This window comes from Coffea eugenioides, chromosome 2 (genome assembly GCF_003713205.1).
Source record: "Coffea eugenioides isolate CCC68of chromosome 2, Ceug_1.0, whole genome shotgun sequence".
Classification (NCBI taxonomy): Eukaryota; Viridiplantae; Streptophyta; class Magnoliopsida; order Gentianales; family Rubiaceae; genus Coffea; species Coffea eugenioides.
In genome coordinates this window covers 70028869-70100957 of record NC_040036.1, presented here as the reverse complement: position 1 = coordinate 70100957, position 72089 = coordinate 70028869, and the positions used below count along the sequence as shown (strand labels likewise).

The 72089-nt window shown below is 33.5% G+C and overlaps 4 protein-coding genes and 1 non-coding gene across 6 annotated transcripts; all 5 read left to right on the top strand.

Annotated features, from left to right (window-relative positions):
* Positions 1–9714: 9714 nt before the first annotated feature.
* On the top strand, positions 9715–15758 carry LOC113760645 (FRIGIDA-like protein 3). The gene is made up of 3 exons (XM_027303301.1): positions 9715–11513; positions 14697–14872; positions 14957–15758. The coding sequence occupies exons 1-3, from the start codon at positions 9746–9748 to the stop codon at positions 15332–15334; spliced, it is 2322 nt and encodes a 773-aa protein (XP_027159102.1). The 5' UTR covers positions 9715–9745; the 3' UTR covers positions 15335–15758.
* A 12645-nt stretch (positions 15759–28403) lies between these two features.
* LOC113762561 (bifunctional 3-dehydroquinate dehydratase/shikimate dehydrogenase, chloroplastic-like) lies at positions 28404–36052 on the top strand. Its single transcript, XM_027306062.1, has 10 exons — positions 28404–29083; positions 30567–30672; positions 32514–32732; positions 33203–33543; positions 33885–33948; positions 34466–34574; positions 34719–34865; positions 35138–35289; positions 35363–35525; positions 35891–36052. Exons 1-10 carry the CDS (start codon positions 28869–28871, stop codon positions 35932–35934), a joined length of 1560 nt encoding a protein of 519 aa, XP_027161863.1. The 5' UTR covers positions 28404–28868; the 3' UTR covers positions 35935–36052.
* A 9436-nt stretch (positions 36053–45488) lies between these two features.
* LOC113764235 lies at positions 45489–45595 on the top strand. The gene has a single exon (XR_003467519.1). It is a non-coding gene; the product is annotated as a small nucleolar RNA R71 (small nucleolar RNA).
* Positions 45596–51147: 5552 nt separating this feature from the next.
* Positions 51148–51729, top strand: LOC113760141. Its single transcript, XM_027302712.1, has one exon. The coding sequence runs from the start codon at positions 51148–51150 to the stop codon at positions 51727–51729; it is 582 nt and encodes a 193-aa protein (XP_027158513.1).
* Positions 51730–66406: 14677 nt separating this feature from the next.
* LOC113759781 lies at positions 66407–70697 on the top strand. Of its 2 annotated transcripts, none has more exons than XM_027302354.1 (2): positions 66407–68397; positions 70206–70697. In XM_027302354.1, exon 1 carries the CDS (start codon positions 66666–66668, stop codon positions 68376–68378), a length of 1713 nt encoding a protein of 570 aa, XP_027158155.1. In that variant the 5' UTR covers positions 66407–66665; the 3' UTR covers positions 68379–68397; positions 70206–70697. The 2 variants fall into 2 exon arrangements, with proteins under 2 accessions (XP_027158155.1, XP_027158156.1); XM_027302355.1 differs by lacking the exon at positions 70206–70697 and adding an exon at positions 69308–70187.
* The last annotated feature ends 1392 nt before the right edge of the window (positions 70698–72089 follow it).

The window sequence follows — 72089 nt, the reverse complement described above, 5'->3', positions numbered from 1 at the left end:
AGCACGAGCGGTTTTAGTCTCCAAATTTTGGACAAAAACAAATTTGATACATTTTGAGCACATTAAGTACCTTTGACGATTTTTTCCCAAATTGTTACTGGAAAAAGTCATGTGACAGTCACGTGTCCAGCCACAATTGTATAAAAAAAAAGGCCAAAAATACAGTTTTGGTACCTAAACTTTGACGCACGAGCGGTTTTAGTTCCCAAATTTTGGACGAAAACAAATTTGGTACCTAAACTTTCAAATTTTGAGCACATTAAGTACCCTTGACGATTTTTTCCCAGATTGTTACCGTACCGAAAAAAGCCATGTGACAGTCATGTGTCCGGCCATAATTGTATAAGAAAAGGCCAAAAAAATGTCAAATGCCATTCTAATACTAAGTATTAAATTTAAGGACTAATAGCGTAATAAAGAAAAATCCAAGGACTAAATAACATCACATGAGTCAACAAAACCCAAGAACCGATACAAATGAGCTCCAATTCCAGTACATTAATCTAAGAATCAAGTCACAAAAGTGTAAATAATGATGCGTAATCCTTTATTTCTCTTGCCTAAGTTGACTTGAAGAAACTTGAACTGGTCATGTATTCTGCTACCTAACTTGATACAAGAAACTTGAACTAGTCCTCGGGACAAAGTTGCAAGCAGCTGATTCGGAAAAATTTACAGAAGAACAATTATAAATGAGTCATCCAATAGGGAAGCAATCAAAGGTGTATGACGATCATTTGGAACTCAAGTATGAACCAAAAATAGATGTTTGGTCTCAAATTAATGCCTTGAGGTGCTTTTACTTCGGCTCATCTTCTCTATGACATTGTGTAATAACGGGACACAAAGCCCCTGAGATGTTTCTACCCCAGGATTTCTAGAGACCTCTGCATTTGATCTTCCACTAGATAAAGTCCTATGCCGTCTGAAGTCATTTGTACTCGGGAACTGCGAACTTTCTCGGCTTGCAGGTCTTAGTCCTATAAGCCGTCCCAGCGGCACACTCCGATCTTGGAAGAATGATGTTGTGGACTAGTGCATATTGAGAAAAGAAACAATACCAGCCAAGAAACTACAAAATGAGAAGGGGATACTAGCACAATGAAAAAACAGTTGGGATTAATGTACTGGAATTGGAGCTCGTTTGTATCGGTTTTTGGGTTTTGTTGACTCATATGATGTTATTTAGTCCTTGGATTTTTTCTTTATTATGCTATTAGTCCTTAAATTTAATACTTAGTATTAGAATAGCATTTGACAATTTTTTGGCCTTTTTTTTATACAATTGTGGCCGGACACGTGACTGTCACATGGCTTTTTTCGGTAACAATTTGGGAAAAAATTGTCAAGGGTACTTAATGTGCTCAAAACTTGAAAGTTCGGGTATCAAATTTATTTTCGTCCAAAATTTGGGGACTAAAACCGCTCGTGCATCAAAGTTTAGGTAGCAAAACTGCATTTTTGGCCTTTTTTTTATACAATTGTGGCCAAACACATGACTGTCACATGGCTTTTTTCGGTAACAATTTGGGAAAAAATCGTCCAGGGTACTTAATGTGCTCAAAATTTGAAAGTTCAGGTACCAAATTTGTTTTCATCCAAAATTTGGGGACTAAAACCGCTCGTGCGTCAAAGTTTAGGTACCAAAACTGCATTTTTCTCAAAAAAAAAAATAGAAGGATGGAACAAAACGATGATTTTCCATTTTCTGAAACATCTAAAGCAGGCTTAGCAAGGATTTTTGTTACGGTCTTCACCTCTCAATTAATGTTTAGTTTGCTCTCTCTCTCTCTCTCTCTCTCTCTCTCTCTCTCTCACTCTCACACACACACAGGTACACACACATGTGAACAACCGAATGATCATTGAAGCTACTCTGTCCTTGTTTTGTGGAAATGCTTGTTGAGAATTATATTAGTTGATAAATTGGAAGTTTTCCTGTTTTGCAATTGATTTGCACGATGTCGGTTAGTTGCTGGATGAATTATGAACCATGTGAAGTTCCGGCTCAATTGCAGTTGCTCTTAAGTTTCTTTTGTTTTTATTTTAACAATTCACTGCATCGTTTTTGTAATTTTCTACTCTGTTAGGCTTTTCTAAAGCAAATACTTGAATGATGGTCTTCCTGTGCTAGATTAGAAGTTCTTATGCAGTCCAGTTATTGAAAACAATGCCGGTTTCTAGCCTACTGTCTGTGCAAGCTGAATGGAGCTACATTACATTTGTGCCAAAGTGTTCGGCTTTTGGGAAATAAGGCAGTGGAAAATTTCAAAAATTTCCCAAAAACCACTAGGATCACCATAGGTTTTTTTTAAGGTATGGTTCAATAAGAAGGGAAAAATTAGATTACCTTAATCCATGTGACGTTTCTCTAAGGTATTGGAGAAGACGAACGACCCCTTGAACAGTCTAAATGTCCTGTCTCTATCAAAATCCACGCAAGAGTGATATCTAGATCGTCTCTACGATTTGTGTGTGAAAGTAATGAAAGTTGCCAGCCTTTCTTTTCACTTTTCTTTATCTATTTTTCTCTCTATGTATGTCTCACATATTTTTCCATTTTTCACTCTTTATTTTGCAAGGAATCCTCGATCCCCATTGAAGTCAGAGGTTTTTGTCGTACAAAAAAATAGAGATAAGATAGAGAGAAAGAATAAAGAGATAGGATTTGATCGTTTGATTCAAAATCAAACGAAAAATATCCAATAACAAACTCTATTTTTCAATTATCTGATAGATAACTATTTTCTCCTATCTGCTCAAATAGATCCGGAATTTATTTTCTTTGTAATTAAATCCCAAAAGTATCTTATACTTTATTTCCAAGTCTTCACTTGAACACATAATTTTAATCCAAAATCAAATCTCTAGTGTGTGTGATCCAATAGGCTCCAAATACGTTGGTAATAATTATGACTTATAATTCCCAAAAAGAATTAGATAAAATAAACAACTTTATTTTATCATTAATTATAATATTAATTAATTCATAATTATAAATCATGGGCTGTATCTTGCAACACATCATGACCACCCAAGTACTTGGAATTAGTCAAGGGAATTTTGACCTAACATTTCCACGAAAAGTTACCTTGTAATTATTATCCTTTCACCACCGATATCCAATTAGTCAGGGAATAAGGAATGAGTGCCAATCCCCTAATGACTAATTAAATTTACTAGTTCCTGGAATTAACTCCAGATTAGGTTAACTTGAAGATATTTTTCAATTAACCTAACATAGTCGACCTTTTAGGGTTAATTTCCCACAAGTGGTCATCTGGATATCAACTCCTACTATCGGAATGGTGAATCCTATTTTGATCGCTTATTATCTTTCCGTGCTTCGCACTACACCCAATCTCCATTCTCTAGGACAGTCTCAATGAATAACAAACAATAGAGTTAAAATGTAGTGATTCACTCAAGGTACTACGGGGATTTCAAGTCGTTGGATCATTTAAATAACTTTCCACAAGAGATACAATCATTGGCACTGGATAGATATCCTAATGGGATTTCTTAGCGGATCATTCCAATGTATTTGTACTTTACAAATCATCGACATATTAGCCTAAGTATCTATATACAATAATTGATGAGAATAATCACTGCTTACATTAAGTAGAGGCTAACTGTGTACTAGCCTTTCCATATTAATGATGTCCCATCTCATTAGTACTATGACTAAAGAAATTTAAGAATATTATTATAAATGTGATTGATATCTCATAGTCATCAATTTTTGCGACTACCATTACATTAGTAAGTATTCTAAGGACTTTATCAATTATATCTAGCATTTAACAGATAAACAAGAAGTTATTAAAATGCAAAACATAATAAGGAATGTATTAAACAAAATCATTGTTTCAGGGCATACATTCCAACAAAAAGTTCAATTTCACTAGTGATTGCTTCAAGTTCTTTCTGTATGAATCCTGTCCTTTCGACTCTTCTTGTCAAAGTTTATAATCCTTGAGTCGCCAAAACTTTCTTTAGACTACATCGTCTCTAACTGCAAAATGCAGAATCAAGATTGCTTCCCACAATTGGCAAATTTAATCCTGTTCTCCTTGTCAATGTCCACTCTTGTTGCTCTTTTGGTACTAAGTTAGATCCAATCATACTTGCCCTTTCCCATTCCAAGTTCCACTTAGCTCTTGCTGGAATACTTTGATGGCCTTGCTTGGCATGAGGAAAAATTCTCGAAGCTATGACTCAGGTCCGCCATTTCTTGATCTTATCAATATAATCTATAATAGGTGAAAGTGGTAAAGTATGCTTTTAGTGTCCATTTTGTTGGAATTACTAAATTTATTAGTTTGTTGACACGTTGGATACATCCATTCCATAAATTTGTTTACTGATGCTTAATTCTTTACCGCTTCTAGCTTGACATATTTTACAGAATAAGTTTTTGAAACTTTTTCCGCTCTTCTGATTGCACCTGTCATGAAACATACTATAAAAATCTCACCATGCATGGTGTTGCCAACTCTTATTATGTTGTCGCGCTCTTTAGAAAGGAGAATTAAAAAATTTATATTTAGCACTACTAAGTAATCCTATGTGGATTTAAAGTGTTTCTGAGCTAAGAATGATGGATTCATATGCCTATTTTTGGTATTTCGTGTGTAGATCTATCAGCCAGATGTCAACTGTAGTTAGAAGTGGCAAAATGGATTCATATCCACCAATCCATCCATATAAACCAACCTTAAATGGATTTGGATGATCCATATAAATTCAATGGTTTTAAATGGATAACCATTTAAATTCAATTATGTTGGTGGATTTAAATGGATTATCCATGTCATCCATATACATCCACTTAATTTAAAAAATAGAAAATACACATAGTGATTGCAAATATTTATAAAAAATTGGGATAAAATCTTGTGGGACCATATATTCTTTTCTTCATAACTTCCTCATATGTCAAATTAATTTTGTGGAACCACCTATTCTTTCCTTCATAACTTTCTCACATGCCAAGTTGCCAATAACATTAATTGCATTTTATTTGCTTCTAGTTCCTAGACTTCTTCCATCCTTTTCAAAATTATATTTTAGTCTCTACTCTTGCTTTTTTTTTAATTAAACTCTCATGTAGTAATGATTTACAAACATTTACATTCCTAAGTAAAGAAAAAGCGAGAATGCATCATGTAGTGTCAAAATAATTTTTTATTTTTTTAATTCTTTTATTTATAAAAAGAATTTTTCTAACGAGTGTCCTCGCAACATTGGTTAAGATACGTAAATGACACCTTCTTTTTTTTTTAATAAGTGAAAGGTTTTAAATTCAAATCCTCATACTTACAATCCCTCTCCCCTTATCACCCAACCCAACTATCAAAAAAAAAAGACACCTAATTTACTAAGTAATATAAGGTGGCTTGTATATCAATGGTATAATAAGGAATTTCATACATTTTTAGGTACTACGTGCACATGCGATGAAAATATTTTACTTGTCAAATAACATAAGATTTCTTATTAGAACTCCACTTTTATTCAAGTCATCCCTCTTGAGCAGGAGTGCAAAAAATTGGAAACATAAACTTCTTTTCAATGTAAAGCCGTATTCAATTCACCCAAAAGTTATAAAAATGTAGCCAAGTTCTTAATTGTTCATTACTTTACAAAATGATACTTAAAGTAATGATGAAAGGTTAAATTGACCACAACAGTTAAATTTTCTTGGAACTAAACTAATTTTATGAAGAACTGAAATAGAGTAATAGTAAAAGCATTTGTTATTACCAAAAGGTTTTAGGTGATTTAAGGATAGAATTTTGGGGACTGTATTTTTTGGAAAAAAATATTTGGATCTTAAATTTAGGATTTGGGAGAGTAAATGAATAAATAGATGGATCATGGTTTACACTATCCATTTAAATGACATCCATTTAGATCCATTTATTAAATAGTTTTATTTGGATTGGATCAATTTGACCCACTATCCATTTAACTAAAACCATTTATCAACCATATATCCATTTTGCCACTTCTAACTGTAGTCATAATTAATCTGTAAGAAAGTTTTCAATGTTCAAGCACCTGCTATCATCCAGGTCAAGAGCGTGGACAAATTTGCTGGTACCTAATAGAAATACACAGATAATTCTGGTACTTGGATATGTTTACATCGCCGAGTGTTTCGAGTTAGATATCCCTGTTAGCTAGCCTTTGCTGCTATTTTTGTGCCTGTTTAGCATAACACGAAGGTGCATGGTCTTCCACATCCACATGAGATGAAGTTGAGCCTAATTGAGACAAAGCCTGCCCCATCACCATGCGCAACTCTCATCGTGAGTGGTGATGTGTATATATTTTTTTTTCGGTGCAATGGTGATGTGTCTAAAGTTTTTCTTTTTATAATTTTCTAGTGGCTAAAGAAAGCTATCTACTTCAAAACAATAGAGCTAATCAGCATTTTCCACCTTTTAAGGTTGTAGATGTTTCCACATATAATGTTTTGCATGTTCGGTTGATGAGAATTATGGCTTTTATGCTCTGACACGCATCATCAGTTGGCTTACTTCTTGAAGTTCAACTTGTCTGACTCAAGCCAACCTGATGTATAAATGTGTCAGTTTCTTTGGTTAGATCTTTCAGTTTCCAAGACTAGATACTCTCTCTGTCTATCTCTCAAGTTTACTTCTCAAACAATATGATAATCAGTTCAGGATTACCCTCTTAGGTAATTGGTATTATTTTTTCATCAGGGATTTACCACAGGTTGACAGGTTTCCTGCCTTGATATAGCTAATCAAGACTTGTTAGAATACTGTAATGTACTTGGTTCAACAAGAGAAAAAATTTCCCAGATAGAAGCTGAGAGCTCCATCCTTGAAACAATAACATGTGTAAATGACTCGTATGTGTACGGCTGATCTAATGCATACATGGCCTACAACCCCACCCCTCCCGCGGCCGGGAGGATGGGTGAAATTTAAGAAGCGAAGAGAGAAAAGGGGGATTGAAACCCAAGGTCCCTGATTCCTGGAGTCTCAACTATTGGAACTCCTCTAATTCCTGCTGGCTCAACTTTAGTCACAATTTAGTCACTGGATAATGCAAGCATGTTAGCATTGATATCAATGTGCAAATTTTGAGAGCCAGTTTTGATCTTCGCTACAAGAGTAATTCTAGTACATCAGTTGTCACTTGTCAGCCAACAGTTCTTGTCACCAGCTCCAAAATTTAGAAGTTGCAAGCTCTCGCCGTAGCACTGTTTGTCCAGAATAATTATCTAGTGGACGGCAATCATGTAAACTTGATGAAGGTTCTCCTATGTTGATGTTGTCATATAAATCAGCCTTCTTAATAGTTAATTATTATTATACTATGATGTACAATGCTGTTATTAAGGGTTAAGTATGTCGATCAAGGCAAGTATATATACATAGAATGAGGGATTATGGCGTTGGTTCATTTTGTGATCTATGTTTTTTTAGCACTCTTATGATAAAATGGGATTATGTTCGACTTTTAGTTTTAGAATTTGAAATTAGGTTTATAACTACCTATGATTGTAGATAACTACCCAAATAACTAATCATCTTTACATTTTAATTTTCAATTAATTCCCTAATAAATTAATTTCCATAGTCTTAAACCAATATCTATGAAAAAGTTTTTATAAACAAGTTCCCACTAACATTGCAAGAAGATTTTTCCAGCAAATGAATTTTGAGATAAGGTTCTAATCAGTTTTTCATCTCACAAAAAACGCTTATCTAAGGAATGTTACATTTTCTTCAAAAAAATAAAAAAAAAATTCCCTGGAAGTGCCCTTCAAGTGGAGCACTAATATCCAACTATTTTATTTATTTGTTCAAAAGTATAGAATTCCTACCTTTTAAATGTGGCCATAAATATGTACTGTTAGTTTACTTTACAAAATGAACTCAGTCTCATGTGCCTCACTTTCCTGCCAAGTTTCCAGTCAAATGGATTTAAATGGACATCAAAACTTGAACGTACAAAAACTAAATTTATATTAATAATATCCTTCAAAAAAAAAAAGTGGACTAATGTAAATTGACCTCTAATGTGGCAAAGGATCTCAATCAGTCCGTTTTACTTATTTTTTCTCTTTGATTAAGGATTGGAGACCCTAAACTTTGCAAGAGAACAATGGAGAGTTTAAGAGTTGAAGGAGAGAGTTCGCAATCATCTAACTAATATTTTTCGGCATCAATACCCTCAATATAAAACATGTGGCATCTTTTATTTATGGTAAGCTTATGATGCAGGACCAAATTTTTTTCATTAGCTTTAAGATAATTACATGGCTAAAATTATTTTCATTAGCTTTTACAACTATTACATGATTTCTTAGCCAATAAATCCTCCATTACAATTTGAAAAAGTCTTTAATCGGACTAACATAGACAAAGTTGAATATCTCTACAATAATAAAGTAGCAACAGAGCTGAATATCTCTATAATAATAAAGCGAGAAAATGTAATAATTCAAGGAGTGCAACAAATGTGAATGTGTGTATTTACATGATAATTAAGATGTAATTTAGGTGTCTTGACATGTGTTCATTATGTAATTTTAGAAAAATCATATATGTATATATATATATATATATATATATATATTGGTGGATGAGGATATGAAAGTTGAACAAAAAAGAAAAAAAAAGGTTTAATAGGTGCTCAATTACATTGATTAGTGATTTAGTCTCAATAATGGTTCAGGTCTTATAAGATGCGAGTTTAATCCAACTTTTTGTTAGTATTTATTCTTCTAAGTGTGCGCTGAAGTTATAATTCGAATGGATTGTAAATGTAATCCTACAAAAAGAGAAAAATATAATTAATGTAATTTTTCTTTTGTTAAAAGTTAAAGGCAAAAAGATTGATATACAAAGACAAATTGAAATTCATCTTTTCTTTTTCCTTTTACTTTTTTAGGAAAAAAAAGGCGTACAAGAAAATTACAAAGTGAAAATATATAAAAGTATTATAAAATAATTAAATATTATGGATGTTTATCACTTTTATCTCATCCTCCAGATGGTGACAAGTCTTTCATGTTCTTCGAATTAACAAAAGTTGTTACGATTTTTAAAGTGTTACAGATGACACGACTTTCAATAAAACTATTACGACTTTTCGATAAAGCTGCAGGACTGTTATTAAACTTCTCACGTCTTATAAGAAGATTGTATCATCATCTTGAAGAAGTTCGTTGTTGTACTTTCCCCTATAAATAGGGGTTATTCCCTTGTATCAAAGTGATAAAAACTGAAGTTTCATTTGAATAAATGAAAAAATAATTCTTTTCTTACTTTTATCTTCTTCTGAACCCTTTAATTTTCCTATTTTTTTAAACATATTATCCACCACATAAGTAACTCAAAACCTTCACATTAGAATTAGTTTTATAACAAAAAGGATAAATATGGCACCACCACATAAAAAAATCAAAACCTGTATCACATTAGCATTAGTTTTATAACAAAAATGATAAAGATGGCACAAAACAAAACGGTTAGCTTTCAAGGTTTCCTTACACAATAATGCAAAGAATTGGTGCCTAATCTAATAAGGAAAATTAGTTTTTTATTTTTTTAAAATTTTTTTTATTTCCCCGCCCTTTGGAAACTGGCTTTTATGTACAGGGTTCGTCAAGTTCTCTTCTTTTTTTTTTTCCCATCTTCTTCCAAATAGTAAAGTTCCGTTTTTTAGTAATGTAATCTGCAGTAAAATTCTTAGTTGCATGCGAAAATTTCATGCGAGTAAAGGGATGGGAGTGCTGGAAAAGATGTCTGAGAATCTTGAATCTACAGAGGCCAAGAGAGATAGCCTCAGGAAATCAATTATGATGGTTATGCTTGATTGCAGGGATTTTGAGAAGCATCTGGAGACATCCCAAAAGTGTTTGATAGAATGCCTGAGTGAACTTGAGTCCAGGGAGAAGCACTTGGACTCTGTTCGGGACTCGTTGAGCCAGAATTTTGAAGAGTTGGGGTTGAAAGTTAAGGAAGTTGAGGATAAAGAGAAGGATTTGATTTTGTTGCAACAGAAAGGGATGGAGGAGTTGGAGTTGAAAGAGAAGGAGTGGGCTTTGAAAAAGGAGGAGTTTGATGAGGAGTTTAGGAAGAGAGAAGTGAAATTGAGTGAGAAAGAGAAGGCCGCAGAAGGGCTTTTTGGGAAGTTGGAGAATGAGAAGAATGAGACAGTCGCGCTGGAGATATTGATGGAGGAGAGGCTTAGGGAGTTGTGGTTGAAAGAGGAGGGTCTTGAGCAGTGGAGCAAAGAAATTGAGAAGAGAGAGAGTGAGCTTGATGAGAGGGAGAAAAATGTTATGGAATGCGAAAAAAGAGTTGGTTCCGAGGAGTTGGCTGCGATGAGGGTGGAGCGCGAAAGGGAAATTGAGATGAAGGAGAAAGAGGTGAGATTAATGAGAGAGGATCTTGAGTTTAAGGAGAAAGCGATTGAGTTTGAACGAGCGGTAAACGAAAAGCGACAAAAAGAACTAGAAATACGGGAGAAGCAATTGGAAGAGAGAGAGAAACAATATGAGATTACACAAAAGTGTTTGCACGAGGTTCATTTGAAAGAGAAGGAATGCCTATTGGAAAAGGAGCTGCTCCAAAAGGGAAGTAAAGAATTGGAAGTGAAAAGGAAAGAACTTGAGGATAGGATTAAGGGCATAAAAGAACTTGAAATGAGGGAGAAGCAATTGGAAAAGAAAGAAGAAGAAGTTGAAGTCAGGGAGAGGCAATTAAAAAGGAAAAGGGAAGAAGTTGAGGTGATGGAGAAGCAACTGGGAAAGAAAAAGAAAGAGGAATACCAACTGGAAAAAGAGTTACTCGAAAAAGGAAATAGAGAATTGGAACTGAAAAAGAAGGAATTTGAGGATAGGATTAAGGAATATGATTTGAGGGAAAAAGAGCTTGAATTGAAAGAGGAAAAACTTGCTGATAAACTTCATGCTTGTCTGAAGACAAATCCAGTTGAAACGGTAGTTGATGAGAGAGCTATCAGTAACTCCACTTCTCGTCAATTTACATTTGCTGTGGAGTTGGATCAGCTGGATATCCGTATGTTTCTAAATGAGCGTGAAGTGAACCTTGAGTCACCAGATGAAGTTTTTAAGGATCTTCAATCATCCGGAGACCCTGTATACTTTGTACTAACTGCAGTGGAGGCACTTTACCCTCCCTATTTGAGGAAGGTGGATATGGTGTTTGAGGGAAGGGTTGCCAGTTGTTGTATCCTTTTGTTAGAGCAGCTACTTAGACTTTCCCCACAGATTCAACCTTCTGCAAAAAGTGGAGCATTGAAACTTGCTAGTGAATGGAAGGCAATTATTGAAACTGGAAATGTATTGGAGGTCTTGGGCTTCTTGTATCTTTTGGCGTCCTTTGACTTGGCTTCTGCATTTGACGTAAAGGAGGTCATGAACTTTTTAGAGATTGTTGCTCAGAATCAGAAGACACCTGAATTGTGTCGTCTTCTTGGTTTGACAGATAAAATCCCTGGTGATTTTCAGTGTCTTTTTCAATTAGTCCTGCCAAATTTTGACACATGACATTCACACTTACTTTCTTTGGTTATTTGCTTTGTCTTACAAACGATTTTACAAAATGAGCTGAAATGTATGCTTGATTTTATTTTTTTTGTTAAGACTTGCTTTTTTGTTGTCTTACTTCTGATTGCTCTTTAAGTTAAGCATACTTGTCATTTAGGATTGCTTCGGAGAATTGCAAAGAAATATCATATTGGATTGACAAATCCAATTTAGTGCTTTTAGTAGTTTTTTTTCATTTTTGGACATTATAAATTGCCCTGCTCTCTTTTCCTCCAATTAACTAATTTTAAGATTTTTTTTTGTTGTTTTGGGAATTGTACCTTCATTCAATTAATACCATTTGCAGTTATTCAGTTGTATACTTATGTAAAATTTATTTGTCCTTATACGAAATTATCTGTTGATAAAACCTGAAATTGTAGACCGCATTTGCAAGTGCTCTGTTTTTTACTACATGTAATTTTCCTTTTTTTAATATCAATATCTTATTTCAAGATTCTATTTCTTTTGGAATGGATGAGATAACTAGATGAGGGGCCTCTTTAGGATTTTGACATGCTATGGGGAGGTTGAGACTAATTTATTCTAATAGTTACTGGGCCATATTGGAATCTTACAAAGAGTACAGAAGTATTATGAAGGCACTACTGTTGAAGTTGTCTTAGTCTTGGTAGTCCTGCCATCTCTAAAGGCCCTGTTCTTAAGCATGCCTGTGGAAGAGGAGTGATGATTACATCTATGTTTACTGTACTTGCGCCACGTGCAGTCGCAATGAATTTCTGTTCCTGTAATTATGGCCATTTGAGCACATCCCATTAATGCTGCTGTTGCATGTTGATTTCAGTGCCAGTACGGCTGCCACTTTGATTGCCACTGCAATTACTTTCACTTGTGTAGTATCATTAACTTCCTAGTGCTGGCACTATGACGACAGTAGTTGTAAGTGTCTATTTTCAATTGGAATGTTAGTTTTTAGTGCTGGTGTTATGATATTCATGGAATGAATTATCGCAATGAAGGGAATGGTGTGTGTGTTTGTAATATTTTCCAATTATATTTCAATAAAATATGGGATTATTAGAAGTTTTACAATGAACTTTCTTTTTATTTATATTTTATTCTTATTTCATTTTATTTATTTATTTATTTTGCTCTTGTGGAGTATTGAAAACCAATGAAACAGTTGGAATGATCAAGGGCTGGTTGAATCAGTTTTGTGAAGTGTATATGTTCCATTAACTGCAAAGATGTTCTTAGGGTGAAAGAGAATACTAGGTTTCTTTTTGGTAGATTTTCCCCTTCTAGTTGTGTGCTAGTTCTTTCAGTCTCTCAAAAACAACTGATAGCTTTTTATTGTCCTCTTTGAAGTAAAATACTGGGGAACTGATCAGACACTTAGCGCATGCTTTTGGTTGCTGAAAATTAGTTGATCTTAGCTTCTAAAAGTTTATTGGCATTTAGAGGTTTCCTCTTGGTGTTTAGTTTTTTTTTTTTTTTTTCTACAAGCCAAGTTTAAGTGAAAATAATTGGACTGTGGGGAGCAGCCCTAGGTGCTTTTGTACACAAGTTTGGTTCCTTTCACTTATTATTATTATTATTATTTTGAGAAGTCATTTCCATGGACAGCTTAACAAAAGCTGAGGCAAACGAGAACTGGCCCTGAGAATGGAGTAATAGAATTTTCATTTCTTTTACAATCTCAATGGTTGTACATCCTTGTTCAACTAATAGGCTGAGAATCTAGTCCTCTTTTGCCCCTTTGTGTTGATGCACTGAATGATTTACCGTAACAGTGGCATCCGAATATTGAGCTTCATCTCATATTGAAGTTTTCTCATCTCAAATATCTGTGAAGTTTGAGTCACTTTCCACTTCTTTTGGTTCTGCTGTCACATATTCCTTTTTGCAATTTTTTCTCATTGACCATTTTCATCTCTCCCTTCGCTGACAGAGAGAATATGTATTGGGTTAATGCAACATTTCGAGGGAAAAATTCTATCGGTAGGAGGGAAGGGCCAGGGGGAAGGTCTGCTTAAATGTGTTGGTGGTTGTCTTATTTCTCCAGGCTGGAGCTCAAATAATTTGGGAGGAGGTTAGAACTACTGCTTCCCAACTTTCCTTGGCAATTTGGGGAGACTAGAACGTAGTGATAATATAGGATTTGTTTTGTGTTTTAAAAATTAATATTATGAAATATATATGAGGTGAAAAAGGTAAAAATAAGCAATTGATTTGTAAACTCACATTATGTGGTTTTCCATTTCCACTCCTTCCATCTTCTCTGCTGCCACCCCTCTCAGCTCTTAAGAAAAGAAATATAAATATATGTACCCTTAACATAGGTTGAATTGTTTCCACCCAAATTTTTTTCTCTTGGGCAAACTCATGTAAGCTACTAGTTTAGACACACAGAACAATTTAATACAGGAAATTTGATCAAGAAATTAAAACTTTTAGAGGAAACAGGCATAAGAACAAGTACTAAGTAGCTCTCTTGAGGATAGTGTGTTGAAATGACTTTCCTCCAGGGTGCAAGTCTGTTATGTGCTGAATCTAGGTTTACGCAGAGCTTGGATGGAGGAGATATTCGGCACATATGCCTATTAGAGTTGCTGCCATAGGAGGAATGAATGCTGAGGGTGTTCTTACTACTATTATCACCTTTGAAACTGTAAGTGGATTGTCCAGTTACTGGAAAAGGTAGTTGGGAGTGGAAAACTAGATCTGGATCAAACAATGCATTCTGCATAAATGAGTTGAACAACATTTGAAGTTGATTACTGCAATTATTTGGGAGAATAGGAAAGGTTATTAGTTATATGTACAATGTTGATAATTTCTTCTTATGCCTACAAATGCACTTTCAGTATGCATGTCATTTGCTTTTAGGAATTTGGTTTGTAGAATGTCGACGCTTTTGTGATTTCTGGTGCTGAATTATCTATGAACTCTAGCTGAATTATAGCTTGCTTATTGGGGATTTTTTGATGCACTTTCTTAGAACTATTTCTTAGTGTTTGCTTGGATACTTTGATTCAGGCAGGTTGTTTATGTTTCTCAATACTGTTCATCTTGACCGCTCACAGCTTCCTACTTTTTCTTCCTGAAAAAACTAATTCTCTGTACAACGCAGGCTTTATCATGGATCTCACTAAAAAGAAGCGGTATCTTCTTGCATTTGAATATGTTTATGAGTTCAATCTGGTTGATAAAATTCCACCCATAGCTCTAGTGAAGAAGCATGTCTCACATTCAAAGCAGGTAGCTAAAACATTGTGTAATGAGGGACAAAATACTCCTGAGGCACAAGTACGTGGTCCTTACTTGTGAACCGCTTTGTCTAATTTGATTTTAACTCTAGTACTGTGATCGGGTTTTCAAACTTGCTTACAGATTAAGGCTTTGGTGAATGAAATCTCTGCTCTTAAATCTGCTATCAAGTCCATCATAGATCGTGGTCTTGAACGTGAATACTCACCTAATCAACTCAGACAAAGAGTTATACAGCTGGAAAGCCGTAGGGCAAACTTGAAGACTTCATTGTCAGCACCAATTTCAGAGGAATTGCCAAAACTGGACCCAAGCAAAGAACTGTCTTCTGCACAAAAGGCTGAGGTGAAAGAAAAGGACAATGAGAAACCTCCTCTTTCAGATGATGCCATCATCAATGAGGCTCGATTGCCTTCACAAAATAAGTCGCGAAGGTTGGCTCTTCCGGAAACAACCCATAATTTTCAACTTGCTAATGGTCAAAACTTCCACTCAGTCTAACCATCTTCTAAGCACCACAGTGGGCTTGTATACTGAAAGTTATGGACCTCAGATAAGGACATTGTAGCCTGGGAGGCTCAACTCATGTCAACTACTTGGATGGTTACTTAAAGGTTGCTGCAAGTAGGAATATTTTGCATCCTGGCTTTCTTCAAGTCACTTTGGGATGGTCTATAATGGCTTTTCACCATAGTGGATTGCTGGAGAGAGCAGCCTTTTACCGAGTTGCAGTTTTCTAACAAATTCCGGTGTACGGAAAACCACTTCTATTCAGAATATGGAATTTTCTGTAATGTAGGTCTACTAATGGCATCTACCTTCTAGCCATTTTTTGCAGTTATGTTGGTACCAATGCCTAACAACTGCAACGCCACTCTCCTGGATTTTAGATGGTAGCTAGCTTACTCTAGCATATTTGGAGATTGACCAGTTGTTAGGCTTTCCTGTGTAGTTTAATCATCATTTTGTGCAGGTCTTTTGGTATTCACTCAGATGAAATCCACTAGGGGGTTCTTTTGTTCTGCTCACTGAAACATGTACCAGGCGAACGGCCTTTTGGACAGTTGAAACTTCATCGTTGGATCAAGGATTGAACACAGTTGTTTTTGAAAGAAAAGTGGTCATTTGTTTTGGGCATCCTTGGCACAGTGTGGACGATTTTGTTTCCTTCTCGTTTCCTGGTTGTTCTTATTACCAGGTATTGTCTTTGGAATGCATGGACTGTGGCAGGCTGGCAGCTAAAAATATTGCTTGAGGACTGTTAAGAAGCATCCTAATTAGTAACGAATGTCACCACTTAGCCTGGAATGTTGAGCGTTATTCAACAAGCTGTTGCATTTCTTAGTATTTTGGATGCGGATTTGCCAAGGTGTTGCTCTCTGGTCTGAATCCAAGGACAGATTCAAGGCGTGAATTGCATCCAGTTCGTGGATCTGCATTGGTCATTTGGCTTGAATCCACAAGAAGAATTTGTGGACGGATTCAAGGCTCGAATTGCATCCAAAATCACGGTCTGTTTATTGACTTGATTGCAACCAATAATAAAAATAACAATTCTAACATACAAATAAAAACACTAATAAAAATTAAGAAATCTACCCTAGTTTAGAAGCCTAAACGATTCTCAAGTAGCTTTATTAGATACAAAAACAATTCTCAGATAGCCTGCAAAGTATATTCTACTAATCATTTTGGTTCGTACCTTTGATTTACTAAACATTGATAACATGGTGAGAACTTCATATTCTGTGGAACATTTTGAAAAATGTGTGTCTATCTCGAGGTTCATGCTAAATTTTGTCTCGATTGTGATAGTTCTGTTCTGTCAATAACTTCCAGAAAATGACTTATTTTTTGTACTTAATGCCGTGAAACCCTGGTGGAATACCTCTCTGTCAATAGCTTCTTGAGCGTGTACCACTTTTACACGATTTCTTATCTAACATGCTGAAAAGTAATCAATAGAACTGAAACCACAAGCTGTTTAATCAGCTTTGCGTTCTTGATTTGGCCAGCATTGAACGTTAGGTGCTGGCAAGGTTTGGTTTTCAAATTCTAATCAAGCCTTCCTCAACATTAAATACCGTATAAGAGGATCAAACAAGAGATTGCCAAATTTCTGCATTCAGACTTTTGCCAACGCTGGTCAATACTGAACCCCAAACAAACCTTAGCAGTAAATTGAGGCTTTTACATAATAATCTACGGAACTGAGTTAGATGTGCATGACACGTACCTAACGCTATCTCTTTGGCATGCACATGAAGTCGTATTTCTGAAAAGATACGTAATGGCAAATGCTGCGATATAGGTATCTCTCAGGAGATTTTGAGGGTTAGTTTTGGCTTTCATTTCATTTCTTTTATCCAATTTGGTCAAGTGAGAAAGAAGAATATTTTGTATATAAATTAGGAAGTGGATATGGGGTGGTTGTTGTCTCTCTTTGCCTTAACAACATGTATAAAGCAAAATTAGGGGTTTTATTGTGCTAAATCTATGTTGCAGCTGGTTCGGGGATCGGATTTTAGACATTGTATAAAGGATTCTTTGTATGTGAGAGACGTTACTTCGACAAACATGTATAAAACGACTTTAAATACTATCTAAAAAATAGGTTAAAATGTAGAAATATCTAAAGTATTGGAATAAAGAAGTAGGATAATGATAGATTTGGAAAAATTAGTGTCTCAAAGTGGTTTGTAATTTTTAATGTAACTTCTAAATTAGAGCGTCTCTCACATTTTTATTTTACTCATAAAAATTGCTCATTAAAAGAGAGAGAGAATGCAAAAAGAGATAGGCGAAAGAAAAATTGTGAGAAAAGGGGAGCTAATAAAAACAAGTAGGTGGTGTTTGAACAAGAAATCATGAGGTTTAAGAGAATAGAGTAGAAAAAAATTACTTTTTTTTTACAGGGGTAGAAAAGAAAAAGTGATTATATACCTACGGTGTAGTTTCACAAGCTTACCTTAGTTGTAAATATTTTCACGTACAACAATCCTTCCTATTTCTGTGCATTTGGTTTTTGAACTTTTCTTTCCTTTACTTCTCAAAGAATCTGTTCTTTTCTGCTCACTTTCGGAGTGAAATTTCAAGTTCCACTTTATTGGCGACGAAGTACGCATGCAACACGGAAAATCTAGAAGAGCGACGGGTGAGAGTTAATTGTATAGCAGTTTTGGACGTTATATAGGAAGATTCAAGAAATAGTTGCAAAATTCTCGAAGCAAAGAAATCCAATTTCCCTTTGAATTCCAATTAATAGAGATCGTACCAAACAGTTGGTTTTGATCATTCAGACAGCAGACATAAGATGCACACCAACTTGTCCTGTTCAGGGTAGGTATCTTCAATTGAATAGGACCTCAGTTTTGGTGGGGTGGGGGGGGGGGGTAGGGGAATAGGAAAACACCTCCAACCCCCAAAGAAAAAAAAAAGGGAAAAAAACTGACTTTTTTCCTCAAAAATGTTATGATCCATCTGCTTTTTAAATTTATCTTCGATTGACTTTTATAGTAGCTCTTCTGGTTATTAATTTATTAGTAGGAGATTAATTTCTTGATTTAACAATATGTAACACTAATACACTATAATTATAACTTTTATTATATATTCCATACGTATTATTGTACTCTAGGTGTAATATTCGTACTTTTTTCCTTGCGTATTTCAAAAAAAAAAAATACTCTGTTTAATCAAAAATCATCACTCGTAGTAATAAAAATTAAACTTTTACTTCTCATTTAACATTTTCAAGTACAATAAATCACAGGTTTTATATTTTAGAATAACTTATAAGTGTTCTTTTATCTCCCAATTTCTCCCCTCCCCCCTCCCCCAATGCCAAATCCTGGCTCAACCATTGGAATGGGTGTTCCTTGGATGCCTTCTGGATAGGCATTTCTTTTGTTTTTCTTGAAAGTTCTTCAATAAACATTTCTATATACGTCTTTCTTTTTCTTTTTCTTTTTTTGGAGGTCTACAGCCATTATGTGGCACTAATCTATCAGACTACGGATTAGTGCTTAGCTTTAGTTTGGGTGAATAGAAAATAGATGACAATGAAAAAAGGACAGTATTCACAAATGCAGTTACCATGTATCCTTGATGCCCAAAATTCATTTAAAAACATTAAAGGTACTAGTAGTGTTTGTGTGCAGGAACAATGTGGGAAAGTGATAGAAAATTAGTTATTCTTTCCTTCTTCTAAATTTGGTTGGACGAAATGTTGAAAAAATCTTCTTGTATCATAATTGGTCGGTAAGAATGTTGAAAATTAGACAGCGTCAACTAATCATAAAGTTCTGAATCGTGTTTGAAAAGAATTTTTCAATGTCGAATAATCAGTTCTAATTTCCTGTCATTTAATTCACGTGAAATCACTTGGCCATCATTTTGACTTGTCGTTTGAAACAAACACCCCTTTATGGCAGATTTATAAGAAAAGGAAGGAAGAGAAACAAAAAAATTCATTGCTGGTTTTCCCTTTTTCTTGTTACTTGAATGTTTTTCATCTTTAGTTCTTTTATCATTTTCTCGTCTGGATTTGGTTAGGTCAAATATATTAAGGGCTGTCTAAAATAATGGGTGCCTTGAGCACTCACTAAAATATACTTCAGGTGTTAAAATTTCGAAAAGATAAGATTAATCAAAGAAAATATATAAATACAAGAAAAAATAATAATTGCTAGTATATACACTTTTCTGGTCGGTCAGATAGAATTTAGCTAAGTACCATTAAACACCTGTTAAAAAAAATCCCTCATATTAATTGCAATAATGTACCATGCAAGACAACATTCAGCTGATAATAGAACTTAGTCCTGAATTAAAAAGGAGGCCAATTCAAATTTTCCAGCATAATTTAATTAATCAATTAAACTATTCGCCAACTATAAATAAATAGCTTGTTCCCGGTCAAGTCAATTTTATTTGCTCATTTGCAACCTCAACGGAGAACTTTAAACCATCGTGTAAAGTGTCAACAACTCCTAAAAGCAATACTTGGAATCTGTAATGTCAACCATCACCACCACCAACAACAACAACTAAAAATATTTTAAAGCAGCTTGAATGCGGTATAATGAATTAACCCAATAGTGGATAAGATTACCTACCAAGTTACATTTTGTTCTTCTGTGGATAAGGTTGGGGGAGGCATTGGTCGGTAAGGTAATGCTAATGCCTAAATTCTGATGGTTGCTCTCTTTTTCAAAATTCTCAAGTTTACAATTAAAACTTTCAAAAACCTTATTCATATACAAGTTGGGTCAAAGAGTTGAAGCTCAACAACAACAACAACTTTTGTGGACCTTATTTTGACTAATGCATGATGTGTTGCCTGGTAGACATGGCCAATTTTCTCACTTTCTTGAACCAAGAAAATGTTTTTGCGATGGTGACTTTGGGGTTGGTGGGAGGGGTTTGGTGGGCAGGTGATACAATGTCTCTATTTGTGGTCAAGTTTACTTGTCCAGAAAATGCAGTTCATGCCATTATTGCCTTCTGTCCTCTTCCACTCAAACTCAAATAAGACTAGTATGCATGTATAAATACTCTTGGCATAACCACCACCTTTTTTGTACTGACGTGACGCAAATACATTAACAATCTTACTTTTTAATCCTATGAGATTTTCGGCGCCACTTTTTCAGTTGCAATTTGTACCACTTCTATATTTATGTCAAGTATCCTATTTATTGAACTTGTTATGTAATATTTATATAAGTTTTTTCTATTTTCACGTGATAAATGGAATTAATACTAAATTTGGCACCGAATAGTAGTGGCATAGAGGATCCCAACTGGTTAAACATGGGTCCATTTGGATTAGCTGTTTTTGGGGTTGTTTGTCAAAAACAACACTGTAGCATTTCGTTTTTGAAATACAAGTCCGTTTGGATTAGTTGTTTTTGGGGTTGTTTTTCAAAAACTATATGACAAACTTTTACTGTAGATTTTTTTGGATTATTTTTAGAGATATTTTTAAAACATATTTTGGGTATTTTTATAATTTATAATTTATATAATTTTATAATAAATATATTTATATAAAAATATAAAAATATAAAAATATATTATAAATGTATTATATTATATATTATATATAATACATAATATAAATATATTTATAATTGTATAAATGTATATTATTATAAATGTATAAATTATAAATGAATATTATATAAATGTATAAATTATAAATTATAATTTTTATATTTTTATATTTTTATATAAATATACATTTATGCATTTATAATACATTTATAAATATTTATAAATAAATATATTTATATATTTATATAAAAATATAAAAATATATTATAAATATATTATATTATATATAATACATAATATAAATATATTTATAAATGTATAAGTGTATATTATGATAAATGTATAAATTATAAATGAATATTATATAAATGTATAAATTAATATATTATAAATATATATTAATATTATGTATAAATGTAAAATTAATATTATGTGTATTAAGATAAATGTATAAATGTATTATATTATATATAATGCATAATATAAATGTATATTATAAATATACATAAATATATATATTATGTATAAATGTACATTTATATAAATGTATAATATATATAATATATATAACATATTATATTATATATAATTTATATAATATATAATATTTATATAATATATAATATATTTTAAATATATTTTAAATAAAATAAAATATTTATAATATGAATAAATAAATAAATAAATATTTAATATATATAATATACATTAATATTAATTATAAATATTATAATATTATAAATATGGTGTTTATACAATATTTCAATTTGTAATATTTATTGTATATTTCATTATATAAATACTTATATAATATATAATATATAAATATATAATGTAAAATTTTCAATTTGTATAATGTACATAATATTGTAATATATAATATAATATACATAATATAATATATTATACATAATATACATTTATACATTATTACATATTATGTATATTATATATTATACATAACATTATTATACATTATTATACACAATAATGTACATAATAATGAAAGTACATTAATAATGTATATATTATAATGTAATGTACATAATATATTATGTATAAATATTTATACATTTATGTATACAATATTACATATTATGTATAATATTAATGTATATAAATATTTATATAATATATAAATATATAAATATATAATTTTCAATTTGTATATTTCAATTTATATTAGTATAATATATATAATATACATAATTGAAATATACATATTAAATATGTATATTTGGAGTTGTTTTTGATATAATGTTTGGATATGGTATTTTTGGCATTGTTTTTGGAATACACATTTACTGTAGCATTTGGAATATGAAAAGTAGTTTTTCAAAAATAGAAGCAAAAACAAGGAATCCAAACGGACCCATAAGTATTTGGTTACCACACACATGGCGCATCTTAATTTCCTTTTTGGTCCTACCATATTTTTTCCTCATCTATTTTTTTTTTCTTTCGTTTTTGTCTTCATATATTATAGACAAGTACCGTATGTTTCGGATCTCAAACCCAATCTAGTAAGCAAGAAAGAAAGTACAATATTTCAAATTCGGTTAATTTCATTTTGGTCCTCCAATGTGAATTTAAAAGTCAATTTGGTCCCTCAAACTAAAAAATTCTCAATTTGGTCCACCTAAATAGTATAATATCTCAATTCAGTCCCCCGTACTGAAAACATACATTGATTCTCCAAACAGCCGAAAAATCTCAATTTGGTCCCTCAAACCAAAAATCTCAATTTGTCCCTTCAAACTAATAAGCATGTTCCAAATTGATGCTCCAAGCCTATTTTATCAAAGACATTAACTATTCCCTGATTATAGAAAAGATTAAACTACAAAAGTAGCAAAGTTGCTTTTGTTTTGCAAGTCCAAGAAGCATTCGTTCATATTGTACTGATCATAAAGGTGCAATCTTTTTTAAGTTACTTGTGACATGGATATAGAGCAATTCAGAAGTTTCATCAAAGAGAAAAAAGAAATAAGTGTACAAAATTTTAACTTAGCTGAAGAAGGCATTTTTCATTGAAATCACTATATTAGGAAAAATTTTTAGTAAGCGATGAATAAATTTTCCTTAGTTTTGTAGTTGCAATTTGATTTTTTTTCCATAGTTATTGAACCATTAATACATGAAGCTTGGAGGACAAGGTTGGAACAATTTTTCAATTTGGATTACCAGATTAAGATTTTTTTTTTTTGTTTCTTTGAAGAGCAAATTGAGATTGTATTCTATTTAGGAGGACCAAAATGGAAGTGTTGTAGTTTGAGGGATCAAATTGAGACGTTTTGCAACTTTGTTTATACAAATGAGCAAAGACTTGAAGTTACAACTTACAACTGGTCAGGAAATGATTGACAATAAACTAAAAGTCTTTTTATTCATCTTTATTGTGAAAAAACGAACTAGCATATTTATAAACATTTATTTGATTCCTTCCTGCTGTTTTCTTAATTTATCACAAAAATAAAAAAAAAGGTTTATATTTATTAGAAATTTTGAAGTTACACATTCACTTCACCGGGTCAAATTTTTTACCATTTCAACCAAATTGACGTCAACAAAATTCTTTCAAAAGTACCTTAATCATTTGACAATTATCAATATAAAATTTTGTCTTTCGAAAGAAAACAAAGAAAAAAAGGTACAAAAAATATAATTTTTGTAAAGAAAATTATACACATTTTAAAGATTTCGGATACTAAGAAACATAGACATAAATTTTACATAGAGTTCAAATAATCTAAATCCTTGACTTAAACCCAAGTCCTACAAATTATGAATATATCTAGAGCTTAAACATATCTCAACCTCCAGAATTATAGTAACTTACACAATATTAATTAAAACTTGTGCGATTGAGCTTTAGAAATTCTGATGAATATATATCATCACTCTTTTTGTAATGGAGAAAATAGTTAGATACGTATAGCCCTCTATTTCAATTACATGCAAATTTATTTCTATATGAAGTAGCAAAGGATGCCAATTCTTTTCTTTTGATTTTTTTTTTCCATGCGGAGAAAAGCGGCTGAGTGACCTTTATTAACACAAATAGAGGAAGATAGTTCTATTTTAAAAACTTTAAGGGTGCTAAGTGATATAATAAAAGATCTCAGGAATGATGTCTGAAATTATTCCTTCCTTCAAATAATCAAAGATTTACGCATCAGTAAAGTTACAGGGTTAATTAGTTTGCCTACTGCTTTTGTTTTCAGCATTTAGTTGGTTCATAACCCTCAAATAATGTAGATATAGCTGAGGTGTATGGCTCTTACACCTAAAAGTTTATCACAATTCAATTTTGGGCGAAATTGATACACGTTCATAATATTGGGGTTGATTTTACATCCTTTTGAATTCTTCAATTTAAGAGATGAAATTGGTCAATTTCTTTTTTAATTTTGGAGGGGAAGAATTTTATGTTTGTAGTTTTCCCTAGGCCGGGACATGCAATTTTCAGGCAGAAAGTTGGTCGGAATTGAAATATGGGATGAAAAAATGGTGAACGAATGGGATCATTCTCCGAAATCAAGATTTCAAATTTGAAAAAGGGTTTTGCATTTTTGCACTATTGGAAAAATCTTTACACTGCATGTAGTAAAACCATTTTGAACACCTTAGTCATGCATCAAATATAAATTGTGTGTTTCCAAAGAAAACAAAAATAATTTCCAAAAGAAAACAAAAAAGAACCTACGGTCCCAGTTACAACTTACAACTACGCTGGATTCTTTTATTCAGGTTTGGTGCATTTTGTTTCTATTTCAAGTAGCCCAAGCAGGGACTTGGATCCTTGTCCTTGCTCTTTCTGAAAATCTACCAACTCTTTTCATTTTCATTTTCATTTTCATTTTCATTTTCATTTCAATGTGGGGTTTGGTGACCTTCGTTAACAACAAAATGTCACATCACCTCTTCAAAATGACACATACGTACGTACATATGTGTGTGTATTTGTTATAGATAGATAATTTTATTAAAAAAATCTTTTCTATGCTGAAAAATAAAACAAACGATAAAACTTTTGATGGCAATTTTCCTCGAAATTCTAATGAATCCTACAGCTTCAAAAAAATCCGTACATGCCTTCATAGCCAGACCTATTATTTAACGAGCACAACCAAAAACATGAATTTTACATATGCTAAAACATTTCAAAAATAAAAAGCTAATGCGAAAAGCAAATTTGAGAAAATTAAGAAACACACTAAAAGAAAATCTTAGAAATGGAAAACATTTCCGATATAAAAATTTAGGAGATAGAAAATAATTAAGAGAGAAAAAGCGGGACTTTTGAAACAGAGAAGAAGGACGGGGTCTACGGCTTAGACTTTTGAAACTTTTTTGGAGGTAACTTTTGGACACTGTTAATTGTGATTAAATATCCGAACAAATTACGTTAATGTCTGCTTGACAAATTCAATGTCGTAAAATAACATTAAATATTCTTTAGGTTCCGTTTGAGATTACGGTGACTTATAAAGAAACACTTCTGATACAAGTAATTTTAACAAAAGTACTTTTAAAAGTATAATTACATAAGCACTTTTAATACTCACTTGTGTTTGGTTTTAATTTTTAAAAAAAGCATTTCTATTTGTATGTTGACAAACATAGCCCTAAAATTAATACTAAATTTATGCCAAAGGAGTATTACATACATACTTTTCTCTTACCACTATTTCACTCTCAAATTTCACTTATATTATTTTTTATTTTGATAATGGCTTAAAGTAATGATTATTGTAAATTTATATTAAAGGAAACAAATTATTAAAAGTTTTCTAGCTACAAACTTTTTTAGTTGAGAAAATTATGAGTTACGACAAATTCTAGGAACACTAGCAAACGTACAACTTTAAAAAAAAAAAAAAAACTTTATTTTCCTACACCATTTGGACCTACAAATAAAGAATTAAGAATGACATAATTGCATCACTTTGTTTTCACGAAGGGCACTCATCATGTAGAAGTGTTACTCCTACTTATTGAACAATCGTATTTATAAGCATTCCAGAAGTGTTGAGTAAAGCATTCTACTAATGTAGGATAAAAATATCAAATTTTAAATCTAAAACATTTTTTAACGTAAAAGTAATTCAAGAAGCACCAAATATTGGCTTTTCGGAGAAGTGTGGTTGAAGCCAAAAGCTGGGGTCCTTAAGTTACGGGAAATTAATTACCAAACAGTTTAGAAATACTTTTAGCACTTAAAAATTTTTTTTTTGTTGTAAACACAATACATCCTCAAATAGGCCTTTATTTCTTGAGCCTGTTGACATTTTTTAAACTAAGCATATTTAGAATTTCAGTAGTATTAGAAGTTGATTTGTTATTTGGTAACGAGATTAGAATTGATGTCAAAATTGGTTTAGGCAATAGAGTTGAGCCATGTTTTGGTATTATAATTAGAATAGGATTTGTGGTTATGTTTGTCTATTAAAGGACTTGGAGTCGTAAGTTTGTAATCAAGGGAAATTAGTGAATTGAAACAGAATATTTTGTTTCCTCCCGTGTCTTTCTTATTATTTATTATTTGTAAGATTTTCCTAAAACTGTATTCCTTAAAAAAAATTTTATTGTAATATTTTCCTGCAAATCTTTCGAGCATAACCATCCAAATGGAAAAGAAAAAACTATTTCCTTTGTAAATTTAATATTGTTGTTCAATAATCTTCTTTTTCTCTATAGAAAAGGGAAGGGATAAAACAAAGCAAAATGAGATGATAAGGCGGTGGGAGAGATATATTCTTATTTTAATGTGAGAAATACAAAATTCTCAACTATTAGATAATAACCAACCTGGTTTATCTAATCAGCATTGGGAGGATACCATTTATGACAGTTTCTTAATGCCACATTGGAACACAAATTCTCATCATGGAGTTAGAACGAGAAAACACTAAAGGTGCCTCGCTCTAGGTTAGAGGTACTACAATTTAACTCCTCTAATTTATTTTATTTTATTTTAATTCTAAAATAAGAATAAGACAATTGCTGAATATATTTGGTGTTAAGATTTCAGTCAACATTCGCATATATTTGGTGTGTGTTTTCCAATTATTTTTAATTACGTTTTCATCTCACATAAACATTTCATAAAAATATCACGGCAAACAAAAAACTCTCGTACATAACCATCCAAATGGAGGAGAAAAAAATTTATTATGTCTTTGTAAATTTACTATTCTTGCTCAATAATTTTCTTTTTTGTTTTTTAATATAACAAAAGAAAGGGTAGAACCAAGCAAAATAAGATAACAGGGTGGTGTGAGAATGAAGTCATATTACAACACAAAAGGTGCCCCATTCTAGGTTTGAGGTAAAATTTGACTCTCTCTATTTTTTTGAATTAATTTTGTATAAATTGCCAGTGTATATAATATCATTTTTTAATGTATGTCACTTAATTTGAATTTAAATTTGAATTTCATTTTGCACATACAAGAGTGCAAATATAAAATTTGTTCGTTTCTTTCTTTCCTTTTTTCCCCTAAGAATCTGGCCGGATCCCTTCCAAAGTAAAGTTAAGAATAAGACAATTGCAACAACTATTGAAATAAATAAACCACTGAGTTACATCATATTATCTTGTTTTGTGTGTCTATATATGTATGTATGTATATATATATATATGTGTGTACTAGTACACACACATACACACATACACACATACGAAACTCGCAATGGATCTTCTGTCCCACACCCCGTGCCACTCTCTGTCCCACTTTTTATTATATTGCTATTTCTCCTATATAAACATCATGTTTTAATTCTTTTTTGTTTCCTTAAAATCCAATAACTATTAATTGAGTATTACACAAAATTTAACAAACTCAAAAAACCAAAATGCATAAAAAATGAGATTTTTTATGAATTTTCTGTTGTATTTTTAATTTTCTATTATATATTGCTTTTTTGAAGCTACTATATTTATTTTTTACTCAATTAATAGTTATTGAATCTTAAAGAAACAAAAAAGAACTAAAACTAAATATTTATTTAGGAGAAATAGGAATATAATAAAAAGTGAGACAGAGAATGACACATGGTGTGGGACAGAAGATCTGTTGCCATATTGAATCTTAAAGAAACAAAAAAGAACTAAAACGTAATGTTTATTTAGGAGAAATAGGAATATAATAAAAAGTGAGACAGAGAATGACACAGTGTGTGGGACAGAAGATCTGTTGCCTACAAAACTACACACACATACACACATACAAAAGAGAGCGACATTGCAGAAACTGTAGGCTAACGTTATCATAATTAACACTAAATCCATTTCTTGCCATGCTTATCTCCAAGTTTCTGGCCTTAACGCCCTTAACTACCAACCCTATCCGCTAATGAAAACCAAAAAGGTGATTTCAAATGCTTTTCCCTTCAAAGCTCAAGGGGTTGTTGAGTCGCTTGGATTTGGCAAATTTTCTTCATCTGGGGAGGTGCTGGGAGTCACATGAAAGGAACCCACCCATAACCCCCACCCCATTTTCTCTCTTTTATCTGCTTCTCTTTCTTATTTAGAGTAGTACTCATGATATGTCTAGTCAATGCTTCATCATCCTTGATTCCTTTCCCATAGTTAGCTTGGATCCTACATTTTTCCAAAGTAGTTGGCTTCAGGTTTTTTATTCATCTCAGGAAGTCTTTTCTTGAATTCAGTTCCAGACGAAAACTTGCATTAGTATTTCTTTCATCTCCTTTCAACTTGTGGCCTCACCACAACCACCCCCACAAGTGCATGCATCTCTCTCTCTATATATAGCATTTAATACTCCGTCCTCATCAGCAATACATTTTTGAAATTGCTCTGTTTTCTTGGTGATGATATCCAAATAGGAATCCAATCCCACATTACTCTGTTCTAGCTTAAAACACACTCTTTTTGTATTTCTTGAATTCATTGTTTCTTGAAATATTGAATTGATTCCAAGATTCTTTCTGGTTCTTTGATTATTTTATCCAAATGGGTAGTCTTGGATACTTGAAAAATTCAACAATGGTTTGTGCTCCATTGATGGCTGAATCAGTGGAGCAAATGCTAAAGGATATGCGAAAGGCAAAGGCAGAAGGCGCTGATGTTGTTGAGATTAGGCTTGATTGCATAAAGGGTTTCCAGCCTCAGACAGACCTTCAAATCCTATTGAGAAACAAGCCTTTGCCAGTCATCACCGTTTTTAGGTAAGTTACCAAACTCTGTCCTTCCCTTTCTGACACGAGTTGCATAGGTAAATAATAAGGAAAGGAAAATGAATATTAGCACTCCTCAGAAACTAAACTTCAGACACTCCTTCGGTACTTTTGCATTATATGAAGTTTAAGAAGTGTTAATTTTCCCTAAGGAAAAATAGAGGACATTTCTTACAAAACATAGCAGTTAATTTTTACTAGTCCCACTCCAAATCTTGACAAAAATGGTGGTGGAATTATTCTATTCTGGGGATTATTCTGTCTGGAAGAAGTTTTGATCTAGTAGATGTTAGATTTTGCGGACGGACTCAGTGGTAGAGTTGTATTTTGCTTGTTGCTGCAAATTGGTTCCAGCCTCTTGAAAATGAAAGGTCGAGTTTTGACAGACATAAAAGTGACAGCGATTGTTTGATGATTTCCCAAAAAGAGTTCTGCTTAAAAACGTATCCGTTAAGGACGAGAGATCTTTCTCAGTGGATGTGTATCCAATCCCGAATTTGGTGGTACAGGTGACCTGACCTTCCATTTGCCCTGGACTCAAGCCAGGGGTCCCGCAGGTGGCTTTGGACACATCACGCTGACTGAGCAGACTATCATCCACAGCCGTAGGTGGTAGGTGGGAATATGCTGTAGAGGGGGAAAAGTCTTGGCTACACTTTAAGCCAAGGGCACAGGACAATAGTTTTACCCAACTTTAATGCTTAGGTGGCATAATGCCATCGGCACTTAATATCCACTTCATCTGTTTTGATTATTTACTGCAAAATAAGGAAAAAATAATTAATCATGTCCAAACTAATGTCTGGTGGCATTGCTAATTGGTATACCTTGACCATCAAAAATCGATCAAAATTTCTTAGCTCGGTTGAATCGGTGGGAGTGGTATACCCTGACCATGCAAGATTGATCAAAATTTCTTAATTTGATTGGCCCATTTGGATCCAGTGCGTCTCCTTTAGTATAGAATAGGAGTAGATATAGAATAAAAAGTATCAAGTCGATTAAAAAAAAAAAGAAGATTGAGTCGGTAGGAGGGGGTCACGGGAGAAATAGGGTTTGCATTTTGATTAGATGTTATGAGTTCATTGTAAGAATAGATATGACTATTGTTGTATGGGGTGACCTCGTCCACTTTTGATTCTATGAGGAATTTATTGGACTATATTAGTGTGCATTGAAAATTTGGGGTACTAAAGAACATTAGAATGGAAATTTCTTGTTAATTCTTGTTAATTATGATGAAATATGTGCAAGTATACATTGTAAAAGAATCTAAAAGTGAAAAAAGAATCATAATGCTAAAGAAATTACATAATCATGGACCTAGCTGACAGAATGAACAGAATCATGTTTTCAGTTGCACTAACTTTACCTAATCGGTTTATTTATAAATAATCAAGCATAAGCCTTTGCTGTTTCTAATGAAGATTATGATTTAACTTCCGTTGGCTTCTATTATCATTCATAACTGCAGAGCAACGTCTGAAGGTGGTCAGTGTGATGCTGAGTACAAAACACGGTTGGACACATTTCAACTAGCTAAAGAATTGGGAAGTGATTACATCGAGTATGAACTCAAGGTGATCATTTCACAAACATGACACCAGTATTGATTCTGAACTTCTTAGAGGTTACATTATGTGGCTTTGATTTCCAGGAAAGTCGCAACATCTGCAGATATAAAATCATTGCATTCTTCAGGCAATGCTAAGATTATAGAACTTCTGAAATGAAATGCATATTTTTCAAGTAACTGCAGTAACAAATAGAGGTTGCAAATGACAATTGTCATCCATGCTACTTCGACTCTTCGTTTTACCCCTACCGTACCTGTGACACACTCTTCATTTTGCACTAGAGTAGCCATGTCCACGGTACTCCTGTACCCTAGTCCTAGTAACATAGGCTATCACTATAACTGAACATGTCATCTATTCCCGTGTTGGATTTGACTAAAAAGTTGAAATTTTGAATCATCCTAATCGCGTGGAAAATGCTTGGAAGTTGGAATGCGAATCTGAAATCAATCGGGTGTTTTGTTTCTTATGGTACTATGGTTGACACTTCTGCTCGGCCTGTGGGTACCTTGAACTAATAAGTTGGCTTTCAATTTGTCTGAGAAGCAATCTATCCACCTCCCTTTCCTAAACATTTGCACAGCATCATATATGTAATCTGGGATAAGACACAAAACTCTCAGACGGTTCCAATAATTACTTAGCGAGAAAATTTAGGATTTCATGCCTTAATAAATTTTGAATTCTGTAGAAGGTTGATGACTTGATGTCTAAAATGTAGTATTTGCTCCATTGATGCCCTTCTGTATCAAACTCTTGGAGTTCATATCTTCTGATTTTCAGCATCATGGTTCACTTAAAGACACTGCACCCGTGTATCAAAAGTTTACACAATTATTAGAATTTGCCAAAGAAACTAATTATAGGGTGCTGCAAATGAGGTACAAGAACTAGACATGAGTATCAGCATTTGCCTGTTAAAGACTAAAACAGCTGCTGAAGTGATTGTCAGTACCTCTTGTCTACAGCTTGTATTGTTGTTTCTAAGGTCGTAGCTTGGTTTAACAAAGCAATGCCAACGAAATAAGATCTGTGGTTGTATTCCCTATCGTACTATCCTGTGGAAACTGAAACAAAAAAGGCAACTATGGTGCGATGGTCATTGGTTAGTCCTGTTATGAACCACTATCTATGAGTCATAAATGATTGATGCCAGGTCATATTTTGATTCCCTAATCATATCTGCACAGGAGTTAAGCCTGAGCAATACAATCATGTAACTTGCTTAAATTATGTGGCTTGCAGATTTTGATTTTTTTTGTAACTCATTAGCTGTTGTCTCAGGTAATGTTTAGTGGTGGCACTTAAAACACACAATCATGAAATACTCCTAAAACTCTTTATTTTAGCACTAAAGGTTCCACAGGTACCATGACCGCAATTGGCAGACAACACTGATGGTTTTTTTTTTTTTTTTTAAATTTACCTCCAAGGCTCAATTCTTGCAGCTATACTCGTGCTGTAGAATCCATTTGTCAGCCATGTGATGTTCAAAACCATGCTAAGTTGTCAACAGGAATTTCAGGATTAATGGGATTGTAACATGACGCAGGCTTCAATCTGGATGAACCTGAAGTTCTACCTTGGATGTCATTAATGATACTTTTTTCAGGAACATTAACCATTTTCACTTTTTTTTATTGTTCTTTTACTATTTCTCTTCAACAGACAAAGAATGACTTTGAAGTCAACTTTTCCATCTCTTACACTTAATTTGAGTATTCACAATATTGTCCTGCAGTTCAGGAGTTTGATAGATATTCAGTGCTATATTTTTTTTTGAATATTTTTTTCTAATTCCATAAGCTATTAATGATTAACTTGACTTTTGTTCTTTTCTTCAGGTTGCCTCTGATCTCATAAGAGAAGGAAAATTCCATCAATCTAGTAGAAGTAAGACGATTGTATCTTCATATATTAATGCTGTGAACTCTTCAAAAGAAGAGCTCAGCCAGCTTGTTGCTAGACTTCAATCAACTGGGGCAGATATCATCAAACTCGTTCTTAATGCGGATACTATTACTGATACAGCTAAAATTTTTCATCTACTTCCCCACTGCCAGGTAATATAACTTCAGAAGAAGTTGAACTTATCCCGCACTATCCACAAGAGATACTGTCTTCAAGGGGAAAAATAGTGTTTGACCTCTGTCATTTACATGGGAGATATAATAGATATATTAGATCATTGTGATGGGCTGAATCCCAAAGTCAAATGTTGAACATGTAAGATGAAGAAAGGGCAAGTATGATGCCATCTGGTTTCCCTATTATACAGAATTTATTAGAAAATAACTTGGACCATTCTACTAGATGGTGAACACAAACTTGTTCTTTTGGTTTGGCACTTATGGTCTGTGCAGAAGTTGGCTATATGAATCAAGTCAAAAATAGAGGTCCATAATATGAGACCATACGTAAAAAAGAAGAGACTTCATTTGTTTTAATCACTAAATATTAAGAATGAAATGTGATAACACAAATATGCAGATAATGATTTTACTTAACAAGGCTTATGACTCTTAAAACGCAGGTTCCACTCATTGCATACTCCACAGGAGAAAGAGGTCTTATAAGTCAGATACTGGGGCCAAAGTTTGGTGGCTGTTTAGTATATGGATCTATTGAAGGAAAGATGGTGCCTGGCCTTCCCACCCTGAGTAGTCTTAGAGAAGCATACGAAGTTGAGTGCATAGATGCAGATACTAAAGTTTTTGGGCTCGTTTCAAAACCAGTTAGTCACAGTAAAGGCCCCCTTTTACATAATCCTACATTCAGACATGTCGGTTACAATGGAGTTTACGTCCCAATGCTTGTGGATGATCTCAAGGAGTTTTTTTACATATACTCAGGTCCTGATTTTGCTGGTTTCAGGTATGTTGTACTTGAGGTTTCACCTTCTTAATGAAGTAGGATAAAGTTCAAAGCTATGTTGTTAAATAGTAGTTTGTCCAAAACTCGAACAGGCCAAAGATGACATGTTTTTTCAACCAGATGGCTAGCTTAGAAGTTAGAACGAATTCTTCTCTCCCTTGATCCTCTTGTACCAGACAGGGAATAAGTAAAACTTGGCTTTCTTGTGCAAAAATGATCAGTACACCCACTAAATGATAACTGCCCACTTTATGCCTGAAACACACTTGCTGGTGTTAATTTTCCAATTCTACGAGAAATGAATTCTTATATTTACTCTACAAAATCATACTTTAATGTAGTGTTGGGATCCCGTACAAGGAGGCAGTGCTGGATTTTTGTGATGAAGTCCATCCACTTGCTCAGGTGGGCGCATATACTACATGATGTGCTTAACTTTTGCTGTTTTTAACACTTCAGTGAACATTCAACACTACGTATGTTTTAGTATCTTGTTGCCATTAAGTGAAAGGGGAAAAAGAAGTAAATGCTTTACATAATCAAACAAAGGTGTATATCTGAGACATTGTATACTTTGATTGGAATGGTATTATTGCTGAGTTCTAACCCAAAAATATCATCATATTCTTTTTCTGCCTGCAAGTACAGCTAGTAAAGGCACATCACTGATTTTTATGAAGGAAATGGTGAAGGATCAAAAGGAAATAACTTTGGGTCTTTTTCACTATCATATGTTGATCCTACATGTATTACTACTAGGAGCGGTTATATGCTATTGGACTTATTTTAGCCAAGTTATCTCAGAGTACACTTCCACCACAGATGTTTCTTTATATGTGGAATTTTGTCCTGGCTGCAGTTCCTAACATATGATGTTTCTTGCTATTCTCCATGATTTACCAACTCATGCATTCTTCATCAGTCTATAGGTGCTGTTAATACCATTGTAAGGAGGCCTAAAGATGGGAAGCTGATAGGTTATAATACAGATTGCGAGGCTTCTATAACTGCAATTGAGGATGCTTTGGGCGGTATGACGCTTTATAACTCAAACTTTTCCATTAGCTATGTAGTTTTTTATCCATTTAGCCATCATGTCACATTTTGTTAGCTAGCCTAAGCTTCAACTAGTTCATAAATATCTGATGAGTAATTAGATTGTGTCATCTTTGCAGTAAGGGGAATCATAAATGGTGAGGCACTCTCTTCACCACTCAATGGTAGATTATTCGTGCTGGTGGGTGCTGGAGGTGCAGGAAGAGCACTAGCATTTGGTGCTAAGAGCAGGGGAGCAAGGGTGGTTGTTTTTGATATCGATCTTGGTATGTAAATTTTGTTTCTCAATTTTAACATCTTTATGTTTCCGAGCTGATGTTTCTGGATTGATTGCCTGCAGCTCGTTGTGTTAACCAGCATAACACATTTTGCACTGATACCGTTGAGAAAAAAACAAGCATCTAGGACTAAACTTCACTTAATTAGTTTCACACTTATTACACTTTTGGTCACCATAAATCACTCCACAAATTCTGATCATCTGACCTGCTATAATGCTGCACACTAACCCCACGTCTGTATATGTACTCTTTAACAGGAAGAGCAAAATCATTAGCGAATGATGTGTCCGGTGAAGCATATCCATTTGAGGATTTAGGTAGTTTCCAACCCGAGAATGGTGCAATCCTAGCAAATGCAACCCCTCTAGGAATGCATCCAAAAACAGCAGACAGAATCCCTGTTCCTGAGGTTTTTAGTCTACATCTAAGATTTCTTGTTTCATTTCATCAGATGGTAGCTAACGCTTTGTTTCTTTTTGTAGAGAACCTTGAAGGAATACAGGGTTGTCTTTGATGCTGTGTACAACCCTAGGAAAACCAGATTACTAAAAGATGCTGAGGCTGCAGGAGCCATAATTGTTAGTGGAGTTGAAATGTTCTTGCGACAAGCCATTGGCCAGTGCAATCTTTTCACTGGTGGCAAAGGTACAAATTTGTCTCCTTCACCTGGATGACATTCACAAAGTCTAGCAGCCTAATGAACCTCAACTTTGAAACATCTACCTTTTTAGTTTTGATTTAATTGCATATTTTTCTGGGCATCACGATATGGAATCCATCGCGAATTATTAACATAGAACATCTTTTTGAAATTTGTCAGCATCAATTTTAGCAGGTTCAAGCTCTCTCTGCTAAATTTCATGAAACTTGAAGCGATAAATATGTGAAGTCCACTTAGCTAGAACAAATTCCTCACTGAACCAAAATCTGTTCAATTGTTCTCCATTACTTCTCTTGATCCCTCCTCCTTTTATATGTGATGCTAACATTTTTGCACTACATTTTTGCAGCACCTGAAGATTTCATGCGCGAAATCATCATGGAGAAATTCTGATTTTTTATCGTAGTAAGGTGTCACATATGATGTAGTCTGATAATTTGATTGAGAAGAACTAAAGTAGTTAGAATGATGAATCATATTTCCCTCAAGGGAAGTATTTAGTCTCGTTGAATTTTATTTGGTTCTAGTTTAGAACTTGTTCAAGTTCCCTTGGATTTTTGAGCATCTTCAAATTGTAAGTACACAAATTGAGCTCTTCACCTTGACACACAGTGGACGTGATCTATGTGATGAAAAGGAAAATAAAAGAAGGAAAAAAAAAGTTAAATTCTAAATTTATTGTTGAAGGGAACAAATCTTTTCACTTTGTTTGCACTTAACATGGACAAGACTGAGAAATTAGATACCAAAACTAGGTTGAGTTTGTTTTGATTGCCTCAAAAACTTCTAATTTTTCTTAAATTGGATATATTTCTGATACATTGAATTACTAGTAAGAAAATCGTTGTCTCTCTAATTTGGTTCTTTGGTGAGGCACAAGCTATTGTTAGGCCAAATTATATCAATTTTATTCCTACTAATTTTACACGTATCGTAGATTCATAAAAGTAACCTACAAATATTATGTTCAAGATAATCACAATTATAATGAATAGCTATTAGCAAAAGAAGTGATATCTTCTTATAATTCTGTAAATTATATCAAGTTAGTTTTTAGAATATTTTTATTTGCTCCAATATTTCTCCAACAATTTAAGAGCTCTGAACTAAGCATAGTGTTTGATGACATCACTGTTATATTGTTGTTGGCTGTACTAGATTAGCAACAAAGCAATAGGAGTTGCACCAATAGTTTTTAGTACTACTTTTTACCAATCAAAGGCGTGGAGTTTGACACCGAAGACAACCGCGACTAAATGACAATTATGAAAATGGGCCTTTTCAGTTTTCGAGCGACTTGCTCACAACCTCTAAGCATCTCCATTTGGCCCATTGCCAGCCACTGGCGGCGGGGAGCACTTTGAAGTTTAAAACACGCTTAGTCGCATGGTTGCGTCCAGAATCTGGTTACACAAACATATTTTTTCACAATCTTTTTATATTCTTAACTATTTTTTATCTCATATATATCATAAAAAAAGATATAAAATATATGACTAAATAAATTTAGTGATAAAGATAAAAAGGAAATTGTCCCACTTTATAATCGCTCCCTATTTTTCTTCTCTTTCACAGATAAAGTTAATCTTAGGATCCATACGATTCGCTACGGAATTAAGGGTTGATGTTTCGCTTAATATAGCAATACTATATATCATATCACAAAAAAGTATTATAATAATTATTTTAAATAATAGTTCAAATTAAAAAATAAAATAATCTCTTATCCAAACACACTCAGATTAGTAAGATAAAAGAAACTCCTCAAGTAAGTTGGACAGAAAATAGAGGGTGGTGAGTTTTTCATAGAAGTTTAATACAAAACATATATTTTAACAAATAGCAACAAAAGTGGTAGCTGGAAGATACACTGTCATTCTTTTATTATTTCGCAAAAAGGGAGAAAATATGCAATTTGCAAAATGCCTAACAAAATAGGAACTGCAATTCATGAATTCTTCTCTTCAATTTTGTATAGTAGGAGTAATGTGCATCACATACATTCGTCCACATTCATGTAAGATTCTATGTTGGCCAAGAAAAAAACAAAACGATTCTATGTTTTGTTCTTACTCTATACTTAATTTGCACTAACTTTTTTATGTTCTTACGTTGCTTTGTTTGGATTGAAGATATTTCGAAAATTTTAGAGAAAATGACATGTTTCATCCCTCACATTTCGTAAAAATATTCTTTTCGTCCCTCACATTTAAAACGAAGCAAATTGGTCCTTCACATTTAAAAATCCAAACTTTTACATCCTAGAAATAAACTTTTAGTTGTGAATCAAACCATCTAACAACCCGGTTACAAATTTTGGGGATAGAATTGATAGATCACTTGCAAAAACATATTTCCAACAAATAAATTAAAACAATTAAAAAATCTTAATTAAAACCCGTTTGCTTCTTCAAAAGAACGAAATAGTGCTAAAACTCTCAAGCACTAAACCCTTAGACATATTCCTCAGTTTTGTTGCACTAAGGGTTTAGTGCTTGAGAGCTTTAGCACTATTTCATTTTTTTGAAGAAACAAATGGGTTTTAATTAAGATTTTTTAATTGCTTTAATTTATTTGTTGGAAATATGTTTTTGCGAGTGATCTACCAATTCTACCTCCAAAATTTGTAATCGGGTTATTAAATGGTTTGATTCACAACTGAGAGTTTATTTCTAGGATGTAAAAGCTTAAGTTTTTAAATGTGAAGGACCAATTTGCTTCGTTTTAAATGTGAGGGACGAAAAGAATATTTTTACGAAATGTGAGAGACGAAACAGGTCATTTTCCCAAAATTTTATTCCAATATTACTTAACGTCAGATTTTTTTAATGTAATATATGCGAGATAATAAGAAATAATGTATGCAAGGTAATAAAATCAAAATGTTACCAAAATTATTAAGTTCCTACCTAAATATATATGTCGAATCCAAATTAGGATTCTAATAATAATTGAAGCATGTTGGGTTACATAATTGAAGGAATAAAATAATCACTCAAATTATTTATGTGGAAGAGAAGAAATAAATAACTTACAATATTTTTGATATTTCAAAACAATGGAAGAAAGTCATATCATAATATAACCTTACAGATGCTCTTAGACCCTCTTAAAAAAATATCACAACTAATCCTTTATTTATAACCTATTAGATTTGTTAGATAAGAAACCACTTACATCACCGTATACTTCTAAATAACACAACTACTAAATCCTAACTCTAATAGAACTAGTAAATAAATAAATAAATACTTCTAAGTTTAATTTATTTTGACAGCCCTGCCTGTCTGTCTTAAACTAAACTCTTCATTAAGACAAGTTCAACTCCATCTTGAACAACCAACATTATTGAAATTTCTGTAGCTGTCGAAACGGTATGCAATACCTTAAAATTAAATTTCATATTTAATCATGGTAATGGACGACTTTATATTTTGCAAATAATTTCTCAGCAATTTCTTCGCAATCAAAATAGTCATTCATACAGACCCATTTATCACCAGAGCCACCATATTTATCACCAAATATAAGTACCTAAAAATACAAAATTATAAATTTCTTTCTTGCTAAAATGATCACTATCAAATAATTTAGACACCCTACTATCATAATTGTTAAAAAAAATTCACACTATCGATCAATTCTTTAAGAGCAAAACATTTTTCAACTTCGATAAAATCCATATCCATGAAATCAAACATCTTCCCATCACCTTGAAGAAAGTCCAAGCCAACAAATTCCAACAATAATTTCTTTTCCTTTATTTATCAAATCAAAATCTTCTTCTTCTTTTACTAAATAAAATTTCGTTTTCTCTAAACAAGGTATGCAAATCAAATGCTTAACAAATTCAAAATTTTAAATTTATTCATATCGTCAACAAATCTATTATTCTCAAAATTTACAACCTAATACTAACATCCAAATTTCAATTTGAAAGTATGTTTCTTCTCAATAGTCTACAAAACTTAATAAATAACCGTCCAAAATCTCCAAGGGATTTTAGTACAATGAACAAAAGTTTTGTAAATACTTTCTGCCATTGTTTTGTGCATCACTTGAATGAATAATCATGCCTTTACCTTTTTTGGCAACTCACTTGCAAAAATTCAACAAAGAAAATCATTCAAATTATATTGTTTTAGATATTTTCCACTTTTAAAACTTAATTAATATATGCATATCTATTTGTACTTATAGAAGTTAATTTAGCAAAATTTTCACTATCAATCAAATTTCTATAAAATTCTATCATTATTTAACAATTCATATGTTTGAATAAATTTTCCTCTCCCTTCTGTCAAGTTTTCCTAGTTTCTCTTGCTAATTAACTAATCAAATCTTTCAATTGAACAACCCGTAACAATCAACAAATTTGATAGGATTCTTCTCTAATCTTTGTCATAACACCCGTAACAATCTGAAAATTTTCAAACCAATCTTATAGTCAAATTCTTCACCCAATACAAACTTCAAGATGAATTTCATGGTTTAACTCGATCAACTAAATACTTCCCGACAACTTTATATCCTAACTCTATGATAGTGGAAATGCAAGACTAACCTTCTAATGGTCTAGCTCTGATACCAATTGTAGAACCCAAATTTAGCGTTCTAATAATAACTGATATATGCAGGGTTATAGAATTTGAAGGAATAAAAAAATCATTCAAAATATTTATGTGGAAGGGAAGAAATAAATAACTCATAATATTATTGATATCTCAAAATAATGGAGGAAAGTCATACCACAACATAACCTTATAGATTAGACTATTTTAAGAAAAATATCACTACTAATCCTTTATTTATAACCTACCAGTTTTGTTGCCATCTCTCTCCCCCCTCTCTCCCCTCAACCTTCTCTCTACTCTTCTTCCTTCATAGGAGGGAGATCTTGATCTCAAGCCAAGGTCACCCTTCCTCTTCTTTCGTTCTTACTTTTATTTAATAAAGTGTCTACTAGGGTATCCTAGTGAGAGTTTTCTTCTCTCTCAGGCTATCCTAATGAGAGTTTTGTTTATTTTTTGTTATTTATTTTCTCAGATCCAAGCATTTCTTCATATTTATATGTTAGATCTAAAATTTTTGGGTCTTCTCATCAGATTTCAACATCAGTTTTGAGTTTGAACTAATTGGATAGTAGATTTGAGGGAATAGACATGCATAGATATCTATGGAGCAGTTCATTCAATTGGTCAGATTTGATGATTTGTGATTCACAGTATAATCTTTTATATTTTAAAACTCTATTGATTGATGAATTCCTGCCAGCATACAAGTCGATTGTAGTAATAATTTACCTAGAGTATTCCAGGGCCGAACCCACAAGGTCGAGCCAATTTTCTATTTTAATTATTCTGACAAAATAATAAACCTTAAATTCAAGAAGTTGTATTTTCTAACTAAGTAATAAAAGAATAATCAATTCAAATAGAGTAGTGGTGAGAAAATATAGACGTGAGTTTAGGGTTTTAGGTTTTAATCCATAATTTGAGTCAATTATCTAGTTAATTTCTTAACAAACCATGAACGTATCACACAATTGTATTTTAAATTATCTCTCGATACATTAGTGTGCCAAATTAAATCTTACGTCTCTCTCAAAATCACAAGTATTCAATTAAACCCTTTGAAAACTTTGATGATATAAGTGCGTCATATAAATCTTAACCTACTCTCGTAATTAGGCTAAGTATGTTTATCTATCTAGTACACGGTTGTATATCCCTTCTCAGTTCAATACAAACTCTAAAAGCATATCTATGGTGGCCAAGTATAAACACGTAATTAAAATCAAGATAGATAAATCACAACAAAAGGCAAGAAATTAAACAAGAAAAATTAATCAAATTCCTTCATAAAAATCCTAACCCTAGAAATAATTTAGTTCAACATGATTTGAAAATTGAAACTATGAATTCAAAGAGTTGCTACAAAGATAAAAAAGAGTAAGAAAACTTCTCAATTGCTTACTCCAATCTTCTCCTTGGGCGCTCCTTGATTCGCCTCCGTTTGATCTTAATCTCTCAAGAATAAACTATAACGACCTAGATAGCCCCTATTTATAGTTTCTTGAAAATATAACCCAAACAAGGTAGGAATAGGTTTTATTGGACTCGAAAAATTACTTTTTTGCACATTTTTCCTATGAAGACCGGCCCAATGACTGGCACAATGTCCAGCATTGGTGATTGGGCTGAGCTTAAAACACTAAAGAATTTGGAGATGTTTGGCGCGAAATCCTTGGTGATTTTCGGCGTAGGTCATGGATCCATCCGTGGATCGGTATGGATCCGCATGTAGATCACTTTTAAGGCCCAAAAACACCATCAGCAAGGTTCAATCAGTTTTTGCTCAAAACATAACCCTTTAAATAAAATTTGCAACTCCGTAAGAATCAAGTCATTTTGAGATCTAGACGCTGAGATATACCTAAAATACTAAGACCTAGTCGTAAAAGCATCGCAGCGCAACTGTACTTTAGTTACTTGGACTTTTGACTATGAAAAAGTGAGAACTAGACTTTGATGTCTTCACAAAAGTTGTAGAGCATTCTCTTAACTTCAAATTGAATTAAGAATCATCTCAATCCAATTTATATAGCTCAAATTATTACCAAAATACTAAAATATGTCAATGTTGTCAAACCTCTTTCTATTGATTTTTCCGTCTTCCCTTGCTTCCTCACGTCACGTTTTTTGTCCGCTTTGTCTCCAATTAAGCTTTTCACCTACTAGAATAATATAAAAGCAAAATTAAGTAGTTTCTACTTAAGATAAAGTTCAAATAACATAGTTAACTAACAACGTATACCTATGAATGCACTATAATTTGCACCCTATCATACTCCCCCACACTTAGTCTGTGCTTGTTCTCAAGTACAAGAACAAAATCTATTAAATACAAACAATGGCTATATTCAAGGTTATGATTATTAAAACAACCATTCTAAGCAAGTGTCAAGTACTAATAGTGAAAACGAAAGAGATAATTTTTCGATTAACTTTTAATACCATTGACCCTTTCAACTGCAGCTAACTAAATTAGCAGTATAAAATATTTGACAAGCATTTCTTCACAAATGGCCCAACTATTAAGCAAAATTTCAAACATATAACCACATGGATCCATAGGCAATTATTATAATCCGCATTTTTTCTTTTTTTTTGTTACTTTTCTTTTTTTTTTTCAAATTCCCCCACACTTAAGCTTTTTCACATTTTAACAAGGGGAATATACTTAATTCTTAGCCGTTCAAGTCTTTTGACGCGAACTCCAACATCTCCCAAGTAAAGAAATCCGGTTACTCAACTTTTCACTATTAAAGAATCACATACTCATAGCTATCGTCACTTTTTGACGCAAAAGTCGACACTTTTAGGATAGGACCTCAGTTACTAGGCAATGATAACTAGTGGACTATAGTTCAATTAATACAATAAGCATATAAGCACAAATAAGAACACAAAAGCCCGCTTCATACCCTAATAGTATAGAGAACTAAGATTAATAACCAGGCCAAATTCACAAGAAAAATACTAGAAAAATATTTACAATATTTAGAAAAGTTAGCAAAAAATTGAAACAGTCTCAAAATACTAAATATTCACCAAAGGAGCACTCCAAAGCAATATTAAATAGTTAACACATTCATAAAAATAAACTTTAATAATAATAATAATACTTGAACTATAAGCCATTGTGTACCACAAATCAACAAAAATTTGAAAAATTTTAGCTCAAAAATTCAAAAATTTCACTTCACCCATTTATTCCTCCCTCACACTTAAGACAACATTATTCTCAATGTTGGGGGTAAATTAAAGAAATACTAACAAGAAAAAAGATGAAAGTGAAACTCCCCTAATAATAAATGAATTCCATTGACCAAGTGGAGTGGAAGGGAAGTTGCAAATTATCATCCAATAGTCAAGTTCAGGATCCTATCCTATCGAGCTAAAAGAACAAGTGAACATAATAAATAGGGGTTAAACACACCACCAAATAATCCAAACTAAAAAGTAATAAAATTCTAAGAAACTAAATACCACCATTAATCCCAAAAACAAGAAAAATATTAAATAAAATTAAAAAGAAAGTCGGGTTGCCTTCCGATAAGTGCTAAGTTTTATGTATTCAACCGGGCAAGGCTAGACAAACTCAAAGAGGATAGAAAGTTTTAGCCCGTCTCATTGCTTCTACGTTATACTTTGGAAGGTCACCGAGGTATGGTTGAGGAAGCAACTTAGCTCCTTTCTTTACAGCTATGCCGCACTTCTGTACCGCACAATAAACATACTTGCGAAGATCCTACAGGAGTGCAAGTACTAGATTTTGTTCCATGCTTAAAACATTTACGGTCTTCACATCTTCATCCTCACCTGAAGTAATGACATCTTATAATGGATCAAATAATGACTCATGAATATATACTCCATTAGAAACAGTATTAATAACATCAAGATGACAACAAGACTCATCATATGAGGAACACTTCAAAGTTTCAAAAACTTTAAACTCTTGTGCATCTTTACCCACTCTTAACGTAAGTTTCCCTTCAGGAACATCAATAAGAGCCCCTCCCATAATTAAGAATCCTCTACCTACAATTATAGGCATTCTAATATCTTCCTCAATATCTAAGACAAGAAAATCTGCAAGTAAATAAAATTTACCAACTTTTACAAGTATGTCCTCCATAATATCAATAGAATATCGAATTGAACAATCTGCTAATTATAGAGTCACCCTTGTATGTGTGAACTAAGCAAACTTTAATTTTCTAAAAAAGACAAAGGTATCAGATTAACACTGGAACCAAGGTCATACAAGCACCTTTCAATTAAAATATTCTCAAAATAACATGGCACAGTAAAATTCCCTGGATCCTTTATTTTGACAGGAAGATGATTTTAAAATATTGCACTACACTCCTCAATAAGTGAAACTCTTGCAAATGCCTCCAATTTCTTCTTCTTCCGCATAATTTCCTTCAAAAATTCAGCATAGGAGGGCATATTTGCAATATTTTTAGCAGTTGGAATATCCACGTGTAGCTTTTGTAATCTCTCTAAAAATCTTTGATAAGGACTCTTCAATCGCTGAGGGAAGGGAAGGGGTGGCACATAAGTTTTAATCTTGGGCACTTTAATGGATTGATTTTCAACTCGAAACTCTTTGCCCGAAGTATATATCTCGTCTCGAGTCTCGACTCTCTTGTCATCTATTACACCTTCCTCCTTGAGTATACTTTTCAGCTCGTCAATAGGATCATCCAACACCTTTCCCGAATAAAGGGATAACGCCATAGTGGACTCCATATGAGTCACCTCTGTATTACTGTGCAATCCCCTCTGCTTCTTTTGAGTCAATGTCATAGATAATTGGTCTACTTGCTTCTCAAGGTTATGAATAGATGCCTGCTGCAATTGAGCTAACTGATCTATTTTTTACATATACTGCAACATCATCTCCTCCATACTGGAATTTCTTTCTTGTGTAGGTAAAGGTTGACATTGAGGCCCTTGTTGGTAATTGAAACAATCTAGTGGTCTAGCAAGTCCAACTCCTGAATCCTTTCACAAGAGATTAGGGTGATTGTTCCACCTAAAACTATATGCGCTAGAGTCATGCTCTTGCTGGACACCATAAACTCCATATGAATACAAGTCTTGTGGTTGGGTTATACGATGTGATAATATTTGCACTTGACGTCTCAACTCAGAAACTTGTGAGCCCAATTCCACTAACGTACTCATCTCATGAACAGCTACTTCTCTATGCTGAACTGGCTTTTGTTGTGAATTACTACAGAGCAACTCATATATTGCAACCAATTCTTCTGGAGTTTTATCTCCAATATATCCTCTAGCTGCAATTTCCACCATATTTTGTGTTGTAAATGTCAAACCATTATAAAGAATTGTACTTGAAATGCCAAAGGATATTGATGATGAGAGCATTGAGCAAGAAATAGTTTGAACCGTTCCCAGGCTTCATGAATTGGATCCTCTTCCATTTTAGCAAAGGTACAAATCTTATTCCTCAAATCAAGTGTCTTTTGAGGTGAATAGTACTTTGACATGAAGATATTATAAACATCTTCCCATGTTCTCAAAAATCCTTCTGGCAAATTTAACAACCATGATTTCGCACGATCCTTGAGATAATAAGGGAAGCACCCCATTCGAAGACCATCCTTGGTAATTTCATGTAAAGGAAAAGTTTGTAACACCGAATAGAATTCACGAATGAAGAAGAAAGGATCATCATTAGAAAGACTATGATAAGATGGAAGTATGGTAAGGTGAATGGTCCTCAACTCATAATTTCTGGCCTCTTCACTTAGCCGGATACAATGAAGAGATGCTACAATTATTGGGCGTTAGATGTCTCTCAAATGAAGTCCAACATCATTTCTATTATCAACCGCCATCTCGGACTTGTTTGAATTTCTTGATTTGTCGAACTCCAAGAAGATAGATGCCTACAAAATAACAAACAAAATACAAACAAAATATTAATAATATATACAAATAATAACTAAAGTAAGAAAATTAAGTGTCATCAATGGCAACGATGTCAAAAACTTGATCGACAAATTCCTGTAAGCGCACAAGGTTGATCGTAGTAAATTAGTAATAATTTACTTGGAGTATTTCAGGGTCAAACCTATAGGGATGAGTTAATTTTCTACTTTAATTGTTCTAACAAAATAACAAAATTTAAATTCAAGAAGTTGTATTTTCTGACTAAGCAATAAAAGAATAATCAATTCATATAGAGTAGTGGTGAGAAAATAATAGACGCGAGCCTAGGATTTCAGGTTTTAATCCAGAATTTGAATCAATGATCTAACTAATTTCTTAACAAACCATGAACGCATCACACAATTGTATTTTAGATTATCTCTCGATGTATCTAAAGTGTGACTAATTAAATCCTATGTCTCTTTCGAGATCGCAAGTATTCAATTAAATCCTTTAAGAACTCTGATGATATAAGTGTGTCATACAAATCCTAAACTACTCTCGTAATTAGGCCAAATATGTTTATCTATCTAGTGCACAATTGTATATCGCTTCTTAGTTCAATTCAAACTCTAAGAGCATGTCTATAGTGGCCAAATATAAACACGTAATTAAAAATCAAGATATATAAATCATAGCTAAAGGCAAAAATTAAACTAGAAAAATTAATCAAATTCCTTCATAAAAACCCTAACCCTAAAAACAACTTAGTTCAATATGATTTGGAAATTAAAACTATGAATTCAAAGAGTTGCTACAGAGATAATAAAAAGAGTAAGAAAAGTTATTAGTTACTTGCTCCAGTCTTCTCTTTGTGCGCTTCTTGATTCACCTCCGTTTGATCTTGATATCTCAAGAATAAATTACAAAAAGATGTTAAAGTTAGGCTAGAATAATGTTTTCCGCCCTAAAAACGACCTAGATAGCCCCTATTTATAGTTTCTTGAAGATATATCCTAATCAGAGTAGTAATAGGCTTCATTGGACTCAAAAAATCACATATTCACACATTTTTCTAATGAAGACCGACCCAATGTCCGGCGCTGGTCATTGGGCTAAGCTTAAAACACCAAAGAATTTAAAAATGTTCGGCACGAAGTGTGATGACTGGAAAATCCGCTCATATTTTCTTAAAATTTCCTTTTATTTTGAATCAATTACTTTATGATAGTTTTACTACTCATTTACTCCCTCAATAGTTGTAATGAATAAGAGATTTAAGAGTTTTACTCTTAGTTTTATAGTTCGGGTAAATTAAGGTTTTCGTGTATTTTGGCCGTGTGATCACTTGGTGAGGTGTGTGTACTAAATTTGGTGGTTAAGAGTGAGTTTTAGATAAGAAAAAGTGTGTGATTAGAAGTGATAATAATAAATTATTGAATCATAAGTAAAAACACAAGTACGTGCGAGTTAAGGAAAATAGGTTTGAACCGACGTGTACCGTTTGCTACCGAGTGAGTACACCATTTGAACAGTACTTTATTACCTTAATCTTCTTTTTTTAATTGAGTTAATTAGCCCTTAATTAACCCATAAGTCGGCCACCATTATTGACTAAGGAAAAGGAAGAAAAGAAAATAAAAACAAAGAAAGATCTTGAGCGACAAGTGTCGACAATCCAGTGGTTGTTTGACTAAGACAAGTTTCTTTCTTCTTGGCAAATTTTGCTTCATTTCTTACCAGCATGGCCGAAATTGAGGAGAGGAAAACAAAAAGAGAGCAAAGTTCAACTTTCACCTTGAATCCATCCTTGTTTGAGTAAAATCAACTGAACTAAACCAATTAAATTTCTTTTTTGGTGTTGGGGAAGCTTTGTGTAGTAAAAGTTTTGGAAGAAAGGAGTGTGGTTTTCACTTACAAGCAATTATTGGAAGGTATCATGATTTCCTTTCCTTTTCTCTTCCTTAATCTTGTTTAAATTTGGATAGAAGCTTATGTTCTTGGCTGATTATGGTTAATGATTCAATTTTGGATGATATAATGGAAGGGTTAGCTAGGGTTTACATTTTCAGCCTTGATTATGGTTTTTTACCTAGTAATTGATGGTTTTGATGATATAGGACTTGATAGTATTGAGTTAGGATATAAATTTTTAAAGTAGAAGTGAATTTCCTGCTTTGATGATGAATCTGTCATGTTTCTGACCTGCATATTCGTCCATGATAGAGGTCGAATCAGGTCTTGATCAAAACATGAAAGTTGTAGGGAATGGAATTAACTATATGCCTATAAAATTCAGCTCAATCGGAGCACTATAGCATGTAAAATGACTAAAATACCCCTGACTACCAAAAGCCCTATTTCACAGGCAGCTTTCTGTTTTCTCTGAGATTTCATATTTTGACCTTGAAAATGCACGAATTGGGTGGTGATGTCTTCATAAGAAATGTAACTCTCTGTCTGAGCTTCGAAACACCTTAAAATATACCCCAATCCGATAAGCATAGCTTCAGTTGTGACCAAAACACTAGAAGGTGTCAAGCCTGCTACTTAGTTATTCTTCTTTAATACTAGTTTCCAGCTTTGATTTTGATAGTTGCATTACTAGGATTGCCTTGTATTGGGATGACATTGAGCCTATTGAAGGGATATTGTGTTAAAATTGTTTATGTGTAAATTTGGGCTGAGTTGAGGAACATAATGAAACCATAAATGGCTGGAAAATAGCTAAATAGAAAGGGCACGCCGCCCAAATTTTCACTCGAGGGTTAGGCGTGAGTACTGGCGAATTGAGCGAAGATTTGAGGTTGAATTGAACTTGAATTGTCTAGGGTATTCAAGTCTTCTTCCGTAGTGGTATATAAGCTGGAATTTGACCGAAACTCGTACCCTTGGAAACATGAAAGTAGCGACCAATAGAAATATGTTTTCCTCGTCTTTTTGACTCAAATGAGAATTTCAAAATTTTAATCGCTTCCTTACCAAAACTAAAAAAGCGAGCATGAGTTTTCTAGAGTGTGATAAGTAATATGAATATTACCCAAATGAGTTTCAGTTACTTGATTTTCGTTAAACGAAACGCTTAAGTTTCGAACCTTAGTTAATTTCAAAACTCTTAAACGATATTTTATTGCAGATTTGAATTCCAACGAATGAGTTACACCTGAGCGTGATTTTGACAAGCACTAAATCTTTGGTGAGTGCTTCCAAATACATGATTAAACTTGGTATTTGATTTACCAACGTGATCGGATAACATTTGCTTCGTTTGGTCGGGCAAGTATGTACTTTATCGTACTTGATCTAACTCAACTAAATACTTGATATCTCATTCATGCTTGTATAAGTGATTTGATTTGCATTGACATGTACTTGTATTTGTACTTGTGCTTGACTTGTAAGTACTGAGTAGCAGTATGTACCACACTCAATACGAGTGGGAGGTACCTCTCATTCCCTTCTCTGTACTTTTCTCTTGACTAAGTCGATTGGTCATCGACTATAGTAACTACTTGGGAACCCAAACCCCACTGGCTAATTAATCGAGTAGAGCCGGTAAGGATTTGGTCGATTAGATAACGAACCATGGGTATCTAGTGTTGTCGAATGGAGTGTTATCTCCTCGGCTAATCGGTATATTCGAGTATTACCACCAGTGTTTAGTTGGTGTTCGGACCCGGTAAGGGGGTTGAATGGTGGACGGATTGGTGTTAAACGAAGCACTACTAGATTGGTTACTTTACTTGAAGGTTGACGGAGTGTCAACTAATACTTGATCAAACTCTGGTGAAGCAACGGGAAATTGGCTCCTGAAAGCCATCTTTATCCTTATACTTTGATTGTTATTCGTAGTGTTATTGTTTCTTTTAGAAAAGAATTTTACACTTGCTCATTTTGAGATTTGTTACTTGAAGTGTTATTGCTTACTTTTACGGACTGGTTATTCTCGCTACTTTGCTACTTTGATACGTGAACTTTTCAATAATTGTCAACTTGCTATTTGGAACCTCACTGGGCTTTTAGCTCATTCCACTCCATTTGTTTTCCTTACAGGGGTACGAGCGAGGCATGAGACTGGTACAGGATAGCATAGTCTAGTTTTTAAAATTTTGCGATTATACTCGCACTAGTTTCTCAATTAGGGTTGAATGTATTGAGAAATTAAATCTTGTGATATATTTGGGATTGTACGAATGCTTTGAATAGAAATGAATGTACATATACGTTCCAAGTTTGGGAACTGTTATTTCCTTTACTCTTGAGGTTGTAACTTATTTTATTTGAAATGAGTGAGTGAGTGAGCGAGTGAGTTCTAACGAGAGTTGGGCAGGCGGTCTGCTAAACCCTGAAGTACGCTCTAGGGGGAGGTAGGGTCGTTACAGATGGTATTAGAGCTCTTATCGAACTCGTGCCGGGAGAGGGTTCTCGGGCTGTGGGGATTGGCTTGTGAAGTGTGGAACAAATGTCTATTGTTGGGGACCTTAGATATGTATGTTGGGTAGGAATTTTAAAAGTGGCTGATTTTCTCTTGAGTCCAACTAACTCGAGTGGTGAATTATCATATTTTCTGATTCTTGCACCCGAGTACCAAAGAGTGATACCTTTATGATAAGTCGATATCCCGAATAATATTAGGATAAACCTGGATGGCGAAAGTCAAGGCACGGGGGATGCGAATAGACTGGACTTGGAATATATTGAAGATATTAGTGAGATTTGGGACCCTTATTATTCACGTGTACGTACTTAGTTGTACTTCTTCAAGTTTTGTGTAGGGTTTGATCAATACCTAGGGTTAATGTCTCATAGGATATGTGGATTGTTATGATATGTATATAACGAAAGTAAGTTATTTTCAATGTGTTCTATTATTTTTCATTTTATGATTTGAAAATGCTTTATCGAACTTTATAGCTACTTTATTTTACTTATACTTATATAAGCTATTGTCCAAAAGAGGTATGGAGGGTAGGCGGAGTCAAGAATGTGGAACTACCTGAGGACGCGATTTTAACCATGGCCGTGGGGCTAGACAGGCACAAGAACCAGTACGGGAACCGAGAGAGGAGAGAGGTGAAACGGTTGAAGAATCCCGAGCTGAAGGGGGGACCAAGTAGCAACGACAATTCAGCAAATGACCAATATACTTGCTCGACTGGGAGAACAGCAGGGTCAAACCCCTGTTAATCAACCTAGGAACCCTGAAATGAGGCAAGATAGGGCTCTAGAGAGATTCCAAAAGTTTTCTCATCCTAAATTTCTTGGAAGACCGAACCCTGAGGTAGGTGAGAGGTGGTTAGACACGATGATCAATATTTTCGCTGTCTTAAACTATACGGAGGATAGGCAGGTGAATTTTGTTGTATTTCAGTTTGAGGGACCATCGAGAACCTGGTGGAACGTAATTAGGGCTAAATGGGAAAGAGAAGGGACCGCATGGACCTGGTTGAATTTCGTACAGGAGTTTAACGAGAAATATCTTCCACCGATAGTTCAGGAGAAGAGGGAGGATGATTTTATTAAACTCCGTCAGGAAACCCTAAGTGTATCTGAGTATGAGACTCAGTTTACTAAGCTATCCAAGTTTGCTCCTAAATTAATAGTTACGGAGCAAAGGAGAATAAGGAGATTTGTACAGGGACTCAATGTAGAAATACAGGAGGCCTTGGCGGCGGCACAAATTAATACTTTTACGGAGGTTCTGGAGAAAGCCTAGAGAATAGAAATTGTCAGGGCACAAGTAAGGGTTTTTCATGCAAAAAGGAGAGGTGCGCCTAGTAGAAATCAAGGGCAGGAACAAGGTGATTTAGATATGCCACCCTCTAAGGTGGGTCGAGGAGATGGTGGTGAGTAAATTCCGGGGACACCTAAAGAAGTTACTGCAAGAGAAACCCTAGGTGGAAGGGGACAAGCAAGAGGTGCCTCGCAGGGAGGTCAGACCTCAGTTTTTTGAATAACTTGTGGGTATTGTGGGAAAACTAACCATACTGAGGATAATTGTTGGAGAAAAACTTGAAAATGCCTAAGGTGTGGAAGTACTGAGTATCAGATCGCCAATTGCCCCCTGATTAGTGATGCTCAGTTGGCTGGCAAATCATGCCCTAAACAACCGAATGTAGGAGGGGATAAACTCAGAGTGCCAACCAGAGTGTATGCCTTAGACCACCAAGGTAAATTTCATATTTTTCATTATCTGGTTAAAAGTTTAGCTAATGGTGAGACCTGGGAGTTAAAGAAGGACGTGTAAGAAAAATATCCTGAGTTATTTACGAATAAATGTATGAATTTCGGGGACGAAATTCTTTTAAAGGGGAGAGAGTGTGATGACTGAAAAATTCGCTCATATTTTCTTAAAATTCTCTTTTATTTTGATCAATTACTTTATGATAGTTTACTACTCATTTACTCTCTCAATAGTTGTAATGAATAAGAGATTTAAGAGTTTTACTCTTAGTTTTATAGTTCGGGTAAATTAAGGTTTTCGTGTATTTTGGCCGTGTGATCACTTGGTGAGGTGTGTGTACTAAATTTGGTGGTTAAGAGTGAGTTTTAGATAAGAAAAAGTGTGTGATTAGAAGTGATAATAATAAATTATTGAATCATAAGTAAAAACACAAGTACGTGCGAGTTAAGGAAAATAGGTTTGAACCGACGTGTACCGTTTGCTACCGAGTGAGTACACCATTTGAACAGTACTTTATTACCTTAATCTTCTTTTTTTAATTGAGTTAATTAGCCCTTAATTAACCCATAAGTCGGCCACCATTATTGACTAAGGAAAAGGAAGAAAAGAAAATAAAAACAAAGAAAGATCTTGAGCGACAAGTGTCGACAATCCAGTGGTTGTTTGACTAAGACAAGTTTCTTTCTTCTTGGCAAATTTTGCTTCATTTCTTACCAGCATGGCCGAAATTGAGGAGAGGAAAACAAAAAGAGAGCAAAGTTCAACTTTCACCTTGAATCCATCCTTGTTTGAGTAAAATCAACTGAACTAAACCAATTAAATTTCTTTTTTGGTGTTGGGGAAGCTTTGTGTAGTAAAAGTTTTGGAAGAAAGGAGTGTGGTTTTCACTTACAAGCAATTATTGGAAGGTATCATGATTTCCTTTCCTTTTCTCTTCCTTAATCTTGTTTAAATTTGGATAGAAGCTTATGTTCTTGGCTTATTATGGTTAATGATTCAATTTTGGATGATATAATGGAAGGGTTAACCAGGGTTTACATTTTCAGCCTTGATTATGGTTGTCTACCTAGTAATTGATGGTTTTGATGATATAGGACTTGATAGTATTGAGTTAGGATATAAATTTTTAAAGTAGAAGTGAATTTCCTGCTTTGATGATGAATCTGTCATGTTTCTGACCTGCATATTCGTCCATGATAGAGGTCGAATCAGGTCTTGATCAAAACATGAAAGTTGTAGGGAATGGAATTAACTATATGCCTATAAAATTCAGCTCAATCGGAGCACTATAGCATGTAAAATGACTAAAATACCCCTGACTACCAAAAGCCCTATTTCACAGGCAGCTTTCTGTTTTCTCTGAGATTTCATATTTTGACCTTGAAAATGCACGAATTGGGTGGTGATGTCTTCATAAGAAATGTAACTCTCTGTCTGAGCTTCGAAACACCTTAAAATATACCCCAATCCGATAAGCATAGCTTCAGTTGTGACCAAAACACTAGAAGGTGTCAAGCCTGCTACTTAGTTATTCTTCTTTAATACTAGTTTCCAGCTTTGATTTTGATAGTTGCATTACTAGGATTGCCTTGTATTGGGATGACATTGAGCCTATTGAAGGAATATTGTGTTAAGATTGTTTATGTGTGAATTTGGGCTGAGTTGAGGAACATAATGAAGCCATAAATGGTTGGAAAATAGTTAAATAGAAAGGGCATGCCGCCCAAATTTTCACTCGAGGGTTAGGCGTGAGTACTCACGAATTAAGCGAAGATTTGAGGTTGAATTGAACTTGAATTGTCTAAGGTATTCGAGTCTTGTTTCGTAGCGGTATATAAGTTGGGATTTGACCGAACCTCGTATCCTTGGAAACATGAAAGTAGCGACCAATAGAAATACGTTTTCCTCGTCTTTTTAATTCAAATGAGAATTTCAAAGTTTTAATCGCTTCCTTACCAAAACTAAAAGAGCGAGCATGAGTTTTTAGGGTGTGATAAGTAATATGAATATTATCCAAATGAGTTTTGTTAAACGAAACGCTTAAGTTTCGAACCTTAGTTAATTTCAAAGCTCTTAAACGATGTTTTATCACAGATTTGGATTCCAACGAATGAGTTACACCTGAGCGTGAAAATATTTATATAGAAGGAAAGAAATAAATAACTCATAATATTATTAATATCTCAAAATAATGGTAGAAATGCACACCACAACATAACCTTATAGATGTTGTTAGACTCTTTTAAGAAAATATCACTACTAATCCTTTATTTATAATCTATCAGTGTTGTTGGGTAAGAAATCACTTACATCAACACATACTTCTAAATAACACAACTACTAAAAATCTGACTCCAATAAAATTAGTAAATAAATAAATAGATACTTCTAAACTTGATTTATTTTGCCAACAATATAATTGTATGCTTGACAACTTGAAGAAGCAAATCACCAACACCAGCACAAAAAAGAAAAAGAAAAAAGTCACCACCCCTTTAGTATTACAAACCATAGTAATTGTTTTTTTTTATTAAGAAAATAGAGTATATTAACCGTCTTCTTCATCAATTGCGAAAAGCAATAGTTCCCATAATCTAGTCATGACATTCAAGTAGCTACTCTATCATTCTCATTCTATTTTACTCATATTTAAATGTTTCATCTGAAATCATAGCCATATTTCCTATGTTGTGCTAAAATTTCCTTCCACTGTACCCCAAATTATATAAAGTTCTAGAAATCAAGAATTACTTACTTTGCGAAAATAAATTTAGTCTCACAACAATCAAAAAATTAACAATTAAACAGTGAACTACTAAATCAATGTGGATTCCACTTTTTTAACATGTCATTGTGAATTGAATACTAGCATGTATAAATTTCCAAGTACGTTCCACTAGATCCTAGATTGACTTGATACGTGCACTTAACTCATTAATTCTCACTTCAACAAATATACTAATTCCTTATGCTTGTTGCACTGAAGCAACATATCAATTCTTTGTACTTTAGAGTTTAGACAAGTATACGAGATGATATAGTCTAAAACCCTACCTATTTTCTAAATTTCTCAAAGTTGTTCAAATAATTTATTAGCTCATTTCAATTTTAAGTGGTATCCCAGTTTGTTATATTCATTCACTTCAGCAAGACCAGTTATTTAAGGGGGACATGGAGCGCCGCAAGAGTGGGTGAGGCTGGTATGAGTAGGAAAAAGGGGAAGGACTCCTAGGGTGGTGGTAGGAAAGAAGGGAGAGGAAGGGCTGCGTGGGTGAGACGGAAAGGATGAGGGAGCGGGGAAGTAGAGGGTGAGAAGGGAGGGAGACGTGGGACAAGCATACCCAAATTAATAAATAAGTTACTTGTATTAAAATCAATAAAAGTTATTTTTTTTTGTAAAAAAAAAGAAGTTATGACTTTTTTTTCGACAAACAAATAAAAGTTATTGTGTGTGGAAGTTATTAGAAGTTACTAAATCAAATAGTTATCCTTAGTAAATGTTTACTTTTTATAGGGGTAAAATAAAAAAATAAAAAAATAACACATAATTTTAAAACCCAACGCCCTCCTCATGCTTTATACATAGAAAGACATATCCCTATCAAAACAAGCAATCTAACACAGCCATTTTTATTGAGAATTATTTCCTTGCACCACAAATATATTTTTCAGCACACTCTTTTATCCTCCCAATCATTTTTCTTAGCTTATATATATTATATCACGAAAAGTGCTATAATAATTATTCCAAATAATATTTCAAATAATCTCATATTCAAATACACCCTTTAAATATGTTCCAACTTCACTTCATTTTGGGTGTACACTTTAAAAATTATTCCCTTCATCTCATGAAGATAAACTTACTTTCCTTTTGTATTTGTCTTAAATTATAGACATATTTCCTTTTTTTCAAAAGGATAGTTAATATATTGATCGCCTAAAACATGAGTCATCTAGTACTCTTTATGTCCTATAAAGATAGGTTTACTTCTATTTTTACATAGATTAAGAAGTTCTAGTTAATATAGTTAAGGCAATTATATTTACTTTTGACTAAGGATGGCAATGGGGGCGGGTGCCCGCGGGGGACTAATGGGGCGGGGACGAGGGGAATTTTTTCCCCCTGCCTAGAACCGGGGCGGGGGGGGTGGGGGAGTGTACCCCCGCCCCATCCCTTGCCCCGCCAACCGCTTTAAAAAATAAATATATAAAATATACATGTATATAATTATATATAATATATAATTTAATTAGTTACAAACTTATGATAATGATATTATTAGTTACATGTATTATATAATGTATATTAGTATATGTAATATAATTGATATTATCAATTATACTAATAGTAATACAAATTATTAATTGGTTATACTAAATTTACTAATACATTTATACTAAATCCCTAATTACATTTAATACAATAACATTTTTTTCTAAAAAAAAAAAAAGCAAAAGCACAATAATGAATTAGTGATTGTATTTGTGCCAAAAGTGAAAACTTGATTACTTTAGTTGTATTTATTTTATCATGTTGAATTGTATTCAAATAACTTTTGTTTGATTGTTTTTATAAGTTTCGATTGTGAAATTACAATGAATAATAATTTGGTGATGTGTTAATATTTTAATACTTGATTATTTGTTAAAACTTAACTATAATAAAATTATATAACAAATTTTTATCAACCCCGCGGGGGAAGCGGGGACGGGGCGGGGGCCGGGGGAATTTGTAGGCAGTGGGGCGGGGATCGAGGGAGGGATCCCCCGCCCCAACACCACCCCGTTGCCTTCCTTACTTCTGACTAGAGGTGTAAATGAGTTTAATCAAGTCGAACATCCTAGTATTTGATTATTTTATCGAGTTTAAAATTTTATTCAAATTTGACTTGTTTATTTATTAAACTAAGTTTGAATGATCTTTTTATTGAGTTTGAATGTTATTGAAGATAAAATGTTGTTCAAATTTGGCTTGACTAGTTGGCAAACCAAACTCAAATGAACTCTTACCAATCCAAACTCGATTCGAATATCGAGTAGTTTAGTTCATTTTTCCAGTCCTACTTCTAACTTTGCTCACATACCCCTTCTTTGATACTAGATAACTCATTCAAATTAAATGACTCATATTACTCAATCATTCTTAAAGCTTATTGTTTTAGTTTTTCAATGGTAGACGCAACCCAATCAAAGTTACAAAGTTGACTAAGATAAATAAAAAAGTAAAAGTACTGACAACAATATACATCAAACATGAATATGTTAGTAAATGGACAAGGAAATAAGTCTATAATGTGGGACAAATAGAAAAGAAAAATGAGCTATTTTTATGCTGGGAGAACATTAAAGAGTGATAAATTCAAGTATGATTTAATAACATCAGCCAATTGTTTAAATGGAATAATATGAGTCATGTTGCATTAACGGAGGAGTATGCGAGGAAAGTACTAAGTAAAAGTAAATGCTTGCTTTAACTATCTTAACTGACACTACTAGAAGTAGGTTTATCTTTATGAGACTTAGGAAAGTAGGCTTACCATGTAACGATCGAAGTAGATCTATCTTTGAACTTCTTCATCTATGTAAGAATGGAAGCATGGAAGTAGGCCTACCTTTATTAGACTTAAGGAGTAATATAACTATTTTACTAAAAACACCTATAGAAAATAACTCCATAATCAATGCCTAAGTTTCTTAACTTCTTGCTAAATGCAATAGATACAAAGATAAAAAGGGGTTATTTTCTAAAAATATGTCTAAAGTGGGTTTTTTTGTATTTTTTTTCTCTTGAAATATTGGAATGTGACATACACGGCTTATTACGCTATGTATGAGCCTATAAAAGAGGCAACTTCAAAAACTTGCATTTTTTTTTTTACAACAAATACATTTGCTTTGTATAACTTGTGCTGCGCCAAGTAATTTCTCATAGAAGTTGTTTCTTATCCATAAACATGTAGGGCCATTTAGTAATGTTTATATTTTGGGTTCTTAATTTTTGTTTGTAAAATTTAACAAAACAAAAAACTATAACAATGCTTAGTAAAATTGTCTGTGATTTACCAGAGAGAGAGAGAGAGAGAGACATTTATGTGAATGGACTTGTTTCCGAAGCACCAAAAGTATTGTTTTCAACTGTTTACAAATCAAGTATAAAAAAATAATAATAAATCAAGAGTTTATGTTATTTATTGTTATTTACACACTTCCGTTATTTTGTATCCCACATTATCACATTGCACCTATGCGACTCAGCCACACCCAATCTAGACTAGCCGGACTTGAACCCTAGCTCAGGCATATTGTTTGGGCTTAATTAGTTGGGTTTTGACAAGTTCAAGCCCAACCTAATGAATTAATCTTAGGCTTCAGACCAAGATTGAGCTAGCTTGACTTAGCTACTTAGGGATGCAATCGAGTCGAGTTGAACTTGAATAGTGCAGTACTCAAACTCGATTCAAGTTAAAAACCTTGGCCCCGAACTTGAGTTCAATTTTGTTTTGCCTTACTCGAGTTCTACCTCATACAAATCGAGTTCAATCGGATTTAATCAAGCCTAATCGAGTTTAAGAAATATAAATATAAATTTCTATAAATTTAAATAAGAGACAAAATAGATATTTCATATATATATATATATATATATATAGGTGAAGCTCGATTGGGTATGATTAAACTCGATGAACTTTCAAATTGCACATATTAGACTCAAGCAGCGTGAGGTGCTCAAACTCGATCAACGTGAGTTCGAGTTTTGAGCGAGCATGTTTATGAGTTATTCAATTGAATTCGACTCATTTGCACCCCTAGTTTAAATTCTTTTATAAACATATTTTTAGGTTTTTAAATGTTTTTCATAGTTATGTATATTGAAGAAAAATATAAATATTTTATAGTTATCATGATTAAAAAATGTAATTTACTAAAGTTCATTTATTGTTAACAAACACTTCACTATTTCATAAAAATTCCATTAATGTTAAAATTGACAAGTACAACCACACAAAAATTATTCATGTTTGATGTTGATAACTCTGTCAGACCTTATTTAAGTTAAGCCTAGGGTTGAAAGACAAACCAAACTGCTTGATATTTGAATTGAGCTCGTTTGATAAGAGTTGTTTTGCCAACCAATCAAACTAAGCCTAAATAGCAATTTGTGTTTGATAAATTTTCAAATTCGACCCAACCTTGGTTCGATCAGTATATAAGTGAAATTTATGTATAAAAAGTTCAAACTACTCAAACTCGACTTGAGTTCAACTCAATAAAAGTTCGATCGACCTCAGTCAAGAAGTAAACAAGCTAAGTTTGAATAAAATTTCAAACTCATCAAAATAATGAAACAATCTTGAATACTAATGTATTCAGTGTTATAAAACTAATAAAATAAACTACTATAATAGGAATTGAAATATTAGAGAAAGAAATAGACAATAGAGAATGATATTCTTATTATTCCAACTAATCAAAAAGTAATCTCAAGAGGTGTCAAGGTACTTTTATATATAGGTACTACAAAATTAAAGGTACATCAATTCTATTAAACACTCATTACTACAAGAACATGAATAGTTTATGAAACGGTTCTTTCAATACCTGAATGTATTTATGGATTGAAACTGTTTGTCCATTATAATGCCTTTACATAATGTAGTAATGAATTATGAATTAATTCCCTTGGGATCAATGAATTATGAATTAGTCCTCTTGATAATACAAATGGACATCCATACTTTTAATTGTTTCATAACACTCCCCCTTAGATGTCCATTACACAAAGAATATACCTCGTTAAAACCTTACTAGGGAAAAATCCATCTGGACAAAAACTCTAGTGAAAGAAAAAGAGTACGCTATTCCTATATATTAATTTCTCCCCCTGATGCAAATATTATTTGAGATCTTTTAATCGTTGCATTCCAATATTCTTCACCAATTTCTCAAATATTACAGTCGGCAATAGCTTGGTAAATAAATCTGTCAAATTATTATTTGATCGAATTTGTTGCACATCAATTTCACCAATCTTTTGCAAATCATGAGTAAAAAGGAATTTTGGTGAAATATTTTTTGTCCTATCTCCTTTAATATATGTTCCTTTCAATTGAACTATACAAGCTGCATTATCTTTATATAATATAGTTGGAGGATTTTTTTTTTCGAAAGATAACCCACAACTCTTCCGAATATAGTGGATCATTGATCTTAACCAAACACATTCTCGACTGGCCTCATGAATTGCTATTATTTCAGCATAATTCGATGAAGTGGTGGCTAATGACTGCTTAGTAGATCGCCAAGAAATAGTTGTACCTCCATATGTAAATAGATAACCAGTCTGAGATCTTGCTTTATACAGGTCAGATAAATATCTAGCATCAGCATAACCAAGTAATTCAGATTTAGATTTATTTGAATAAAATAAGCCAAGATCAACTGTTCCTTGGAGATAACGAAAAATATGTTTAATACCATTCCAATATCGTCTTGTGGGCGAGGAACTAAATCTTGCTAATAAATTCACTGCAAATGATATATCTGGTCTTGTACAATTAACAAGATACATTAGTGCACCAATTGCAATGAGATATGGTACTTCATGACCAAGTATCTTTTTATCTTCCTCTAACGGTTTAAAAGGATCCTTATTAGGATCTAATGATCTGACGACCATTGTGGTAATTAATGTATGTACCTTATCCATATAAAATCGCTTTAATAGATTCCGAGTATAAGCAGTTTGGTGGACAAAAATTTCATTTTTCAAATGCTCAATTTGTAAACCAAGGCAAAATTTCGTTTTTCCAAAAACTTTGATCTCAAATTCCTTCTTCAAATATTCAACACTATTTTGAATCTCTTCAGGAGTTCCAGTCATATTTAGATCATCAACATATACATCAATTATCACAAAATTTGATCTATTTTTCTTGATAAAAATACATGGACATATTGGATCATTTGTATAACCTTCTTTAGTTAAATATTCATTGATGCGGTTATACCACATACGTCCAGATTGTTTGATCCCATACAAAGACTTTTGTAATTTAATAGAATAAATATCTTTAAAATATGATTTGCATGCTTCAGGCATGTTGAATCCTTGGAGAATTTTTATATAAATATCATTTTCAAGATTTTCATATAAATATGCAGTAATGACGTCCATTAGACGCATATCTAATTTTTCATGTATTGCAAAACTCACAAGATATCTAAATGTGATAGCATCCACTACAGGTGAATACGTTTCATCATAATCAAATTCAGGCCTTTGTGAAAATTCTTGGATTACAAGTCTTGCTTTATACCTCACAATTTCATTTTTCTCATTTTTTTTTCTCACAAATACCCATTTATATCCTACTGGCTTTACATTTCAGGTGTTTGGACTATAGGTCCAAAAGCTTTTCTTTTAACCAGTAAATCTAATTCAGATTGGATCGCATCTTTTCATTTTAGCCAATCATTTCTATACCGACATTTATCAACCGATTTAGATTCATGATTCTCATCAACTTCTATAATATCAAGTGTTACATTTCATTATGCTCCAATTAAATTGTCTATGATTTCGTTCTCTTCAGGAGTTGGCTCTTTAGGAGCGACCTCTTCATGAGGTTGAATTTTGTCATGACATTTATTTAATCTCTGGAGATATTTGAAATCAATTTATACTTTATTTGGGTAGGCCGGTCTTAAATTTATTTGTAGCACTTATACATGTACTTCAGGGATATTAATTTTAACCAGAGTATTTCCTGCAAGAATAGTCGATTTAATGACTCTTCTCGAGTCGATAATATATCTGACAATTGATTTGCAACTTTTTACAAATGAATCATTTTTTGAACTTCCAGTTCACATTATTTTATATGAGGATCGAGGAAATCCAATTTTTCAAATGATTTCCTTTTTTGTTGATCTTTGCTCCCCCTAATATCAGGAATCATAACTCATTAGAATAAATAAGTCATTCAATAGATCACCCATCAATATTTTACAATATTTAATCGTAAAAGGGGATTCATACCCGACATAAATTTTAAATTTCTTTTGGAGCCATATAATTTAAAAATGGTATGTATAAAGACTTGTCAACTTTCAAATGTTCTCACTTTTGCCAAATCATATATTCATTGGGATCAGTAAACTTCTGATTTACTATAGGTGATGATTATAAATCAAATGGGAATGAAGACAACTATATTGATAACCATTTCTCTTTCGAAACTCGAATGGTTATTATGACATAATTAACATTTATCTCACTTGATTTCTAAACATAATCTTTATTATTGTCTCATTTAGTGTCTCAATTTGATATCCATTTCGACGGATATTCAAATTCAATAAATTTTTCGAGACATGGTAAAAAGTAGTGCTTTGTTTATGATAAACATTTCTTCTACGGGGAGAAATGTAGTAGTGGCTCTTCTGGAGCTTTTAGTCACTTAAGCACTACCACTGATTATATTTGTCTCTCTTATTGGAATATAGTGTATATAGTAGCACTTATTAATGAGACGCATGTCATTGTCACCATAATTCTTATGGGACAAATATCATTACCATAATCCATTGATCCCAAATATTTAACATCCATTTCTTCTTCAGAAAGAAAAGTCAATTACTATCATAAATTAAATCAATCATTATACACCTTCAGGGCGTTTAAAGAAATTGGTCATGTGAAGATGCTATTATAATTTTGATTTGTCAAATGTATTTTGGAACATTTATCTTCAGGATCCTTACTTTCTTGTCGTTATCATTATTATCCCACTTCAAGTGGTAACTTTTTCTCTTGTTATGGTAAAATACATATTTATCAAAATCATAGTCATGGCAGCAACCATAACTAATAAATTGAATTTAATCGCATTCACTTCTGAGAATGGACTAGAACTAGCATGCAATAAGTACAGAATACTTCTCAAATTTTTTCTCAATATTAATACTACAAGAGTATATTTGAGAAATATGTAGAGAATATTTATTTTCAACTAAGAAATAATTCTAAACATAGCAGAATTGTATACTTGCAGCCATAAGTAAATTTATCATACCAGATTTTGAAATAATGACCATCTTCTGGTGGCCAAATCTTTTCGTTATAGAACGATCATTGTCGGGTGGTCGAATTTTTTTCTTTAAGTATTCAAAAGACAAGTGGATCCTTAAACATAATTGATTTTCTATAATAGCATCTTCAAAACTCATTGCATCAGAATATAAGTATCTATAACAAATAATTCTAAAGATAAGTAGAATTAAAAGCAGAAATATTACCTCAAAGATGTCAAACATTATATGTTTGTGTTTAATGGTTGCTCAGCAGTAGGCACTTGTATTTTGCGATCATTCAAATGTTAGCCATAAGAAATTGAAATAAGTTTGTGGGTCAGAGGTTTACCTCAATAGGTAGTCAAGGGCTGCTCGAAAAAATATCCAATAGTTTATTTGATACTAGCAGAATTTCGATAAAGTCTCGTGTTTCAACTTTACTCAGAAGTAGAAACTCGTGCTGACAACGTGTTATAAAACTAATAAAATAAACTACTATAATAGGAATTGAAATATTAGAGAAAGAAATAGAGAAATAGAGAATAATATTCTTATTATTCCAACTAATCAAAAAGTAATTCCAAGAGTTGTCAAGGTACCTCTATATATAGGTACTACAAAATTAAAGGTAAATCAATTTTATTAAACACTCATTACTACAAGAACATGAATAGTGTATGAAACGGTTCTTCTAATACATGAATGGATTTATAGATTGAAACCGTTTATCCATTATAATTCCTTTACATAATGTAGTACTGAATTATGAATTAATCCCCTTGGGATTAATGAATTATGAATTAGTTCTCTTGAGAATACAAATGGACATCCATACTTTTAATTGTTTCATAATATTCGATTTGTTTATACTTATTTATATCCCTAGTTAAGCCTAATTTGGCCGAAAACATAGCCTATTGTTAATTGTGCTCCATCTTTGAACCCACTTACAATCCAGTCCTAATTCAAGTAAAAGCATAGTTATTAAACCCAACCTGGGAGGGAACCCCGCGAACGAGGTGGGTCAGCGGGTTATTGGTTCAACTAGTGGGTAATATAAGATATATGATATTTCGATTCAACTACTTCAATCCGACACCAAAATCAGTGTTTTGAAAATCGGATCAGACTAGCCGGTTCGATCGGTTGAACTGCGAACCGATCATGGCACCAGTCCAGTTCTATGTTAGAGTTGACTTTGTCAGAAAATCGGTCAAACCCGTGAAAACCGCTGAACCGGTGGCTGGTTTTCAAATTTCCCCTCTTTTTTTCTTAAAATTTGCAAAATGCAACTATCAAGACCTTTGTAATAGAAAACCAATGTAGTAACCATTGCACCATCACATCTTATTAGCTTTTTTTGATAACTTATTTATATAAAACAAACACCCATATTTCTTTTCTTTTTTATTTTTCTTACAAAATTTCATCATTTCATGACTCTTTCTTTTTAATTTTCAACACACTCTCTCTCTTTCTCTCTCTCTCCTCTTTTCTTTTGTCACTCTCTTTTTAATCAAACCTTTTTAGTTTTAATTTATTGATATTTTCTTCCATCTTTTAATTTTGTTTTTGTCCATTAAATTGAAAAAAGTTAAAAAAAATTATTTTTCTTTAACCCAAATTATTTAATGCCACAACCACTCACTTTTATCTCATTTTTTTGTTTCTTATCAAGTTTGCATTTCTATTTTCGATACTCTTGACTTCCTTCAAATTCAAAACTTTCTTTTTTAAGTCACAATCTCTAAATTTAAAAAACGTAAATTAAAATTTAAGTTCACAATGTCTAAATTCTCATAGACGTGAATTTTGTATAATTTCAAAATATTGTGATATTTTTGGGTTGGATTTAAGATTTTTTTGGTAGATATAATTAAAATTGAGATGAAATTTATTTGTTTCAACTTATAATGTAAAAATTTATTTTTGAAAATCCAAGTTATTCAAAAATAGTAAACTTTCCATCATATAAAGTTTTAAATTAGTCCATTACATGTCTTATTTTGTGCATATATATATTTATATAAATTATTTTTTTAAAAATTTATTGAACTAGAGTTGAACCGATCCGATCGGTTGAACCTTGACCCGAACAGTTTACCGATTCAATTAACGGTCCGAGTTTTAAAACGTTGACCGAAATACAATTGAAACGTAAAGGTAAAAGCCGAAGGGAAATTTGCCAAATTGGTCCCTAACATTTACCAAAAACACTTTTTTAGTTTCTAACATATAAAATCAGCCAAAATTGTCCTTCACATTTAAATTGTGATCCAATTTGGTCCTAATGCTCATTTTTGCTCCTTTCTCCGGCTAAAAATAGCACGCCTCTCTCACGTGGCCATATTTTCAAGGGCAAAATTGGAAAACACAAATCCCAGATCCACTGGGGACGATCCCTGACCTCACGATCTTTATCTTGCTTCGATTCTCTAAGGACAGGTTCACCACAACGGTGACTGAGTTCACCTGAACAGAAGCATATTTGGAGGTGATCAAAAGAGGGAGTGAAGTAAGGTGAGGTGAGGTATGCGACGCGCGCCAGTGGCGTCGAGCAGCGGCGGCGGCTGCTTCTCGTGGATGCGGGCTGCAGCGTCGGGGCAGGCAGAGGATGAAAGAGAGCCGCGCAGTGGCGACGCGCTGAGCAGCGGGCGGCGTGCGCTGGGGTCGCGGGTGAGCTGGTGGAAGGATGCGGTCGACTAAAGAGAGAGACGAGGGCAGTGCGCAGGGCAGCGGAGCAGAGATCGCGCGACAGTAGAGAGAGGCGGCGGACAAGCGAGGTTGGAGGGGCGGAGGATGCGGCGGCGGTGATGAGGGCTCTCGGTCGCGATGGAGAAGAAGAAACAGGGGACAAGAAGAAAGAAGAAAGCTTTTGTTTTCCAATTTTGCCCATGAAAATATGACCACGTGAGAGGGGCGTGCTATTTTTAGCCGGAGAAATGAGTAAAAACGAGCATTAGGACCAAATTGGATCACAATTTAAATGTGAAGGACAATTTTGGCTGATTTTATATGTTAGGGACTAAAAAAGTGTTTTTGGTAAATGTTAGGGACCAATTTGGCAAATTTCCCAAAGCCGAAATACCGCAAAAAGAAACGTAAAGAAATACAATTGAGGAATGGCCGCGAACCGAAATACCGAACTATTTTCAAAATGTATTGACTGGTCGGAAATGGGCCATGTGACGGCCAAGACCTCCGCCGTGAAACCCTACCTCTCGCCATTTCAGCCCTAGCACAGCTCACTAAAACTCGACATAGTCGCCGAACTACATCCATATTCCTTCAATTGCTGCCGGATTACCACCACAGGTACTAGTTTTTTTTGGAGATAAAAGCTTTATTTTCTAAGCTTTTGTTATCGCGGTTATTATAAACCACACTCATTTATGGGTGTTCTGGAGGAGATATCTGGGAAATTTGAACAAAATTTGGACTTGATACGGAATTGTTTCCGAGAGGCTTTGACTGGATTGGAAGCTAGAGAAAATCATCTGAATGGAGTACAAGGATCTCTTTCTGAAAGTTCTAGAGAACTTGCTCTGATGCTAGAGGCCATTGAAGCTCGGGCGAAGGAATTTGAGGAGAAGGAGAGAGAGTGTCGTTTGATTTTGGAACAAGGGTGGAAAGAATTGGATGTGAAAAAGAATGAATTGAGTTTGATTAGAGATGATATTAGAGTTAGGGAAGAGAAATTGAGTGAGCAAGAGAAGTTGATAGGAGGGCTTTTTGAGAGGATAGAGTTGGAGGGGAAACATATTGGGGATCTTAGATGTTCTGTCGATGAGGGTTTTAGAGAAATATGTTTGAAAGAAAGGCAGGTAGCGGATCGTTGGAGGGAGCTCGAGTTGGTTAAGAAACAGATTGGGAGTAGAGAAAATGAGCTTGATAAGAAAGAGGAAAAGTTGGAGAGCTTAGAGAAGGAGATTGAGTTGAGGGAAAAGGTTTTGGGTTCAAAACAGGGGATGCTTGAAGCTAGAGAAAGTGAGCTTGAGGCTAGGGAAAAGGTTTTGGAGTTACAGAAGGAGCTTGTCATGAAACAGAGAGAGCTTGACTCTGCTCAGAAAAGCAAGGAATGTTGTTCTAATAAACCGGGTTCAATAAATCCAACACCATCCCCAGAAAGGACAAAGAAAAGAAGGAAAAGTGAAGACAAGGGCGCATCTGAGAATGAATCTGAACAACGTGCTCTCATTGATCTGGTTGGATCAGACTCTGGTGATTTAGGTCATTCAGGTTCGGGATGTGATCTAAAGGAGTCCCATTCAGTGTTGGAATCCGATTCAGCTTATTCAGGTTCAGCATGTGATCTTGGTCAGGCAGGTTTAGGCTTGGCCAATTCAAACTCAAGTCCTACTTATCATTCGAACAAATTGTTTAATAACTTCAGAAGAGCGTACACCTTAAGCAGCTTCCGTGTTGGTCAAATTTGGGCTCGTTCCTATCATAGTAGTAATGATAAGATACAAAAATTATATGCAAGGATCCTGAAGGTACGTGATCCTATTGTTCATGTTGCATGGCTCCAGCCTGTGGCACATTATCAACGTACAATGCCGTATAAGAGGTCCAAAAGTGTGAAGTTACCTGCTACAAAGCAGGGTTGGAACGAGTGGATAGATACTGGCTTACCAGTTGGTTGTGGTGGATTTATATGTGGTAAAGAAGAGGCCTTGTCATTGTCTCGTTGTAACTTTTCGTATCAAGTTTGCTACAAAGAGACTCTTACTTCTTGGCATCTTGTTAGTCATTACTTAATTCATCCTCAAGAGGGAGAGACTTGGGCCCTCTATAAGGACTGGAATACTAATTGCTGGGCTTCGAAACCTGATAATCATTTACGCTGCCAGTATGAGATAGTTGAGATTGTCCAGAGAAATTCTTTTGACACTAAAGTTGCTTACTTGGATAAATTGGAAGGATATGCAAGCTTATATCACAGAAGAAGCCATGATAAGGAGGATATTTTTGTGATACATGATGAAGAATTCTTTAGGTTCTCCCATGCAGTACCTTCTTTTAGGATGAGCAGCTATAAAAGGGAAGGTGTACCAGAGGGATCTTTTGAACTTGATCCCAAGTCGCTGCCTGCTGTTTTTTGATGAAATTTGTAACATTCAGGTATAAAAGTTATGAAGTCCATTTCAGTGTGTTTATGTAAATTTTTCCAATTTGCAATTTTCAGTTACTCCATTTGAGCTGCAATGTGGAGAGGCTTTTTTCACCGGATTGCAAAGGTTAATCTGTGAATTCATTGCTAATTTATTTGGCAAAAATAAAGAATTCTCTGTAATATGGCATGCAGCTTGACACCAGTACCAGCCAGTCAAATGTAGTATTTACAAGTAATAATTTTCATCATTAAATAAAACTTGGCAAGCTTGAATTTGATGAGTATCATCTACCCTGCCCTAAGAATTAAAATGGTGTAGGTATAGAACTGTTGTGTAATGTTCGTAAAGGGGCATTGATAAGAATTCTGGATAATTTTTGTACTTCTTTCTGTCCTTCTAACAGATTGCATCATAGTGTTTTGGTATAGAATAAAATATTTTCGAGCCCCAAGGGACTGGAAATTGAAAGAAATTCTTGCAGTATCACAACACTGCTGGTTGTAATTGCTGTACAATCTTTCACTAAAAAAATAGAAGGATGGAACAAAACAATGATTTTCCATTTTCTGAAACATCCAAAGCAAGGCTTAGCAAGGATTTTTGTTATGGTCTTCACCTCTCAATTACTGTTTAGTTTGCTCTCTCTCTTTCTCTCTCTCTCTCACACACACATGTGAACAATCAAATGATCATTGAAGCTACTCTGTCCTTGTTTCGTGGAAATGCTTGTTGAGAATTATATTAGCTGATAAATTGGATGTTTTCCTATTTTGCAATTGAATTGAATGATGTAGGTTAGTTGCTGGATGAATTATGAACCATGTGAAGTTCCAGCTCTATTGCAGTTACTCTTAAGTTTCTTTTGTTTTTATTTTAACAATTCACTGCATCGATTTTGTAATTTTCTACTCTGTTAGGTTTTTCTAAAGCAAATACTTGATTGATGGTCTTCCCATGCTGGATTAGAAGTTCTTATGCAGTCCAATTATTGAAAACAATGCCAGTTTCTAGCCTACTGTCTGTGCAACCTGAATGGAGCTACATTACATTTATGTCAAAGTTCAATTTCACTAGTGATTGCTTCAAGTTCTTTCTCCTTTTGTCTCTTCTTGTCAAAGTTTATAGTCCTTCTGTCGCCAAAACTTTCTCTGGACTACATTGTCTCTAACCGCACAATGCAGAATCAAAATTGCTTCCCACAATGGGCAAATTTAATTCTGTTCTCCTTGTCAATGTGCACTCTTGTTGCTCTTTTGGTACTAATTTAGATCCATTCATACTTGTCCTTTCCCATTCCAAGTTCCACTTAGCTCTTGCTGGAATGCTTTGATGGCCTTGCTTAGCACGAGGAAAATTTCTCAAAGATATGACTCAGGTCCACCATTTCTTGATCTTATCAATACTCACAAGTGGCATTTTATTATCTTTGATAGGTGGAAGTTGTACAAGTATGCTTTTTGTATCCGTTTTGTTGGAATTACTAAATGTATTAGTTTGTTGACACGTTGGATACACCCATTCCATAAATTTGTTTACTGATGCTTAATTCTTTACCGCTTCTAGCTTGACATATTTTACAGAGAATAAGTTTTTGAAACTTTTGCCACTCTTCTGATTGTATCTGCCATGAAACATACTATAAAAATCTCACCATGCATGGTGTTGCCAACTCTTATCATGTTGCCGCCGCGCTCTTTAGAAAGGAGAATTAAGAAATTTATATTTAGCACTCCTAAGTAATCTTTTGTGGATTCAAAGTGTTTCTGAGCTAAGAATGATGGATTCATATGGCTATTTTTGGTATTTCGTGTGTAGATCTGGAAGCCAGATGTCAACTGTAGTCATAATTGATCTGTGAGAAACTTTTCAATGTTCAAGCACCTGCTATCATCCAGGTCAAGAGCGTGGACAAATTTGCTGGTGCCTAATAGAATTATACAGATAATTCTGGTACTTGGATATGTTTACATTGCCGGGTGTGTCAAGTTAGATATCCCTGTTAGCTAGCCTTTGCGGCTATTTCTATGCCTGTTTAGCATAACATGAAGGTGCATGGTCTTCTGCATCCACATGAGATAAAGCTAAGCCTAAATGGGACAAAGTCTGCCCAAGGCGCAACTCTCATCATGAGTGGCGATGTGTATCTTCTTTTTTTTTTTTCCGGTGCAATGGTTATGTGTCTAAAGTTTTCTTTTTATAATTTTCTAGTAGCTAAAGAAAGCTATCTACTTCAAAACAATCGAGTTATCAGCATTTTCCACCTTTTAAGGTTGTAGATATTTGCACATAAAATCTTTTGCTTGTTCAGTTGATATGAATTATGGCTTTTTTGCTCTGACTTCCGTCATCAGTTGGCTTACTTATTGAAGTTCAACTTGTCTGCCTCGAGCGAACCTGATGTATAAATATGTCAGCTTCTTTGGTTAGATCTGTCAGTTTCCAAGACTAATATTCTCTGTGTCTATATCTCACGTTTACTTCTCAAACAATATGACATTCAGTTCATGATTACCCTCTTAGGTAATTGGTATTCTAATGAAAACTTGTTAGAATACTGTAATGTACTTGGTTCAACACGAGAAAAAATTTCCCAATAGGAGCTGAGAGCTCCCCCTTGAAACAGTAACATGAGTAAATGACTCGTATGTGTATTGCTGATCTAATGCAAACATCCCCCCCCCCCCCCCAGCCCTACCCCATAAAAAAAAAAAGGGATGGGTGAAATTTAAGAAGCGAAGAGAGGAAAGATGGATTAGAACCAGGACCTCTAATTTCTAAAGTTTCAACTTTTAGTTTGCTATCAAATTTTGAGAGCCCGTTTTGATCTTCGCTACAAGAGTTATTCTAGTACATCAGTCATCAGCCAACAGTGCCTGTCACCAGCTCCAAAATTTAGAAGTTGCAAACTCTTGTCGTAGCTCTGTGTGCCCAGAATAATTATCTAGTGGACGGCAATCGTGTAAACTTGATGAAGGTTCTCCTATGTTGATGTTATCATTTAAATCAGCCTTCTTAATAGTTAATTATTATTATACTATGATTTACAATGCTGTTATTAAGGGTTAAGTATGTCGATCAAGACAAGTATATATACACAGCATTAGGGATTATGGCGATGGGCCATTTTGTGATCTATCTGTTTTTAGTACTCTTATATTAAAATGGTCCAAATATATTAAAAAAATTATGTACAACTTTTAGTTTTAGAATTAGAAATTAAGGTTCCGTTTGATAAAACTGAATCTGAATTCTGAAGTCTAAATTCTGAAATTTGAATACTGAAACAATTAATTTGCTGAATTTTAAACACTGAAAAAATGTATGAATGCTGTTTGGTAAACATTTATAACTGAATGCTTAATAAGTTAAATTTGACAATTTTGCCCTTATATCTTTTCATCCAAAAAAGAAATAGAACCTATGATTTAATTAGCAAAAAATGTTAGGTATGAAAATGACAATATTTATTTTTAAATCAAATTAATATAAAAGATGAATTATATTATATGAGGAGTATGGAGAATAAGCGAAAGTCAATTAAAAGGGAGAAAATAGAAATAGAAAATCATTAGATAGAGAATATTAGGTTGTTTAATTATATAAGAATTTTGAACATAATTAATAAACAAGGGTAGATTTGGTAGATAAGATAAGATAGTTGAAGTAATTCTATTGATTCTTATCAAAATTAAGCATTCA

What these genes read in the sequence shown, in the direction of transcription:
- LOC113760645 (XM_027303301.1), top strand. Translation starts at nt 9,746, where the DNA reads ATGCGAAAATTTCATGCGAGTAAAGGGATGGGAGTGCTGGAAAAGATG. An exon ending in TTTGACAGATAAAATCCCTG is followed by an intron (nt 11,514 to 14,696) that starts GTGATTTTCAGT and finishes TGTACAACGCAG; the next exon opens with GCTTTATCATGGATCTCACT. An exon ending in AAAATACTCCTGAGGCACAA is followed by an intron (nt 14,873 to 14,956) that starts GTACGTGGTCCT and finishes ACTTGCTTACAG; the next exon opens with ATTAAGGCTTTGGTGAATGA.
- LOC113762561 (XM_027306062.1), top strand. Translation starts at nt 28,869, where the DNA reads ATGGGTAGTCTTGGATACTTGAAAAATTCAACAATGGTTTGTGCTCCA. An exon ending in AAGTCCATCCACTTGCTCAG is followed by an intron (nt 33,949 to 34,465) that starts GTGGGCGCATAT and finishes ATTCTTCATCAG; the next exon opens with TCTATAGGTGCTGTTAATAC. An exon ending in TCTTTTCACTGGTGGCAAAG is followed by an intron (nt 35,526 to 35,890) that starts GTACAAATTTGT and finishes ACATTTTTGCAG; the next exon opens with CACCTGAAGATTTCATGCGC.
- LOC113760141 (XM_027302712.1), top strand. Translation starts at nt 51,148, where the DNA reads ATGACCAATATACTTGCTCGACTGGGAGAACAGCAGGGTCAAACCCCT.
- LOC113759781 (XM_027302354.1), top strand. Translation starts at nt 66,666, where the DNA reads ATGGGTGTTCTGGAGGAGATATCTGGGAAATTTGAACAAAATTTGGAC.